Source organism: Adiantum capillus-veneris, chromosome 9, assembly GCF_014529385.1.
Source record: "Adiantum capillus-veneris isolate H3 chromosome 9, ASM1452938v2, whole genome shotgun sequence".
Lineage (NCBI taxonomy): Eukaryota > Viridiplantae > Streptophyta > Polypodiopsida > Polypodiales > Pteridaceae > Adiantum > Adiantum capillus-veneris.
The window spans coordinates 46,632,167-46,704,255 of NC_140939.1; the positions used below are offsets into that span (position 1 = coordinate 46,632,167).

The window sequence follows — 72,089 nt, forward strand, 5'->3', positions numbered from 1 at the left end:
AACTGCCCCGTGTCGGGCGCGACACGTCATCACTGTCGGCTCTCTACAGTCTCACCTGCGGGCACGCCGCCGCCCCGCTTGCCAAAACAGGCCCTTTTCCGCCCCGCGCAACGCCTACGATACCGACACTCCGCTGCCAACAGCACGCCATAGCCACGGAGCTCCTACTCCTCTTTGATACGCTCTATGGGCGTCCAATTGTGGAGTTTATACCCCAACTCTGTTAGCAGTGTGTCCGCATGTGGGGCAATGGGGATGCCACATGGCACCCCGTTGGTTCTGGCCTTCAAGCTTTAAAATTTCAATAAAAATCCCATGGGAGACCCGCTTTGAATGCCAACTTTGATCTGCTTCAGTCCTTTGCCCGGTCACCAGATCTTGGGGTTGTAAAGCCCAATCGATGGAGCCAGTTCCCGACTTCAAAATCCCCCATGCTCGTCGCACTCTTTCCTAGGCCCACAATCTAGGGCGACCAAGATTGAAAAATCATCTGCACCCCTTTTATTGTCTACGGCTCCCAACTCCATCTTTCTGTATCCTGCTGACCAAGTATCCGATTGACACACCATTGATTTGTGTTGGCTCCAAATGATGCACATTATCATCAAGAACCTTGGCCAGGCTAACACAACGCCAGATGGCACATCTTCCAATGGAACCAAGTGGGCTCAGACCCGGCCCCCCAAAAATCTTCAACTGACCATATATTGCTAACCAGAGCTCCGATTTGCAATCCAAGAAGACAGGCATGCTCCAAAACTCAAGCACTACACATGTATATACTGACACAAGCCCGGGCCAACTGTCCCCACCTGCATTGTCCGTCGGAGATTTGCTACATACTCTTCCTTTAAACAACAATATCTTGAGCATCGGGGCACCGTTTGATGAGCCGTCTGGACCGGCTTCTAGAGCACGGTGAACACTACATTCTAGGATGTTGACTTGGCATTTTGGACACCTTGACCCTCCAGCCCATCTGGACCATTGCATAGCACTTTTGGCCTAAAAATTCACTTTAAGCATACATTCCCGTTACCCTTTGGCTGCCAAGGGCCTTGGCGGCTACCATAGCCTTTTGCACTACACTCAACTGCTGCCTCTGCCTGGCATATACCATCTCTTAGCTTTGACCAACTTTGGATGCACCAACGGTCAGGTCTCTCAACTGGAGTCTGGGCCTCGAAGCGAGGAGTGTCTACTGGAGTGACCCCTGGAGGAGTAGCTAGTGGTGTGTGGCTACGAGGAACGGCCGTCAACCATGCAAAACCTAATGTAGATGGTGATTCCGTGGCTGGTGTGGGGGCGGGTAAAGAAGGGGAGGGTAAAGAGCCTTGTCGAACACGAGTCGGTATCGAGGCATCGATGGCAGCATCCCCATAACAATCGCCACCGCCACCACTAGAGCACCGGTGCCTAGACGAGTGTGAAGAATGTCTCGTCGATATCAAAGATTCAGAGCGTGCTAAATGCTCCGAAACAGAGGGAAATGCTAAAGGAGTAGGAATGCGTGATGGTGCTCCAGAGCGATGGTGCGCTACAGCGATGATGCTCCACGTACCATTGTCTGCTCGGGTGACAAAGAAGAAAGAAACTCATCATCATCCATACCTGCATTAAACACACGAACATTTAATCTTAATATTGAATGAATGGAGAAGAAAACATGGATAAGTAGAGAGAGAGAGAGAGAGGACTCATAAACAGAAAGGGATTCCTATGCAGAGAGACCTCGTTGAGTTTCTGTGAATTTGTAAAAGCACTGTGCTCTGGGTGCGATGGAGACTAAAGCTGCATGGCGAAGATCTGCTCATAGAAGTTGCTTGCCCCACCACTAAATCTAATTGATCGGGTGAAAGAGATGCTGAGAAGCAATAGTAGTGCTTCTTAGTGTCTCTTTCACCTGATCAACTAGATCTAGCCGTGGGACGAGCAACATCTATATTGAGTATACCTTCGTGATTGCAGCTTCAATCTCCATCGCACTTGGAGCACAGTGCTCGTCGTCCCTGCTTGTGAGAACATACCTTGAGCATAGGTACCTGGAGTGAACGCAAAGACCATTAAATACAATGACGCATATAGACAAAAATGGACAAAAAGCCACGTGAATACAATATATATTATAAAATTGAGAAAAATTATTCAAATACAATATTTATGGCTTTAAGAGATCTCTCTCTCATCCTCGCAAAGCTCATCATAAATTCCTATATCTATATAGAGCTCTTTGTTTAAACAGATGTCCTCCGTTTCATTTTGTAGATCCTCTACATGCACCCCATATAGAGTAGCAGCTTGATGCTTGTCTGGAAGCACCTCAGCGGCTTCTGACTGAGCATCTCCTTTGATCTCCTCCATTGATGCCGCTGTGATTGACACATGGTAGCCTTCATACGTCTGTGCACTACGAGTGGCTACATCTATGACATACCACCAGTTTGATGCAGACTTTGTAGGATGAAATATCACCTTCCAGAGCCACATAACTTACATGAGAGCTTCCAAGCACATAACTTCTAAAATTGGATGTTAACTATTTACAAACTTACTAGTTCACAATGCTCGGGTAGTACGAAAGTGTCTCTTAGGTCAGTCCATTTCTTAGTTGAATCCACCTCAAGAAAACAAGACTCTCCTCTACGCACATTAGCGTTGCAACCCTCCATGATTATCTTGAGACATTGCACATCGAACAAGTCGACAAAAAATCCTCTATAATCGATCCTCAAAATCTCTTGTAGCATACTGAAGTAAGTGACTTTCACCACCACAGGATCTGCATTAGAGGACCGTCGTTGACTAGGCTGTTCAAATTTTGCCATGATTCCACAATCTTGAGTAAAACTCTTTTTGTCGATCCGTTCCACCCTAAAATTTGTCTATTGGGTTGCAAGATTGTTGTCTGTTGGCCAGCAGAGTCCGACGAGTTATAGTTGGAAACAACTCGATCTATAATAGATGGATCCAACTCGCCAAATTTGCGAACATGCTGCAAAGAAACGCGTCTTGTTAGTCACACAGCATGCTTGCATTGATTACAAGGACAAAAGATCCTCATTAAGAGATAGGTGTTTCGGTTGGACAACCCCACATCCTCGTCACTACGCATAATGAGGGTAAAAGCCTTATAACCTGGATAAAAAATTTAATCTTATATTGGCATTCTCCATCTTTCATCTCTCTCTCTCTCTCTCTCTCTCTCTCTCTCTCTCTCTCTCTCTCTCTCTCTCTCTCTCTCTCTCTCTCTCTCTCTCTCTCTCTCTCTCTCTCTCTCTCTCTCTCTGTTCACAATGTAAACTACCTCACATTCTCTAGTCATCTCCAATCCCCGCACACTTCGGTCTAGAGGTTCACAGAGATCAGAACCAACGAGCTATAATCTTGTCTTTATTGGTCAATGCCTATATTTTTGGGTATAAGAAATCTACACACCCACGTCTACATTGTAGTGCAGGTAGTGGACAAAACCCCTTTGCCTCTTCTCTAGCTGTAGCATTTTACGGAATCTTTACATCTTTTTATAGTAGATCTTTGTTTGAGGGATTACTTAACACATTACATGTTGGCCTCCAATCTGAGTATCATGCCATTGAAATCTTTCCAGCTTAAGATCACATCCGTAGAGAGGAAGAGAGGGATCACTGTTCGTCTAACTCTAATCTCTTTACCGTAATCTCGAAGGTAGACTCTAATATAAAAACTCAATCCAAAATCTAATCTTAAATCTAACCTAGTTGAACATGTGGTGATTTGCTCCATTGAAGGGTAAAAGACATACCAATGGGGCTACTAGCTGCGTAGATGTGAATGGGCCTCACTTCATAATACGATTTTAAATTTCAAATTTGTCGTTTGCTCTCTCTCTCTCTCTCTCTCTCTCTCTCTCTCTCTCTCTCTCTCTCTCTCTCTCTCTCTGTTTGTTCACAACGTAAACTACCTCACATTCTCTAGTCACGTCCAATCCCCGCACACCTTGATCTAGAGGTGCACGAAGATCAGAACCACGGGGTTATAATCTCCTCTTTATTGGTCAATGCCTATATTTGTGGGTACAAAAAATCTACACACCCACGTCTACATGATAATGCATGTAGTGGACAAAACCCCTTTGCCGCTTCTCTAGCTGTAGCATTTCACAGCATCTTAACATCTTTTCACAATAGATATTTGTCTGTAGCATGCAGGTACGCCATTCTTGCAATGTAGTTGATGCCTGCTCAAAGCACTTAATTCTTACTCTAGATCTGGCGGGCTATGGTGTGTGTGTGTGTGTGTGTGTGTGTGTGTGTGTGTGTGTGTGTGTGTGTGTGTGTGTGTGTGTGTGTGTGTGTGTGTGTGTGTGTGTGTGACCCTTGGAATCATTATCTTGCATCACTAATTTCTGTGTAGGCTCAATTTTCTCTTCCATTGGCTGATCATGATGGCTTATTGTATGGCAGCAGCAGTCAAACATGCAGGTGGAATTGCTGGTCTGCATGGACTATCGATGTTGTGAGGGCATGAAATTTTCTCATGTAGGAAAATGAAGTCTTTTTCAGTGTTTTTCATATGAGCAAGTGTTTTTCATACAATGCTTAACATCATGAGCGTACCTTCATTGACATGCACTAAAATCTAACCTAAATCTAAAAAAAGCTACTCCATCAAACAGAAATCTAGACCTAATTTAATCTTAAACTCAAAATAAACCTAAATCTAATCTAATCTAACGTAAATCTAAATCTAACGTGAATAAACCTAAATCTAATCTAGCGTAAATCTAAATCTAACCTAATCTTAAACTCAACATAAACATAAATCTAAATGTAATCTAACCTAATCTAATTTAAATTTTAACATAATCTCTTTCTCTCTTTGTTTTCTCCCCTTACCTCTCTCTTTCCTCTTCTCACCCTCTCTCTCTCTCTCTCTTTGGTTTCTTATTCTCTCTCTCTTTCTCTTTGTTCAACAGGTCTTGAGTTCAGCTCCTCGTCGGCTAGATCTTTAAGGTCTCTTGGGATAGTTTCCTACGATATTAAAACTCTCTTCTTCTTGCGTGTGTGTATGTGTGTGTGCGCCAATAAAAAGAGAAAAATGGTATAACCTTTCTCACCCAAGTGTGGTAGATTGATTATGCCATTTCCCTCTTGAATAACAGGTCTTGAGTTCAACTCCTCGTCGGCTAGATCTTTAAGGTCTCTTGGGATAGTTTCCTACGACGTTAAAACTCTCTTCTTCCTGGGTGTATGTATGTGTGGATGTGTGTGTGTGCCAATAAAAAGAGAAAAATGGTATAACCTTTCTATCACCCCAGTGTGGTAGATTGGTTATGCCATTTCCCTCTGGAATAATAGGTCTTGAGTTCAACTTCTCGTCGGCTAGATCTTTAAAGACTCTTGGGATAGTTTCCTACGACGTTAAAACTCTCTTCTTCTTCTTCTTATTCTTCTTCTTCTTCTTCTCTCTTTTCTCTCTCTCTCTCTCTCTCTCTCTCTCTCTCTCTCTCTCTCTCTCTCTCTCTCTCTCTCTCTCTCTCTCTTTCTTTTCCTCTCTCAATGTGTGTGTGTATGCATTCTATGTTTATGCATGTGTTTGTGTGTGTGTTTCTCACTCTCTCTCTCTCTCTCTCTCTCTCTCTCTCTCTCTCTCTCTCTCTCTCTCTCTCTCAAAAACACAATGTGTGTGTGTGTGTGTGTGTGTGTGTGTGTGTGAGAGAGAGAGAGAGAGGGGAAGGGAACATGAGACAGAGGAGAGCGAAGGAGCATACCTGGCTCTCCTTCCTCTCCTCGTGTATGTGTGTCTGTTTCTGTGTGTGTGTGTGTGTGGAGAAGAAAGAGAGAGAGAAGGAGAGCGAGGGTTACCTCTTTGCTTGCTTGAGCGCCAAAAACGCAAATCTGACATGTGAGTTTTTGGGTGCTCTTGGTTTATTTTTTACCTGTGTCGGCGTCCCTATGGACGTCGCTATGTTACAAATGAACTAGCGACACTCATAGCGACGCCGTAAATTTTCACTTTTAAGCGTCGCACCGCGAGCGTCACTAATGTGAAGTACCTCTTGTAGTGACTCATGTATATCCTCATGCAAATCCTCTGCTGACTCCATGATTTCTTGCACTTCATTTGTTATAGTACAAATAATTTTATCTATGCATTAGTCTTCAAGAAACCTCTTGTTTTGCTTGACTTCACATGCTTCTATTGTGCTGAGAGGACCATCAACACCTTGTAAAGGATCATCTTGAACATCTTGAGAACAATCCATGCTGCAAAGACTACTAGTATGTGGAACACTGACAATAAAACTTTCACCTTTATCTAATTCTTCACAGGAACCAATGATAGAGGCAGCTACCATGTGAGCAAGCTCTGAAAAATTTTCATCAATGGATTTCGTCTGAAATTTGTTATTTACCTGTGCTAGATTGCTTGAAGCACGATCCTTTGGGACAAAATCTGGTACTTGCAAAGCTGCATCTGCTTTAGCCTTACTTCTTGCATGAATCTGCTCCCAAACTTCATCATAGCTGATTTTTTGCAATTGATCTCCATCACCTTCACTTAAGGTAACCTGCTTTTGTTGATTCATGTGCTCTATTTTCAAGGCTATATTCCGGTCACCCACTTGTATAATTGCTTCTTAAAATTTAGCCCAATTATCTGCATACTTATCGATAAGCTTATGTATCTGATCACCCAATTTTGAAGCTACTAACCGGTCAAGCTCCTTGATCATATGCTTAGTTGGAATACCCATAAGCTCCATCTCTGACCTGTATCATGGAAGATATACATCACTATCGTAGCCATCAAAAATACCTCTTTCAAAAGAGACTTTATCCAATGCTTCTTTCACTGCTTCATCTCATTGGGCTAATCCTCATAAAAACTATTCTCGGTCCAAACCAAATTGCTCATAAGTAACCTGCTACTACTGCTCCTGCAAGAAAGCATCAAATACCTTCATCATTTGCTGCATCATTTCTATTTGTGACATTGTCGTCATCCTCTCTGCCAAAATTTCCCACCCCGGCTCGCTTCGCGTCGGGTTCAACAAAGACGTCGGGGGATTTCTATGTTCACGAGTTGAGCCGAGTCAGCATGCGCTACTCGCTGTGGGAAACGGTGAGAGAAAGATGCACATCTCAAAGAATATAGCACAAAAGAACACCTTGTATACCTTGAGTTGAATTACTTAAATGAACTAAAATATGAATTTTAAAAAAAAATAACTTGATCGCAATAGGCAACAAGTGCTCTTTGAACTCGCCGAGGCTATGAGCGAAAGTGCAAATGCCACATTTGTATGGCCTCAATGCCCTTCCCTTCCTCTTCTCGACCACCTTCACATGCACTCACTTTGTCGTCGCTTGCTACGGTCTTCTTTTCACTCAAACAAACCTCTGAAATCTGCTAAAAACTACTTCTCCTTTGACATAGCTTTGTGAACTTCAACACCCCATCTTTGCTTTATGTTTGTAAAGTGCCCTGCAACTCAACCGACTTCACATCCTTTGCAGACTGCCTTGCCAACTCCTCTCTAGCCTCGTTCTCGTTCTCCTTGCTCGTCGGCTTTTTCTCATGCCCGTCAAACAGAGCCCTAGCAACCACACGTCCTTATACAAACTTTAAGTAGGAATAGAAGTCTGGATCTACAGCCTCAATATCATGTCAAGTCATTTTCACTCCTACTATGTGCTTATAGAAAGATCAAGTAAAATACCCATCAAGAAGTTGCCCAGCAAACAGAGCAGCTCCGGTACCCTTCTTCCTTATTCATTGCACCGCGGCCATGCTTATCTCTATCAAAAGCTCTATATTCTGTTGCTCAACTCCTCGTATCGCTCTTCTGCAATTGATGATCCTTCTCTTGCTCGTAGCACTCCTTGATGAGACGACCTCCGTAGTGCAGCTCTCCCCTCGCTCTTTGCTCGTTAACCTTCAACGATGTAATCGATGGTGGCTCTCCTCCCCTCAGGCCCGCCTTTGCTCGTCCAAATTGATCACCTCCCACTACAACTCACAAGGAGCTTTGGACGTGTTTCTAGATAGCAAGTTAGAGTACATGCTTAATAATTCCTAGTTACAAGTAGGAGTTTTCCTATTTAATCTAGCAAGTAAGCTAGCAATTTTCTAATTCATCTAGCAAATCACAAACTCCTATATAGTAACTTGCTCTTGGACGTGTTGATCTAGTAAGTTCATATAGTAAGTCATAAACTCCTATATAGAAACCTGTCCTTGGACATCTTTATCTAGTAAGTTCATCTAGTAAGTTATGAACTCCTATATAGTTGCTAGCTCTTTCTCATCCTCATCTGGTAGTTTATAAACTCCTATATAGCGAAGGGTGTTTCATCTAGTAATTTATCACTTACTATGGATCAAGTAATTGTAGTAAGTTTGTCTGCCCCTAATTTTATTTTAGTAAAAATTCATTAAGCATAGTTAAACAACTAATTATTGACAAATATCATGGTTACTCGCTCGATCATCAACTAAGTTTCTTAATTGATATATTTGTTGCTAATATAAATAAGAAAACAAAATAAAGTCTCATAGTTGTAGAGGAAGCTATAAAAGGGAAGGGATCAAAACATTTTATATCTCACACACTCTATCATTGATTTGCAAGTACCACAACTGCATACATTGTCCTTAGAGAGGAAAAGATATTACAGGATGATGGAGATTATTGTAAACTTTTTGAACAATTTATGTTATATTCATCCAAATAATATTAATGATGCAATTCTAAACACAAACTAGATCACAATCTATACGAAAAAAACATATTCCAATTCAAATGTAAATTGGATACCCTGCAAGTACAGCCCACATTGTCTTGATTATTCAAAAGTTTCATTAACTTCTCAAAATATGTCCATAAGCTTGGGCCACTAGCGTCAAGTTATAGCTTTATTAAATCAAAATACTTACATCTTCCAGATTGTGCTAGAATACAAGGTCAAAATATCAATGTGGAGGTGTATTTAAAACCTAGATTTCTTCAAAGTTTTCTACAAGGTTAGTTGATAACACCAATTTAGGAATTTTGGGACTTAACTAAGTCCTATTTTAAAAATGAGACTTTAGCTTTTATTGGTTACTTTGAACTATAAACCATACAATCATACCCTTTGGATAACACTAAATTGTTATTAGAACACCAATTTAGGTTTCATTTTCAAAAGGGTCCCTGCAAGGTTACTCTTATTTGACACTTTAAACTATCTAAACACACAAAAAAACACCATTAATCATAAAGAAAACGTCAAGATAATTTGCACCTTTTCAAGTACATATCTTAAAGAATTCATGCAAAAGAAAACAGTGGATTATTTTAATGCCATGACTCTAGAAGATCTTATCAAGTGCTTATTTTTTCTATTACAAAAACATGAACTGTCGTGTTTTCTATTCAAATGTCATTGCTAGTTATTTGAACCCTTTGTTAGGGATTCACAAAAGCATTTTATTCATTTACTAAATGCAAGATACCAGACATCCTTACTGATATTTGGAGTTACACTTTGCAAAATTTATCCCTTCTTTTATCACAAGTGTTGGAAATAGGGTTGCAGAGAAACAAACACAGCTTGGAGAAGACGAAGGAAGCTCAAGACACACAATAGAGAGTGTGTTACTTAGTGTGCAATGGAAAGATAGATAGCCCTAGAGTGATGGGCGTATATACAATGCTCGGGGGAAAAAACCTCCTAAAGAGGGAAAAAATGCCCCAGTGGTCCTAGTGTGTTCACACACATCACTACCACATGTAAATGGTAACAAATTCCCCTGGAGTGATGCGGTGAACAAGAGCTGGCACATGATTAAAGGGAAGTTCCATGCCCTGAGGACATGATCAGTCCACAAAGGGAAGTAAGCCCAAAGCTTTGTGAAAAGATTCAAGCATCTCACGAGACAATGCATTTGTGAAAATATCTGCAAGTTTTTCCTGTGTTGGCACATAAGCCAAGCTGATCTCTCATGCTGAGAGCCTCTCCCTGACAAATTGGTAATGCACCTCAATGTGCTTTGTGCGAGCATGAAAAATTGGGTTCCTCACAACTGCCAATGCGCTCTGACTGTCAGTGCAGATAGTGTTGGTAGTGTCATGTCCAACACCCAAATTAGCCATAAGGCGTCTGAGCCATACACACTCAACCGTAGCTGTGAAGAATGCCCTGTACTCAGCCTCACAACTCAAAGTGGCCACAGTAGGTTGCTTCTTGCTCAACCATGATATACATGAATTTCCAAGCATGAAACAAAAACCACTTGTGGTGAAGCAATACCACCATCACACTGCTTAAACTGTATACCCAAGTAATGATGCAACAGCCCCAAATCTTTCATCTTGAAAGTAGCATTCAAATCAGCCTTAAATTCAGCATCTGGTCCAATGATCAAAAATCATCAACATAAAGGACCACAATGAGAAGTGCATCACCCTCACGCTTTACATAAGATGTGCTTTCTGTTGGACTGTTAATGAGTGTCAACTTTCTCATACCAAGCAGGAGGAGATTGCTTCAACCCATACAAAGCCTTCTTACATCTGCACAATTTGTCCTCTTGTCCTTTTATGACAAAACCGCGAGGTTGCGTTACATAAACTTCCTCAAATATGTCACCATTTAAGAAAGCAGTAACAATGTCTGATTGATGTACATCCCAACCAAAATGAGCTGCCAATGCACAGAGAAAACGCACAGTAGTCATACGACAAGTGGGAGCAAAAGTCTCTTCATAATCTATGCCTTTTTGTTGTGCATAACCCTTTGCAACAAGTCGATCCTTATGGCGATCGATCTCACCATTTGGCTTGCATTTCAACTTCTAACCCACTTTGTATTAATGGCCTTTTTGCCAGGAGGAAAATCACATAAATTCCATGTGTCATTTTCTATAAGTGCATCATATTCTGATTGCATGGCAGCCATCCAATCTTCTGAATTCTGTGCTTCATCAAAAGACAGAGGCTCCTCAACATCATGTAAGCTAGACACAACCAAAGCATAACAATCTGATGCATAAGATGCATGGCAAGAGCCTGAATGAGTACGACTAGACAAAGGTGCGTCCAATTTACTGCCACGCAAAGTGTGCACCAGCCATTTTGGCATACCTCTAGCCTGCTCATTTTCAGCCCTTTCCTCATCAAGTACATCATGTACATCTGCATGAGTAATAGGCTGATCTGTAACATTTTTAGAAACCCTCATAGGCTGTACATTTGCCTCATTGGAACTTACATTCGTATTTCCACCACCCAAAAAGAGGCAACAAAGTGTCATAAATGTCCCGTGACCTTACATTACTGTCTCTAGTAGATGACAGCAAGGGCTGAACAAAATCTTCCACAAACACTACATCCCGTGAAACCAGAATACGTTCTGTTTGTGGATGATGCAACCTGTAACCTTTGCTTTCAGCACTATAACCAACAAAAATACATTTGACAGCCTTACCATCCAATTTTCGTATGCTCTTTTTTTATTAAGATCACCCAACAAAAATTTGTAGATATTCTGTGCGACAAGGTTTGCAACCACATATGATGTTCTTGCCACCTTGCAAGAAGTGAAGCCTGCATTGATTAAAACAGTAGCTAATAGATGTTGAGATACATGGCTCAGCAAGTATCCTAGCTACCAAGAGGCAGTTGCAAGGTGTGTACAACCAAATATCGTATGTATCTACATCCAAGACAACACCAAGCCATTTAGTGGTCAATGCAAAACCAAACCACAATATGAATACATCAAAATCTTTGTTGTGCATAACCCTTTGCAACAAGTCGAGCCTTGTGGCGATCGATCTCACCATCCGGCTTCCGTTTCAACTTGTAAACCCACTTCGTACTAATGGCCTTTTTGCCAGGAGACAAATCACATAAAGTCCATGTGTCATTTTCTATAAGTGCATCGTATTCTGATTGCATGGCAACCATCCAATTTTCTGAATTCTGTGCTTCATCAAAAGACAGAGGCTCCTCAACATCATGTAAGCTAGACACAGCCAAAGCATAACAATCTAATGCATGAGATGCATGGCAAGAGCCTGAATGAGTACGACTAGACAAAGGTGCTTGTATCCCATTGCCTTGCTACAAATCATTTTATTTACATAAATGACAGACACTATGCACCTTCCTTCTAGCCCCTTCAGAGGCTATCCTACAATGCATTTTGTCCAAAAGACGACATTCTAGATAGAAAACTTGTGAGCAAATCTTATGATTTCAATAGAGTCCTCATCTCCTCATATGTGAACATGGAAGGGAGGCTATAGTGCAATTGGTGGGCGGTGATGGGTTGATAGCAAAAAGCTTATATATATATATATACAAATGATTTCAATATCCAAGGAGGTTGGGTCCAATGGCACTCAATATGATAAGTTTGGGCCAATTGAACGTGATAAGTTTGGACATAGTGTGAGAAGCTACAATGTGAGGCAATTGATATACATCACTCCATCCATTTAGAGCCAATTGTGAGCAAGAAAATAAATCCATGATTTGAGATTCGAAGGGAAGGTTTGTTTCTTGAGCATTTCCATAGTAGATATGTATGCTGAATTTTGTGCTCTTTGATTGGGAGCAAGGTTCTAGGGAGGCTTCCTAGATGTATACATAGTTACATCACCTTTGTCATTGTCCGATATACTATGAGATACAAGGCCGCTTTCACTGCCTACTCAGAGAGGAATTGGAGCGCTGGCTAGAGTTATGAGATATCAGGATCAGAGATGCCTCGGGTTGTTTTTGCTAGACTTGTGTAGACTTTGGGAGAGTTGCTTGAGGAGACCAGACAGAGGGAGACATTCACAGAAGGAGATCACTCACTTATTTAGAGCAAGGATTCAACAGCCAGATGAGCATGCCTCATGGAGGCTCCATTAGAGGATCAATACTATTATAGCACGATATGGAAGACTTCTAGTACGACTATTTACAGAGGCTGAGATTCATGAAGCTCTTCAATGACCGATGCAATACTTCCTCCTCGGACAACGCCCGATGTGGGGCATCCTCGGACATTGACAAGGATGATGATGATTTTAGTGTGATAATTTTAGTCTTTCATTTTCCTTCATTTTATCTTTGTACCCAGACATTGGATTAATTCCACAAGGATTGAATCTCATAGGTCGTTTAATATAACATTTCATTTCATTTTGTTTCTCTCTCTATCCTATCTCCAGCTGTAATCAAGGCACAAAACGTGTTGCCAATTAACTCAGCCATGGCGCCCTCGCCTGCTCCTCGAAGTTGCTAGCCCTTGCTGAATATCGCACAGCTCTCTAGTGCATTCCTCCGCCTTGCGTCATTTCTTGCAGACAAAACCCTTTGAATCAGCTCTTTCTTGAGGGCGTGGCGCCATTGAAACTGTAGGCGAGGAGCAGAGGCCCCGCAGTTGCAAAGGTGGACACGATAACAAGGATAGTGGAGGCGGTAGAGAGAGGGGCGTCATTTATAAGCAGCATGAGAAGGCATCCGCGAGCCTGTGCCGGTGCTCCAGCTTATATAGGCGATGATCAGGCCAAGATCTAGGCTCACTTGGCGACTTGGACGCTAAATGCGATGGGTTTGAAACTGCTGTTAAATGTATTAGTTGCCGCGAGCTGTACTATGGGAACAACGTTGGCGGCACCTCCCCTCACCATCACCACCACCACCACCAATTCCTCCAGCTCTTAAGCATCAGCTTGCTCCATGCAAGTTCAAAGTCCAAAAGCCTAATGGAAAGTTTGTTAGAGAGCTAGAGATCGGTCTGAAGTTCTCCCCTAAGGTTTGGCAAAGCTTTCGTTACTATTACTGACTATCCTTTAAATACAAGTAGTAGAAGTAGGGGCTTTGCCACAAGCATGTGGGTACTTTGCAGGTTCATCATGGAGTCTTGGAGATCCATTTGATAGAAGCCCATGGTCTCATAGATTCAAATAGTTTTGGTAAGTGGTGTGTTCTGTCAATGTGGAAGATGCCATGTCTGGGGCTTAGAATTACTCCTAATCGAGCATTTTTCATTGTCACGGACCAAGCATGCTAGCTTCGACCCGCCGAGTGTGAGCGCATGAAGCTTTTTTCTCTTCCTTTCTCCTTCGCCAAGAACCTCCTCTGTCCCTTCTCTTGGCTTCCTTTTTCCAAAAGAAAAAAACTCCTGCAAAGCAGCCCCTTCCTCTCGTGCGGCTTCAATTCACCGAGCACGTGAAGTTCTTCCCTCTTCCTTAAGCCAAAATGGAACACCCACACCCCCCCCCCCAAAATGCTGCCTCCACTTCTCTTTTTCCTTTCTCTTAAACCCAAGAAAAAACAAAAGGAAGAAAAAACCCTCCCAGCAGAGGCGCCCAGCGATTGCCTTTGCCTTTACAACGGCGATTGTCTTTGCCTTTTGTAACTCCTCCTATTTTTTTTCTTCTTTTGTAACTTGGCACTTAGTTTTTGGCCTGCCCAAAGGGCTAAGGCCATAGTGGTGGCTTGCATTTTTTCTTAGGGAAAAATATGAGATGGGTTTTATACACAAGTGTGGAAAATAAAAATTAAAGTGTGTTGTTTTGAGTGGTTCTTGAGAAGATGGGTGCATTGGATTCCGAATGGTGGACGTTGGGTGCAAGCTGGAACTGCCAGTCTTAAAGTGGGGTTGGTGGGAGGGCCTTATAATGAGTGGCTTGCTTATCATTCCTCCCTCTTTTGGAGCGGAGCCTCGTGGAGGTCTCCTTAGGGTTAGGGCTCATGAGCCCCTTAGTAGGGTAGACGTGCCCTAAGGCGGGTCAATGGCGGCTCTTGGTTGTGGTTTTGCATTGCGCATGGGGTGTCTCTGTTGCTTGTCTTGGTGCTCTCTATTGACCTGTTCGCCGGCCTATGGCGCTTCTGGCCCTGCTCCTGCTCTGTCGCCCTGCTCCGCTCCCGTGGTGCTATGGTTCGCGCATGACAGCATGAGGGCCTGTCGCCCTGCTCGCCGACCTGTGGCGGTTCTGGGCCGTGCTCCTGCGCTGCTGTCCTACTCTGCTCCTATAGTGCTACCCTGCTTGCATGGGGTTGTTGAGAACATGCTGGCTTGTGTGGCGTGGTTCTTTTTGCTGGTCTATGGCGCTGTTGGGTGTGTTTCAGTGCCTTGCCTCTCCGCAGTCATGCGTTGCTGTGGTTTGTCATCCTGCTCGCCGATCTGTGGTGGATTTTGGCCGCGCTTGTGCTCTGTTGTGCTTCTCTGCGGGTGCCTCGTGTTCTTGGTTCACTGGTCTATGGTGGATTGGGTTCGTGCCTTGGTGTTGTGTTGCTCTGTGTCTCGGGGTTGTGCTACTCTTTTTTCTCGTCTCCTTCGCCGATCTGAAGTGGCACTTGAACATGTGGTGTCGTGTTGCTCTGTGGATTCGGGCCGTGCTGCTCTGTTTGGACGTCGCCTTTGCCGATCTATGGCGAATCTTGGATGCCGATCTGTGGTGCTTCTGTTGTTTTTTGTTATGTCGTGCTGCATTGCTGTCCTCTTCGTCGGTCTGTGGTGGGGTCGTTCTGTATTGTGCCGTGCTGCTCTATGCATCGGGGTTTTGCTGCTCTGTTAAGACGTCTCCTCCGTCGGCCTGTGATGGACTGGACGCCGATCTGTTCTGCTGCTGCTGTTTCCGGTGTTGTCGTGCTGCATTGTCGTCTTCTTCGTCGGTCTGTGGTGGATCGAGGCGTTCTGTTGTGTTAATTTTTGGTATTTTTTAAATAGATTTTTTGGGTTACTTTTGGATATGTTTTAAAGAGTTTTTTTTTGTTTGATCTTGCTCTATACCAGTTGATTGGTTGTTTGACAGTTTGCGTTTCTGCAGGGTCGTGCGGAATCGTTGACGGGATTGGATAGATTGGGTTGCTTAAGGTATGTCGAGGTTAAGCACACCATGTTATGTGCTAAATAACTTGAATACTATAATAGTAGCCAACTTTTTGGTGTCAATGAAGTTTGATGTTGTCTAATGTTCTGAAGTTAATTATATCCCGAACTTTGTTCGATTCTTGTTGATGGACTCCATGCTTTTTTTTGCTATAATTTTTAATGGGGTGTGGCGAGATGCTTTTAATTAAATAAGATTGGCTCCACACTCTATGATGCAATTTTGGTCTATGATTTAATCCTATTGATGGATTATTTGGACTGGCTGAGTATATGGTTAGGGTTTTGGGATTTGCCGTTGAAAATTTATGGTTGTGAGGTTATTATTTCAATGTAAAAAAATGATTTAACTCTCATCATCTCTCATTATTAAATATGATTGTCTCAAGGTTCATTGTTAATATTGTAAAGTGAGAAAATAAATCTGTTTTGATGTGATGATTTAAGATCATATTTGTGTTTATTTTTTAGATTTTTAAATTTAGTTAGTTGTAGTTTTCATTTCATTTGCAGCCTTGCACTTTTCTTCTCTCCTCTCTCTAATATTTAGGATACACCTATCTTTCCTTCTCTCTTCTCTCTAGTAATAGTTGAGTTATTTCTAGCTTTTAATCCTATTGCAAAAAACGGAGTGGAGTTAATTAAAAGAGCCCACTCTTCTCTCTCTCTCTCTCTCTCTCTCTCTCTCTCTCTCTCTCTCTCTCTCTCTCTCTTGATGGAGTGTATAGGTCGTGACCCACTATAATATAATGATAGATGGCAACAATTGTAAAAATCTGTATTTATTGCCAACCTTTGAGTGGAACTTCTAAACTATCTTTCTTGAAGTGCTCAAGATTATCCATCAAGTTTCACTCTTTGAGTTGTTAGTATATAAAAGCCAAAGGTATTTTGAAGAACTATCATGTTTTACAAGCCTCTTATTGTGAGATTGCTCTTGTTGAGAGTTTAACCTCCTCTATAGTACATATAGTACAGTCTTTTAATCCTTATAGCCACATCTATTATCAAAGCATAGCATCACTCTCTATACCAAGGCGCCATGGATTCGAATATGGATGGTAATACACCTATGCATTTCGATTCCTCTTTTGGTGCTTAAGAGTCTTGTTGTCTTGCTTATCTTGAAAACTGTCTTGAATTTGCTCTTGATTATAGATGCTTTCACTACAAACTCAAGCAATGATTACTTTGAGACTTTGAGCGCATCTCCTAGAACTGAAAACTTGCATGAAGTTGTGTCTGAAAGTGGGGGCCTTGGATCGTCAAGTAGCTTAGTAGGTTCTCCAAACTCAGCGTTTAAAAAGCTTAGTCCCAAGGCCAAGTTAAAGAAATCTCCAAAATCTGTTCAAAAAGCCCTTAGTATTGCAAGGGGAATGGCCACTGTGAGAGGTTATCTTTGTTTAAGTTTCTATGGCTTACCAATCTGTAATCGGTAATAATAGTATTGTGTGTCATGTGATGTAGGGCGAACATCGCTTAACATTTCCGGGATTGCTACTCCCTCTGTTGGTGTGAGTCGTTCGTTGGGCTTAGCATCTATTAAAGAAGAGCCAAAGCCTATTGTTGACTCTTTTGAATCTCAATTGGCATTGAGCCAATCTACGCCCGAGCTTCTTATTTCTGAGCTTGCTGATGTTATTAACTTCCGTTTTGTCTTCATTGGCAAGGTGCTTGCAAAATATGGCACATATAAAATCCAAAAAGCAAACTACAGCAGATTTTTGAAGGCTGATCTTGCGGACAAGGTTGCACATCATACTATCACTTTTGTTGTGGCAGAAAATTATATCGAACAGTTTGTCAACTCATTCGCAGTGGGTGATTTTATACGTATTGAGGGCACTGTTGTGAGGAAAAAGAATCTTAGCGATGGAGGCACTTGCCAACTTGCTCTCTATGCTGATGCAACTACATCTATTGTGAAGACTCCTTCATTCGACTTTGTGCTAACTCTCTTTCCTGAGCACAAGATTAAAGATCTTGTCTCATCATGGACTTCCTCAATTGAAGATGGTATGCCTACTGTAGCATTTACTGTTATCAAGGTGGAAAACATGGCGAAAAGTGATGGGAGTAGTGGCACTAGGCTTATTGTTGCTGATGGCCTTGTTGATGTTGATAGAGCAACGGTAAGCTTCTATACACAGCTCTAAGTGTTCTTGATTGTGTTTTGATTGTTTGTTATTGCTGCAGCTTTTGTTTGTACCTTCTCGAAAGGCTGATTTTTATATATCCAATGAAGTCAAAGAGAATGGATTTTATGATTGTGTGGCCCACAACATAACTATCTTCAAACAATTCTCTAACACATTGTCTGTCGTGGACTACACTATCTTGCTGCCATTGCCCTCTCAATTGAAGTTGGTTTTCAAAGATATCCATGATAAGCAGATTGCAAGTATGGGATTCGGAAAAACGGTGAGTTCCTCTTGGTAGGTTCATTGTATTCATTGTGCATTGTGTGATCCCTTTATGGTAATTTCAGGTGCTCGGTTCCCTTGAGGTTGTTAATGTCAACAGCGTTGGATTGGAGTATTTATGTGGAGTTTGCAAATCTGCCCAGGTCAACCGCCAAAGCTCTAATCCTCATTGTTTTGCTTGCAACAAAGTTGTTGAAATATGGAAAGTTCCTTCTCTTCAAGCAAAGCTGCTTCCTCGTGATGGCAAAGGCATTTCTGTCACCTTGCACGGAAAGATCGTTGACCAAGTCCTTCGCTTACCCTCTTCTTTTTTGCATTTGTATGAAACTGATCTAGTGAGTTTGAAAGCTTCCTTGGTGGGAATGAAAAGAGCTGGGCATTTCTCAATTGATGCACATGGGTATGTAACAAGCTTTAAGTATGAATAGGGAGATGCTATCTATCTAATGTGCCTTGCACTCGTGTAGTAAGCCTATTTCTGCTGAATATCCTTTTGTATCTAGGCATTATGGCGGGATTATCTCTTGATGATAAAACTATTTTTTGTATAGATGGTTTTCAATGTTCAATCGACTCAACATTTTGGACATCGTCTCCTTGTAATCAAGATGTTTTGAGGGCATTATTGTTTATATGTGGGGTAGATATCTCTGTCAATTCATTAGAGAATATTTTGTCCAAGCATATTGTTGCAAGATTTCGTTCTCACGACTTGGAGATCACAAGTGTGTGGCTGAAACTGTGGAATGATGAGCGTGTTGCTTGTAATGTCGACGACAAAACTCTTGAAACTCTACTTTGCCAACGTATGGGCACAAGAGAAAATTCTCCTTTGCTTTCAATCAATTTGATCAATCTAGCTTGCCATGTGTTGGAGTGGGAAATCAAAGTACTTAGCAGATGTACTTCATGTCCCAAACATTACAAAGAATCTTGTTTCTGTTGGACAAATGGTTGAGCAGGGTTTGCAGGTTCGCTTCAATCCAAATGGCTGTTATGTAGAAGATTTCCAGAATGGCTGTAAGTTGATCACAGAGGGAAAATGTGTGGGCAGAATGTTTACGCTGAATGTAGACATGCCTGAGGTAAAAGCTGCATTATTTGCACAGGGCACAGGTGTTGTGGCTGATGTTGACATTTGGCACAAACGCATTGGCCATGTCAATGACCAGAGATTGCACAGCATGCAATCAAAACAGATTGTAAAAGGTTTGCCCAAATTCAAGGTGGATGGTATGCATAAAGTGTGTGCAGCATGCCAGTTTGGAAAACAGTCAAAGGGCTCATTTCCACATGAGCGCAATGTATGTAAAAGGCCACTTGAGGTGGTGCACACAGATGTTTGGGGTCCAACCGATACTGCAAGTATACATGGTTGCAGGTATTATGTCTCTTTCATTGATGACCATACAAGGAAAGTATGGGTCTACTTCATGCGTAACAAAAGTGAAGTGTTTGGTCACTTTCAAGACTTCAAAGTCATGATTGAGAAGGAGACAGATATGCAAATCAAGACATTGAGGTCAGATGGAGGGGGAGAGTACTTCTCCAATGATTTTTCAGATTTTCTGTGAATGCATGGTATACACAGGCAGTTTACATGCAGATATACTCCACAGCAGAATGGGGTCGCAGAAAGGAAAAACAGGCACATTGCAGAGGTTGCACGTGCATTGATGAATGAGAAGAACATGCCTCATCATTTCTGTGCTGAAGCTATAAATACAGCTGTGTACATTATGAACAGGACACCTACAGCTGCGGTGCATGATGTAACACCTGAGGAAAAGTTTACAGGTACAAAGCCTGATTTGGCACACTTGAAAGTGTTTGGCTACATACCAGATGAGTTGCGTAGGAAATTGGATCCTAAAGCAGAGAAATGTATTCTTGTGGGATATTCCCTTGAACAAAAGGGGTACAGGTGCTACAATCCTACTACACGAGAATTACGAGTGAGCAGAGATGTAGTCTTTGATGAGATGAGCAGCTGGTACAGTAATGCACATGGCACTATTGGGGCTGATGTAAAAGATGATGTGGTTGTACAAAATGTGAGGCCACAGTCACAGGTTTTGAGTGGACCACAAGATTCCTCTTCTCGTGGCTCTGTTGAGAAACCATGGAATGGTAGACTACGTACGCAGGTTACTCCACCAACAGGTACAGGGAATGTATCACGAAAAGGAAAGGAAAAGGTTGATGAACCTCCCTTTATGGTTGATGCATCATCAGGTTTTTCACATGTAGACATGGATTCAAATGGTTCTGAACAAAGTCTTGATGAGGAATTTGGAATTCCGGCTGTCAGGACACCTGGTGTAAGGAAAGTACAAGAAGATGCTAGAGGGCAAAGGAGTGACCAAGGACCGCGCAGATCTAATAGAGTCAAAAATCCAGTTCAAAAATCGACTTATGATGGGTATCTAGCGCATCACCAAGCCTACATGGCTAAGGTGATACAGGATGTGGAGCCCACATGTTTTGAGGATGCAGTTGGAAATGTGCATTGGGATGATGCAATGAATGAAGAGATGGCTGCATTGGAAGCAAATGACACATGGGAGTTGGTGCCATTGCCAAGTGGCAAGAAAGCTATTGGATGTACATGGGTGTATAAAACCAAGCATAAGGCTGATGGTAACATTGAGCGTCACAAGGCAAGGCTGGTCGCAAAGGGTTATGCACAGACGTATGGCATAGACTATGAGGAGACCTTTGCTCCAGTGGCAAAGATGACGACTGTGAGAGCTGTCATAGCAGTGGCTGCATCTAGAGGATGGATTATGCATCAAATGGATGTAAAGAATGCCTTCTTGAATGGTGAGTTGCAAGAGGAAGTGTATATGGATCAGCCACCTGGTTATGTCGATCCAGGTTACCCAGATTATGTATGCAGACTTCTCAAAGCTTTGTATGGTTTGAAGCAGGGCTCTAGAGCATGGTATGACAGGATTGCCAAGTATCTTGTCAGTATTGGTTTTAGGAGAGCTCATGCTGATCATTCACTCTATGTACGTGAGAGTGATGTGGGGATTGTGGTCATTACCATATATGTAGATGACCTTATTATTGTTGGTGACAATGCTATGGAGATTGACCATGTGAAGGGTCTTCTCAACCAGGAGTTTGAAATGAAATATTTGGGCGAGTTGCGCTACTTTCTTGGCATTGAGGTGATCAGGACTCCAGAGCGTGTATGGCTGTCACAGAGACAATATGCTTTGGACATGTTGTCAAAGTATGGTATGGCTGATTGTAAGCCGATTTCCATTCCCTTGGATGTGAATGCAAAGTTGAGTGCAGAGAAGGGTGATGTTGTTGAGGATGTCAATATGTACAGGAAGATGGTGGGTAGTCTAATCTACTTGACTATCACAAGGCCAGACTTGAGCTACACAGTAGGCTTGGAGAGTCAATTCATGCAGCTTCCGAGGAAGCCACATTTGGATGGAGTACGACGCACACTTAGGTATGTGCAAGGGACTCTTGACTACGCATTGTTCTATGCAGCAGATGCACCATTAGCATTGTATGGGTATACAAATGCAGATTGGGCAGGTAGCATTGTTGATAGGAGATCTACGAGTGGCTTCATGTTCTCTTTTGGGAGTGCTGCTATTACTTGGAGCAGCAAAAATCAGCCTACGGTTGCTTTATCGAGCACAGAGGCCGAGTACAGAGGTGCAGCAGTTGCGGCGTGCGAGGTAGCTTGGCTACGCACATTACTTGAGGACTTGGGAGTGCAGGTGGACCAGCAGATTGTCATTCATTGTGACAACCTCAGCAGCATGCAGTTGGCTAGGAACCCAGTGTTCCATGCTAGGACCAAACACATAGAGGTCCATTACCACTACGTTCGAGAGCGAGTGTTGGCGGGCGACATCGACTTGGTCTACGTCAGCACAGCAGATAGCGGATATCTTTACCAAGGCCCTCGGAGCTGAGAAGCTTCGACGTTTTCGGACTATGCTTGGACTCTGCGACATGCAGAGCTCGAGGGGGAGTGTTGACATGTCGAGCTCTACACCTTGAGCTGGCATCCACTACGGGTCTTGGCCGCTTACGGCATTTACTCACTGGCGCGCTAGGTGACCGACACGGAGGATCTCTGCCAGTGATTCTACAGCTGGACTACACTTATAGTGCCAGCCTAGTACGCTTCTAGCGAGTTCACACTTAGTGACCGCATGTACATATGTGCTACTTTTCAGCTTTAGCACTAAGTCATTTTGTACTCTCTTTTCTGAGAAGAAGAAGAAGCTTTCCATCTCTGTGTGCTTTGTGCTTGTCTTGTGTAGCTCTCTTGCATCCTCATTCTTTACAGGAGTTTCAATGCGTTGTTCATGTCTTTCAAGAACAAATTCATCAACATTCTTTTAACGCTAATTCTTGTGTTGCATCTTTCTTCCTCTTCTCATGGCTTTGACGGGAGCAAAGCGAGCCCCGAACCCCGACGACCTCTAAAACACTGGGGACCGAATGGCGCGCCTCGAGCCTGTCATGGTAAAGCAAACAGGGGGCACCACCTAGCTTCAGCGGCTAGGACGCAAACAACACACCACCATAACAAATTTTTCATCCAAGAGAGATGGATGCTTGGGAGTAATGATGAAGAGGAAAGGGAATGAGATCAAGTGAGAGAGACAGAGAGAGAGAGAGAGAGAGAGAGAGAGTGAGGGAGGGGGTATAGCGGCTTCGTACTTAGGCACCACAAAAGGATGGCGAATCTGCACACCCTTCACACATACACAAGTTCACTCCAAAACACAAGACTAGGTGGCGATTCCGCACACCTCACATGGGCAAAACATTGCAAGAAAACATACTCACAAAACCTCAAGCTTTATTTAGAAAATTAGGCGATGAAATGGGGAGCATAGGGTAGGGGAATGAGAAGGGAGAGAGTGGTAGAGCACATGGCGGATAGGTGGGAGTTGATGGCGAAGAATCGCACGAGGGTTATGGCCATCATCCTTCATTTAGTTGCCCTTCATCTTCCATAGCCAAGGGTGTAGAGGTCATGCTCAAGACAAGCATGGTGATTGCGGTGATGGTGATGGTGTGGATGTGTGTGTGTGCACTAGGCACACACAGTGCATAGTGTGTTCTTTTGGTGATGTTGTGTGTGTGTTTAGTGTGATGGTGACCCCTCTTTATATAGGGGAAGAGGGGGGAGAAATTCTAGAATTTAGAAAAGAAGAAATCATTATCTACATAGGCCATGTGACTGTGGGCCCCACTTGTCTGGCTGTGTGTATATGTGCCAGAACAGCACTCTCATGAGAGAGAGACTAAGAGAGAGAGATGGGTTGACGAAAAAAAGTGAGAGGTGACATGGAGAATAAAGTAATTACAAGAGGGGAGAGAGGGGAGTGTGTTCAGAGGTGAATCTGTGTGCAGATGTGTGTGAACACAAGAAAAATGAGGTAACCACCGGATGGGGATGGGTCTGTGGGTACCTTTTTCAGTGAAACTGAGTGTGTGTGAGTGTGGGGGAGGCTATTTAGCTACAAGACAAGAGACATGGCGCCCTTTAGAGAGAGAGGGGGATATTTGGGTCATGGGATATGATAGGAGAGAGAAAAGGGGGGTGGGGTATACTATTTTTGGAAGATAGGAGAGGTGGCATGTGAGTTAGAATGTATTATTGGTGAGTTAGAATGCATTATTGGTGAGAGGTGGGGTAGCTTGAGGGGAGAGAGAAAGGAGAAAGGACAAGGGGAGGAGAGAGGGGGTTGACCTTTTGAGTGGAGGAGAGGAAAAGGGACACACGGCGGGGCAACAGTGAAGAAAAAGGAGGCAAGGTGGGGTTGGGCTGCCCCGCAGGCATGAGGTGGCCTATTTTACCTTTCTCATATATTTACATAATCATACTTTCTTTTTTTCTTACTTTTTCCAATTCCTTTTATCACTCCCTCCCTAAGAGGGGGTTTCCATGGGGTGGGGACGAGAGAAGAGGGGTATGGGAGCTTGGCTTGTGAAAAGCCCCCATAATTAGCCCTCCCCTTTTGGCTAGAGGCATTCATGTCTCGAGCTCATCTGTTTCTTCTTTCGCTTAGCTGTAGGATCCGATATCGAGTTGCCTTCTGAACTAGCCATTGCATTTGGCCATTGGTGAGATTTCTGGGATATTCATGAATCTGTAACAGGTCCGGGTGATAGCTTGTTCCTTGGAATAGTGTCGGTTGATTAAAGGGGAAGCCCATGGCTTCCAGAACTTTGTGCCAATGTCCTCCTGGATCCCAAGTGAAAAATAGGATCATTGTCTGCAGTGTCCGAACAATAAAATTTGCATGCCAAATTGGACCAAATTTGTAACCACCGGTAGCGAGAGGGGAAATGAGCATCTTGGCTTCTACAAAGACAGAACTGAAAATTATGATTCCCAAGAGTGTACCAAGAATCCACCATATATGGCCACCTTGTTGGTGTGGTGAGCTCAAGTTTTCTTCAGAATCCTGCTTACTGCCATGACTAGAAAAAACTGCAAGCATATCATGCTTCTTTTGGGTGTGCTGAAACATGTCAGCTTCCTTTACTGATGCTAATAGCAAGCCACCTACCTTGCGGCTTAAATTCAAGCGTAATCCACTTACCTTTCTCCAAAGAGAGGATGCACTATTTGTAAAAAATTGTACCAAATTGCGAATGAGGTCTTCATTCTTGCATTCTATTAGGCTTTTGTCTATCCATGGCTCCTTTGCTCTTATCTCCATGCTGATCTTCTCTCTATATATTAGAGCGTCTAGCCATAGCCATAGGTATGATGCATCCCATGCAAACACAATGCTGTGTTGTGGAGGATTTTGGAACATCCTTAAAAGGTTGGCAACATATTGATCATCAAACTTACTCTGAACACCCTCACATAAACTGGAGGCATTACCCATCTCCAAGTTTATAACACCCTTCAGTAGACTAGAGGCATTACCCATCTCTAAGTCTATAACACTACACAATAAAGTCTTGCTCGGCTGCCAAGCCTCTGGAGCAATATCCAACTCCAAACCTTCAGTCATACTTACCTCTTCGTTATGGTCCTCATGTGAAACTACCTTGATGTAAGATTCCTTTAGCTTGCTACACTGTCCTGGGTCCATGCTGGTGCACAGGCTTCCGTTTTCAAAGCCCTCCCCTTTGCTTGATATGTTGTCCACCTTCTGCAAAGACTTGCTAACAGGCTGGTTTTCCTCTTCTCTTGTATCTTTCATGACCTTTGCATTCCTCTTACTCTGACGAGGCCTAATCAACACTTTACACCTTCTTATCCTTACTGCCCAATGCTGTCGATTGATCGCTTTGGTGCCTATTTCATCCAAGTTTAAAGATGTAGTCACATTTGTAACACAATTTTCTTGACTTACCTCCCCCACCTGGGTAGCATCTTTTGATTCTTTAACCTCTTGTTCCACTGCTTGAGTTCTTTGAATAGTCTTCTTACTTGATCCTTCTTCTGTTACACTCATTTTGACCTCTTCTGTAAGACCAATGATACTTGGTGTGCGGGTACCAATTGATGGTGGGCGTAGGATGATTGTAAGTGGTGATTGTGGTGGTGGGTGCATTGGTGACTGGCGTCGAATTGGTGTGGCCAGTTGTGGTTGCACCACTGGTGGTGTGATTTGAACAGGTGGGATTGGTTGCCTGAGTGGCGGAGGTCTTGCTCTTGGTGGAGAGATCTGATTATTTCTCCCCCCTCTATTGAAATTATGCCTCCTCGGGTGTGGGCAGTAGTACATTTCATGGCCATCTTCCCCGTAGTTGTAACAGTGGTACTCTGGGTTCTGCCTTCGTTGTCCTCTTCCTTGTTCTGGGTTCCTGCCAGATGTATGCCCTTGCTGCACCAGATGCCCAGATAAACTCTCTAGTTGGGTGGTGATACGACTCAGCAGGTCTTTCTCTTCTGATGCCTCCTGCGGTTGGACTCTATGATTGGCTGTTGCAGTCACTGGGGTTGGTTGTATCAAGCTTGTTTCCTCTGACTCATTTACTCTTGCTTGCATGCGTAGCTTCTTGTCTTTAAGGCGGGCTACTTTGACTGCCAACTCATATGTTGCAGGAAACCTTCCCTTCACCTTCTCTCTAAGAGGAGACCATAGACCAGCAATGAAACGGTCCTTCTTTAGGAAATTAGGCGCTCCTTCACCTTCCTCCAGCGAGGCAACCCATCTCTCCCATAAGTCCACAAATTTGGACTCGTAGGTGGCATACTCCAGCAGGCCTCCCTGCTTTAATTCTGTCAGTAACTGCCATAGCCTCTCCGAGGTTGTGCCTCCACCAAACCTCTTTACAAAAGTAGCCATTAACACATCCCATGCATTCTTGGTGGCCTGGAGCAATGCATTATACCAGGACTTGGCCTCTACTCTCATCAGTAGAGGAAAAATTCTAAGTCGTGAAGCATCATCATCTTTGTTGGAGACGATACAAGCAATGTCGAAATCATCCAAAAAGTCGGTGGTGAGATCCTCTCCCTTCTTTCCACTGAACGTGGGGAAAGAAACACTTGCCATGGTAGTGACTCAGAAAATTACAAACCTTTTTTTTTTTTTTACATTACATTAACAATGCGGCTCATAGCAGCTTTTTACAAGGGTGGGTGGATAGGTTAAAACAAGATAAAGATAGAAACATTAAAGGAATGATGGTAATCTAATATGGGGAGAATGATAGGGTTCAGGGAATTGAGGATTTCTCCTAGTACCGCCGCACCGAATAGGTGTACGATCTTCTGTTGGTAGAAGACTTTCCTATCTACATAGATATTCACATGCATATGCTGCAAGAATCTGAACGAGAATGTCGTTGGCCCGTTTTCCATCATGCACAGAGGATGAAATACTTACTTATACTCTTATCGTGCCAGTGTTGATGAGTCGGCACATCGACAAGAGGTCGTCGCCTTTCATGGGCTCTACCTTTCCTTCGTTGCTCAGCACGTACGGGGTGATGGCGACGCATCTGACCACTCCCAGCCTCTTGGCTAACAACAATTGCAGGTAATTTCCGTAGTCGGCGTGTTGCATGAATTCTACTCCATTCACTTGCAACTCGTCCCCAGCCCACTGGGTTTCTCCCGTGGTAGAGAGCTTCTTCAAGATAAGTTGTACCGGGAGAGGAGGAAGATCCTCCACTCTCTTTCCAAAACAGCGAGAGCAGTAGCCGAACCACTCTTCTCTAGGACATGGGAATCTTCTTACCACTTCTTCTTCCGGATTGTCGAAGAGGATTGGTAGCACTCGCATGCGTCGTGCAAACCGGTAGGCGACCTTTCGCCGCTTAGCTTCGGATGACTTCCTCTTTGGCAAACTGGGTACAACCCGGCTTTCTGAGCTTGAATCACTTTCTTGGCCAGATGCTTCTCCCTTCGGGGTCATGTGTTTCCAGAATGGCTTATCTTCTCGTTGCCTTTGGCTCGAGCAACCCCTTTAGGCCACTTTGGAGTTATAACTTTGACTATAGTTTCTTTAGGGAAAAGAGGTCTCACCGTTTGCTTCCCTTCCTTGATGTGAATGACTTCTTTGCGATGAATGTCGATGTAGATGACTTCAGCCCTTTCGCTGCCTTCGTTGCTGGCACTCATTGACAGTGTGCCTTGGTTGACAACAGTGATGGCACTTCACCGACCTCCCACCTGATGCTCTCAATTTATAGTTAGAACGAGCGACACAAGATGGAGAATTTACCTCTTGAATGCTGACGACACTACAGCCTGGCAGTAGCACCTCAATGAAGGCGGCTAGTGCCTCCTTCGTCTCTTCTTCTTCCGTCCTCCAGTTAAAAAATTCCTTCAGCCATTCGTCCATGATTGATAGTGGGCATCACTTTCAGCATTGTAAACTGAAGGGTCTTAGAAAGCCCTCCTCAGTGGGGGCACCAAATGACGGGAGCAAAGCGAACCCCGAGCCCCGACGACCTCTAAAACACCGGGGACCGAATGGCGCGCCTCGAGCCTGTCATGGTAAAGCAAACAGGGGGCACCACCTAGCTTCAGCGGCTAGGACGCAAACTGTTGGGATTAAAGCCCAACTGGCCTCTTATGCGGATATGGCCGACCGCCCGCCTAACTCACTTACCTCTAACTCTTTGTATATACTAACTTATACTTTGTGAATACTAAGGAATTGGGAGATAACCCTTCTAACAGTTCTCTGCGTACTGTACTGTGTAAGCTCACTGTGTGTGTATGAGAGAGTCGACCCACGCTCCGCTCCGCGACTTCAATTGGTATCAGAGCCTTGGTTCAGTGCGGATTTGCGCAATTGCGCGCGCGCACTTTTCCGGCAGATTCTGGATCCGGAGTTCGAAAATTCACACTCGGCGTTCCGGGAGCGTTTCCAGCAGGTGACCTGATGTTTTACCCCCCTTTTGAAGCCGTTTATGCCCTCAGAATTTCATTCTGAGCACTACAGCAGAAGATAGATTTCAGCCGCAAAGAAATCCGTCTTGTGTAGATTGGCAAGCAGGAGGTGGTCGACATCAATATCGGCATCGACATACATCACCTATTAGTCTTCAGAGCATCATCTATAGACCAGGTACACATATATATCATCAGATATATATATTGCAGTCTGCATTGCTACTTCTTGTGCTTGCCAGGTTCCAGGGGAGGTGTGGCCATACGACGGCTTGACACCACTGGCATGTATTGCAGATTGATGTACTGTGATTGTGGGTCTGCTAGTTGTGAGTCACGCTAGCAGACAGACTGCCGCAGCGGTCATAGGACAGTGATTGGTCTGATATAGGATGTATGCTAGTTCTGGGCAGTTTGCTGAGCCATCTGAGAGGGTCGTGTGTGAGGTTTTTTGAAGCCAAGCACTGGGGGCTGGGTTACCCAGTGTGAGGTGGATTAGGTTGCTGGAGTTCCCCTCTACACGCATCCTCTTCGGCGACTTTTATCCCTTAGGATGTATGACTTTGTGTAGACACTGGATTGCATCTTATGCGTCAGGCCGTTGAGGCATTGTTCAGGGTTCAGTCTTGAGACAGATACAGGTTCTGACATCGCCCAGAGAGGAGACAGTGTATGCTTACATGACAGCATATTACAGAGATTTTTTAGATTTGTCACTGGTCAGCTATTTATGATTGTTTTTTGAGCTATCTTTTGGTTCCCAGAGCTCAGTTTACAGGGGAGACTCTGTCAAAAATTTTCAAAATACTGACAGTTCCTGAGGAGAGGTGTTCAGCTTGTTGATTACAGCTTGTTTACTGTGTACAGAGGCCAGTTTACAGGGGAAACTCTGCCGGATTTTTCTCAGGAGTAAGCAGTTTGGCAGATATGGCATCTTCTCAAAGTGAGACTCTTTACAACATAAAGAAGCTGGATGGCACAAACTTTCCATTCTGGAAGAAGCAGATTTGGCAGGTTTTGGTGCAGAAAAAACAAGTGAAGCCACTGAAGCTCAAAGGGGAGAGACCAGAAGGTATGGCTGAAGATGAGTGGGAAGAGCTTGACGAGTTAGCTTGTTCCACAATCATGCTGACACTGGCAGAAAATGTTTACTTCAACGTAGCAGAAGAGACTACAGCGTATGGCGTATGGCAAAAGCTATGTGGTATGTACGAGAAACAAAGTGCTGCTTCTCAGATTTACTGGCTCAAGAAATTGGTGGATTTGAAGATGAAGGAAGGGACAACCATGTCAAATCATATGAATGAATTTCACACAATTTTCAGCCAGTTAGCAGCACAGGAGATAGTCTTTCCAGATTCAGTGAAGGCTATGTTTCTCTTAATCACTTTGCCAGACAGTTGGGATACTTTTCGTACAGCGTTAAGTAATTCTGTCGCGCCAGAAGGTCTTACAAGTGCCAATGTAGAAGGCAGCTTGCTCACAGAGGAAGTGAACAGGAAGAACATTGACAAAGGCAAAGGCAATAGTGCTTTGGTCGTTCGAGGGAGACAACAGTTTAAAGAGAAGAAGGGTAAGAAGGCACAAAACCGAAGTAAGTCTCGTGATTCGAAGTCAAAGGATGACATAGAATGCTACCATTGTGGCAAGAAGGGTCACATGAAGCGAGACTGTACGAAGTGGAAACAAGAAAAAGGAAAAACAAAGAGTTCTGAGCAAGATGAAAAGAAGAGTTCAGTGAAGATTGAAGAGGTGAATGTCACAGGATCTGGTTCAGACAGTGATTCTGGTATAGCAGCTGGTGACATCTTCCTTACAAGCAATCTTGATTCTGTTTTCTTGACTGCAGAGGATGGACATGCTATGAGTGATTGGATTATCGACTCAGGGGCATCTTTACATGTTTCTCCGCACAAAGAGTGGTTTACATCATATGTGGCTACTAAAGATTATGTCAGACTTGGCAATGAGCAGGTTTGTGACATACTTGGAGTGGGAGATGTGCAGTTGAAGTTTCAGAATGGCTCTTCTTTATGGCTCAAGAATGTCAGACATGTTCCAGCAATCCGAAAGAGCTTGATTAGTACAGGGAAGTTGGATGATGCGGGTTATGTGACAGTTTTTGGGAACAGCGCTTGGAAGATCTCCAAAGGTTCGATGACTGTAGCACATGGCAGCAAGTCAGGAACTCTGTACACTTTACATGTTTCAGAGGTTAAAAACCATGTAATTAATGTGATTGAGCAGCCAAGTGTGTCACTGTGGCATCGTAGGTTGGGACATATGTCAAAAAGAGGAATGGAAATACTTTCTCATTATGGTTATTTGCCTGGCTTTTCATTTCAAGATTTTTAGTTTTGTGAGCATTGTGTTTATGGTAAGCAAACACAGGAACCGCACAGATCAAAGAGGAATCGTAGGGACGAACGGTTAGCTCTTGTACTCAGTGATCTATGCGGACCAATGCCTAGTTTGTCACTAGGGGGAGCAGCGTACTTTTGTACATTCATAGATGACTATTCTCGCAAAGTATGGGTTTACTTCTTGAAGCACAAGGATGAGGTGCTCAAGGTCTTTAAGACATTCTTACAGCTGGTGGAGAATCAGAGTGGTCAGAAGCTGAAGTGCTTGAGAACTGACAATGGTGGAGAGTACGTTTCCAAAGTTTTTCAAGACTTTTGTGAAGCAAAAGGGATTAAGCGGAAACTTACTGCACCATATAATCCTTCACAGAATGGGGTTGCAGAACGTATGAATAGGACCATACAAGAGAAGGTCAGAAGCATGTTGTCAAATGCTGAGTTGCCTGATGGATTTTGGGCGGAAGCAGTGGCTACAGCAGTCCATTTGATCAACAGGTCTCCTAGTAGGGTTCTGGATAAGAGTGCAGTGGCCGAGATGCTATGGACAGGCAAGGCACCTTCGTATAAGCATCTCAGAGTCTTTGGTTGTGAAGCTTATAGCCATATTCCTAAGGAGTTCAAAAATAAGTTAGAACCAAAGAGCAAGAAGTGTATATTTCTTGGCTACGGAGAATCGGGCGAGATGGGTTACCGGCTTTGGGATCCTGAGTCCAGAAAGCTTATTCCTAGCAATGATGTGCATTTCAATGAAGCCAAGTTTCACGCTAAGCCAGAGAAGACAGAGGAGATCAGAAGAGTTGTTTTCAGGGAAGATGGACCTAGTGCTAGCACATCAAGACAGCATGGTCAGGCTCAAGAACAGCCTATAGTGGCTAGAGAGGCAGAATCAGTTGTGGTGAGACGTTCTGAGCGTGTCTCCAAACCACCTGATCGTTATGTGCCATCTCTAAATTATGTCATGCTCACAGATTGTGGAGAACCATCTTGTTACAAGGAAGCATTACAAGTGGTTGACTCAAAAAAATGGCAGTTGGCCATGCAGTCAGAGATGACAGCTCTGCATAAAAACCAGACATGGAAGTTGGTTAAATTACCACAGGGCAAAAAGGCTCTACCTTGTAAATGGGTTTACAGGTATAAGATCACCGCTCATGATAGTCAGCCAAAGTACAAAGCAAGGCTTGTTGCCAAGGGCTTTAAGCAAGAACAAGGCATTGACTTTGATGAAGTCTTCTCTCCAGTGGTCAAGATGACTACATTGAGATGCTTTCTTGCATTGGTTGCTATATTGGATTTGGTGTTGCACCAAATGGATGTTAAGACAGCGTTCTTGCATGGTGATTTAGATGTGGAAATTTACATGCAGCAGCCAGAAGGGTTTGTTGAGAAAGGCATGGAACATTTGGTATGCCAGTTGTTAAAGAGTCTTTATGGCTTAAAACAATCACCGAGGGCATGGTACCATAAGTTCCACCAGTTTATGCTTTCTCAAGGCTACAAACGTAGTGAGTTCGATCACTGTCTATATACAAAGAAGGCTACGGATGGCAGTTGGCTGATCCTTATTTTGTATGTGGATGACATGTTGATTGCTGGCAAACACTTGGAAGAAATTTCAGCTTTGAAGTCAAAGATGGCAAAATCGTTTGACATGAAAGACATGGGTGAGGCAAGTCATATACTTGGTATGCGCATTGAGAGAGACAGATCAAAGAAGTTGATTTGGTTATCTCCAACAGAGTATATTGACAAGGTTTTGCAACGTTTCAATATGGAGAAGGGAAAGGCATTGAGTGTTCCATTGCCACCATATGTGAAACTTAGCAAACAAGATTGTCCTGTGTCTGAGGAAGAAAAGGCTGAAATGGATAAGATTCCATATGCATCTGCAGTGGGTAGTTTGATGTATGCAATGATTGCTACACGTCCGGATATTGCATTTGCAGTGGGAGTGGTTAGCAGATATATGTCAAATCCCGGCAAGAAACATTGGGAGGCAGTGAAAGGTATCATGAGATACTTAAAACATACAAAGAGTATGCGCATATGCTATGGTAGTCAGGATTTGAGTGTCAGAGGATACACTGACTCAGATTATGCAGGAGACTTGGATAAGAGGAGATCTACATCAGGCTATGTCTTTACATTGGCTGGAGGTGCCATATCATGGCGATCTCGATTACAAGATTGTGTTACGCAGTCTACTACAGAAGCTGAGTATGTTGCAGCAAATGAGGCATGCAAAGAAGCTATTTGGCTTGGTAGATTGGTTGCAGACTTGGGAATCAAAGTAGATATGCCAGAGTTATATTGTGATAGTCAAAGTGCTATACAATTGGCAAAGAATCCAGTGTTCCATTCGAAGACTAAGCATATTGATGTCAAATATCACTTCATTAGGGAAGTACTTGAAGACAAGCAGATACAACTCTTGAAGATCCACACCAAGGACAATCCTGCTGATCTACTCACAAAGGGACTTCCAGGAGAGGGCTTTGTGCATTGTCGTGAGTTATTGGGCATTGGATAGATGGCAGCCATGTAAATCTTTGTACATTTATGTTCATAGATTTACAGTTACTTAAAGTGCCACATTGGACTTTAAGTGGGAGGTTGTTGGGATTAAAGCCCAAGTGGCCTCTTATGCGGATATGGCCGACCGCCCGCCTAACTCACTTACCTCTAACTCTTTGTATATACTAACTTATACTTTGTGAATACTAAGGAATTGGGAGATAACCCTTCTAACAGTTCTCTGCGTACTGTACTGTGTAAGCTCACTGTGTGTGTGTGAGAGAGTCGACCCACACTCCGCTCCGCGACTTCACAAACAACACACCACCATAACAAAGTTTTCATCCAAGAGAGATGGATGCTTGGGACTAATGATGAAGAGGAAAGGGAATGAGATCAAGTGAGAGAGAGAGAGAGAGTGAGGGAGGGGGTATAGCGGCTTAGTACTTAGGCACCACAAAAGGATGGCGAATCTGCACACCCTTCACACATACACAAGCTCACTCCAAAACACAAGACTAGGTGGCGATTCCGCACACCTCACATGGGCAAAACATTGCAAGAAAACATACTCACAAAACCTCAAGCTTTATTTAGAGAATTAGGCGATGAAATGGGGAGCATAGGGTAGGGGAATGAGAAGGGAGAGAGTGGTAGAGCACATGGCGGATAGGTGGGAGTTGATGGCGAAGAATCGCACGAGGGTTATGGCCATCATCCTTCATTTAGTTTCCCTTCATCTTCCATAGCCAAGGGTGTAGAGGTCATGCTCAAGACAAGCATGGTGATTGCGGTGATGGTGATGGTGTGGATGTGTGTGTGTACACTAGGCACACACAATGCATAGTGTGTTCTTTTGGTGATGTTGTGTGTGTGTTTAGTGTGATGGTGACCCCTCTTTATATAGGGGAGGAGGGGGGAGAAATTCTAGAATTTAGAAATGAAGAAATCATTATCTACATAGGCCATGTGACTGTGGGCCCCACTTGTCTAGCTGTGTGTATATGTGCCAGAACAGCACTCTCATGAGAGAGAGATGGGTTGACGAAAAAAAGTGAGAGGTGACATGGAGAATAAAGTAATTACAAGAGGGGAGAGAGGGGAGTGTGTTCAGAGGTGAATCTGTGTGCAGATGTGTGTGAACACAAGAAAAATCAGGTAACCACCTGATGGGGATGGGTCTGTGGGCACCTTTTTCAGTGAAACTGAGTGTGTGTGAGTGTGGGGGAGGTTATTTAGCTACAAGACAAGAGACATGGCGCCCTTTAGAGAGAGGGGGGGATATTTGGGTCATGGGATATGATAGGAGAGAGAAAAGGGGGGTGGGGTATACTATTTTTGGAAGATAGGAGAGGTGGCATGTGAGTTAGAATGTATTATTGGTGAGTTAGAATGCATTATTGGTGAGAGGTGGGGTAGCTTGAGGGGAGAGAGAAAGGAGAAAGGACAAGGGGAGGAGAGAGGGGGTTGACCTTTTGAGTGGAGGAGAGGAAAAGGGACACACGGCGGGGCAACAGTGAAGAAAAAGGAGGCAAGGTGGGGTTGGGTTGCCCCGCAGGCATGAGGTGGCCTATTTTACCTTTCTCATATATTTACATAATCATACTTTCTTTTTTTCTTACTTTTTACAATGCCTTTTATCACTCCCTCCCTAAGAGGGGGTTTCCATGGGGTGGGGACGAGAGGCCTAAAGATCTTGTCGCTAGATTGGTGGATGTTGTGAAGAGTTTTCCAAATGAGACAGCACTGCAGATAGCTTCTCGATTTCGAACACAAGTTTGTTCTTCTTACACTTTGAAACAAATTCAAAAGAAAGTTTACTCAATATCGAAAATGTTGCATAAAGACAATGTTGTGCCCCAATCTAATAAAAGATCTAGGAAACAAAAATATATAGTGGAAATTCAAGACGCTCTTGCATATGGATGTTTGAGTTGTGGTAGTCTTTTGTTCAAAAAGAGTTTGCATTGTTTGAGTGTGCTCGAAGCATCTTTTCTCCAGACCTTGATGGGATTGCAAATATTTAACTCTGCTCTAGACAAAAGAGTTTGTTTCTCTTGTAAGCAAAACTTGAAATCTCAAAGGAAGCCACTCTTTTGCATACATCCACATTCTCTTCTCAATGAAAGTATTGGAAGCATTGCATTGTTAAATGCAATCGAGAAGCGCCTTGTATCACTTCGCATTCCTTTCACCCAAATACGAGAGCTCAATTATGAGGGTCAGTTCGGCTTGCGAGGCAGTGTTGTTAATGTCATGGCAATGAACACGCTACAATCCTTGTGGAGATTAAGCGTAAACTTGAGTATGCCCATGCATACCTTAGTGGCGGTGTACGTCCCTTTTATGTGCTCCAAGCACTAAAAGATTTTATTAGCACCCCTTTATACATAGAGCACAAAGCCTCTATTAATGAAGCTTGGGTTTCTACTTTTCACATGAGTCCAGACGTAGTGTTGTATGAAGAAGATGAGGTTGATGAGCTAGTGAATGAACATTCCAACACCCTTGTCCATGGTATCTATTCTTCACAACAAGTCATCAATCACAGTGCACATGTCCATAGCGTCGCTCCATGTGAAGGATTTTCCCCACTAAGCCTATTTGACGATACCGATTGTGAGGAATTGTCATTTCCAGCTTTGTTCTTTGGAAAAAGAAGAACCTGTGCAAATCTTGCGAAAAAAAATTACTTAAAGATCGCACAATGGGAGCTCAAAAACAAGGATAGACGCTTTGCATTAGACATTGAAAATTTGTTCTTCAAAGTGATGAAGATTATCATTGGCAAGGTGCTTGGTTCTATATGGGTACGTCTGCGCAAGGGAAAATTGTAAGGCATGCAACTATGAGCAAAAGATGTTCAGAACAACACTAACATTGATCGAATACTATCATCCCAGGTAGGCTATCATGACTTTGAATCTCTGCGAACATCATCAGATTACAAGGTCAAACTCAAGCGCAATGTCTTTGCCATGATACGACAAATAGGACAACCTACCTTTTTTGTCACTCTATCATGTGTAGAGCAGAGATGGAAGCCATTGCACGAATGTCTTGCTGCGCTTAATCCACAAATCAATGAATCTAATTTCCAATCCAATGCACATTATATCCGTGCGTTGGTTCGTGCAGATCCTATCACCACAGCTCGGTACTATGTTCATAGATTCAACGCACTTAAGAAAGAGTTGAAACGAAATTCAAAAATACTTGGCCAACTCATGGATTTTTTCTTTGTCACAAAATTTCAGCATAGGGGAAGCCAACATGATCATGGATTAATTTGGATTGACAATTCTCTGAAGCTTGGGATTTTTGATGACAAAGAAGTGATTGCTTTTATTGATAAATACATCTCAAGTGACAAAGATGAATTACCTATTGACTTACAAAAAGTACAAATCCATTCCCATCGTAGAACTTGCAAAAAAAGAAAGAAACATTGCCATTTTGGATTTCCAAGACCGCCTGCACGGCAAACAACTATCTTGCGTCCAATACGACCAAGTGAAGAACGGGAATCCATTCTTCTTGCGAACAAGACACAACTCGAAAGTCAACTTGCAGCTTTGCCACATTGCCCTGAAATGAGTTTTGATGATTGGTTATCCTCTTTAAGCATGGATGAAGACATGTACCTTGAGACACTCTCAATTTCGCTCTCAGAACCAACACTTTTGCTCAAAAGACAACCAAAAGATATATACACAAACAATTTCAACAAAACAATGTGCACATTGTGGGATGGCAATCTTGATATTCAGTTTATTTTCAATCCTCATGGAGCTTCTATATACTGCACATCATATATGACAAAAACAGATTCGACCACAAGCAAAGCAATCAACAAAATCCTTGAGAAATGCAAGAAGGAGAGTCTTCCCACATTGGAGCGTCTTAAGAAAATTGGAGGTGCCTTGATCAATGCTCAAGAAATCACAGCTCAACAAGAAACATACATTTCACTATCTCTTCCATTGCACAGCACAACCAGGCAATTTATCTTCATCAATGCAGACTATCAAACCCAAAGAACACTAGTGTTAAAGAGGAAGACTTCCTTGAAAGCACTTCATCCTGATGACACAGACATATTCTTTGATGATCTCGTAACAAAGTATACAAAAAGACCAACTAGCATACAAAATCTTTGTTTGGCAGAGTATGCAAGCAAATACACTATCTCACAAGGGACACACCACAAGTGCAAAAAGCCTCAGATCATCAGATATACAAGCTTCAGCAGGGAGATGGACAGTGAGAGACATTACCACCAACTATGTTTGTTGTTTCTACCGTTCACAAGCAATGAATCCACGTTTGATGCTTTGACATCAACTTGGAGAGAGAGATATGAGTCTAATATTTCTATAATTGCACAAAACATGGAGCCTTTCACAAAAATAGAAATCAACAACCAAGAATCATCAACATCTTGCTCAATCTCCTCACACGAAACTCAACAAGAACAATTCACTTATGAGCTTGATCTCGACCTACCAACCACAAGGCATCATACCACTCAACTACCAACATCATCCAGATTCCTTGGAATGCCAAATGAAGAATATCACTCAATTGTCATGAGTTTGAATATAGAGCAAAGACATCTTTACGATGATATTATGACACGAAAGAGAGTATGCCCAAATGACAAAATCCACCTTTTTTTAACAGGAGGCGCCGGCATAGGGAAAACGTTTACTTTGCGTGCAATCATCCAAGGCTTGGTTCGACACTATGCACCTTCGATAGAAGGAAATATTGAGCTTCCAACAGCATTGTTGATGGCATATACAGGCAAAGCAGCATTCAACCTTGGTGGCACAACAATACACTCTGCGTTGCGCCTTCCATTGATGCTAACTGAGATGGTCCCTCTTTCCAACGACACCCTCAATGACCTATCCCAGGCAAATGAAAACCTCAAACTAGTTGTTTTTGACGAGGCTTCCTTGATAGGCAACAGGCTGCTGCGTATTATTGACACAAGACTCCGATCTATAAAGCACAAACACAATGAACCCTTCGGTGGCCTGGACGTTATCTTTTGTGGCGATCTTTGCCAAGCAAGCCCTATCCGTGATCGCTGGATTTTCAGTGACACAAGCAATACACTTGACATCCTCACACCATCGAGCTGGAACACACATATCACATGCGTTGAGCTAACAACACCAATGCGTCAATCAAATGAATTGTTTATAGAGGTCTTAAATAGGATACGTGTTGCAGATCAAACACAAAGAGACTTGGCATTTATCAATGACACATTTGCAACCAACTTTGATATTTTTACAACACCTCATCTTTTCTTCACAAATAAACTAAAGGCCAAGCACAACCAAACGGTCTTTGAGAACTTGCGAGAGACACCATACATCATCAAGACTCATGAAAAATTCCACAAAACATGCTCAAAGAACCTAGTCATTCCAAACAACCCTCAAGTAACTGCTGGATTATCCTCCATCCTTGAGCTAAAGCCAGGAATGATAGTCGAACTTTGTGCTAGCAATATCAATGTGCTTGATGGTTTGGTCAATGGTGCAGATGGAATCTTCCAAACAACAAACAACAGAGCACAATCATTAATAGCTTGGGTGGAGTTCTTCGATACCTCAATTGGAAGGAGACATCGATCCCAAAATGCACATCTCTACCATGCAAACATAAACAAACAATGGACACCAATACTTCAAGTCACAAAAGACTTTCAGGTAGGAAAGAACCCACTCAAACTAGTCTCAAGAACACAACTCCCAATTCAAGCAGCGAACGCACGCACAATCCATAGATCCTAAGGCTTGATAATGACAACAATTGCATTCGACCCTACTGGGATCCAATCCCATGGCTTGGTCTACATAGCTCTATCACGTATCAAAGACCCTGCAAATCTACATATTCTTAGTCCCGTTCTCAAGAGCCACATCAAAACTGACCCCATAGTCCTTAAAGAAATCAAACGTCTCGAGACAGATGCTAGATGGTCCTACTTGAACGAGCCCCTAGTTGCACTTGCACAAACACACCATATTGTTGCATCATTAAACATTGTCTCAATCAACAAACACATTGACCACATCAAGGGCGACCCAAACTTCATGTCATCCAGTATCTTGTGCTTCCAAGAAACGAAACAAAAAAAAAGTATGAACCCCCTGACACCAAACTTTGAGCATATTCAACATTATAATGGTTATGGTGTATCTATATTCCACCATCCAAGCATTCAATTCATATGTCAAAAAACTGTCTCAAGAGTAGGACTTGAAATAATTGATGCAACTTTCTCTTTCGAGAATCAAACTACAACTCATATCCATGTCATAAATGTATAAAAATCACCAAACACACCAATAAAAACACTTCTTTTAGAACTCCAACACTTGATACAAGAAAACAATAAAAAAAACCTGAGCATCATACTAGGGGACTTCAACATCGACATCAGCACCACAAAAACCCAATACCAACAGTTGGAATCTCTACTTCATTCAGAGAACTATCGGCAACAAATCAAAGATACAACAACCATCTATAATTCAATGCTAGACCATATTTGGGTGAGAAGCCAACAACCTCACTACATTTGTGGCACAAGATTTTGCTTTTGGTCAGATCATTCAATCACATATATGCTGGTCCCAAAATAAATAACGCAAAGATCATTGGAGGGGAGACCTCCCCTCCCTTCCCACTTCCCACTTCCCCCACCCTTCCTACCCACCAAACCATCGAAGCACAGGGAATCTACATTCATACCATCCAAACACCTGCTTTGATGTATATCAACTCATCTCACCGTATGTATCAAACACAGTTTTTGTAACCTACAACCATTTGGTCAACATAGTTTTTCCCCCTGCTCGATCTTCCGGCTCAACATGCGTGTACGACAATTACTTGATCTCTAAAATGTGTGTCTCCCAAAGCAACTATGCTAGATTCAATGGATTTCCACCTGCCTCTCTCTCTCGATTAATTTTTCGCTTCCCATTTTTCTATTACCAAGGCAAATTTCTATGGCAGGCCTCGTGATTTTATCACATTTTTTCTTCTTGTTCAACTCAAACCTTCCTTTCCTTTTCCTTTTTCAACTCTAGCCACCCTTCCCTTTTTCATTTGCAAAAGGGAATCCGCTCTGCCCTTCTCACCTACCATGCACTCAACTCCAACATCATCAAGATCTCCCTCATCAATCGGCCCTTCAAGTTCGATAAGCACCACTTGCTTGTTGGCTTCCATTACCTGCTCTACAAGCATATCTTCTACTGCTACATCATGCGCCGTCAAGGAAGAAAGAAACTCGTTCTCTATCGCAATATCCTCATCTTCTCCCATAGGCAAGGTTGCTCCATCCCTTTTGGCAAAGTTTTGCACCTGTTGTACCACTATGGCACACTCCACTGCCACTTTCATCAACATGGCCATTAACATGGCACCGCACATCACCTTCACCTGCATATCACCACCTGTAGGCTCGAGATCCTCCACTTGGTCTCCACCAAACATAACGGTATGCACTTATCCTTGCTCCTCGTACACATTCATCGTATCTCCACCCACTTGCAAGAGATAAAACTCATCATACCTTGACTGAGACGACTCGGTCTCCCAACTTGTGTCAACATCCAAAGAGCTACTTTCACTTGGCTCAACCTCGTCCTCTGTCTCAAGCTCAGGAATCTCCCCTAGCTTCATCGCTTCAATGTCATCTAAAAACCGCACTCTTTGACCTCTACCACACTTTAATGGAGCTTCACGAGCCACACCCTGACTTGGCAGCACATCCTTTGCCCGATTTGGAATCACATGTGCATCCTCCACAATTGGAGTCGCCCTAACTGGCATTCTCGGCATTGGAACCATCCTGTCTTTCTGTAGCCACATAACCCTCGGTTCCTCTCGCACATGCACTTCTCTTTGCACCATCCTTGGCTCGGCTACCACAGCATCAACCTGCTTTGGGATCACAACACCTAGCAAACCCTATCTAGCTTCATGCTTCTTGAGAATCTTCTTGTTTTGCCCTTTCGCTAGAGCCACCGCTTCTTCGTATGACACCGAGCCGTCTATGTCAACCTTATCGCACACTTCTTCATGCAGGCAATCCATGAATTTTCTCAACTTTAAAAACCCAACATTCTCAGCAGCAGTTACCTTTATCAGCTTTTTCCAAAGGACCTCAAACTCCCATAGGAACGCTTGAAAATCCGCTTCCACGCCTTGCTGCAGATTGTCCAGCCTTCTCTTTACTTCATCCAACTGCGCATCTGCTACATATTTGCTTCGAAAAGCCACTTCCAGTGCTTCATGATCCACCTTTTCCTCATTAAGTAGCACCTGCTCTTCAAAGGCGACACCTTTGCCATCACCAAAATCATCGCTTTGTCTTCAAACAGGAGCATTAGTGTGCTCCTCAGTGGGGGCACCAGAAGATGGAGAGGGGGAATGGGGAACACACCCAACACACACACACAATGGCCCCTATATAGCTCAGGGTATTCACAGCATCCCTGTCCTCTCAAAAAACACCTTCACAAAAGACAACTCACACTAGTAGGGCCTCGCCTATATGTCGCCCAACGCACACACGCTTTGCACAATCACCAAACAGCGATCACACCGATCTTGCCCGCTTCCAGCTCTTCCACATCTCGACACCTCTCTCTCTTTCTCTTTCACACAGACAGGGGGCCCGGGGGGGCGCACACGCTCACACACACCGGCACCACACAACCTGGAGACGAGCAAAGAAGAAAAGGGGTAAGGGGGAAAGACGACGCCAAAATCCGGCAATGAGAGCTTCTCCTTCAAAGAGAAAACACATGTACAGGACCCATGTAGTCTTCTGTTGGTTGCACCATGGCCATCACCACAAAATACAGAGGGGCACACGCCTCCCGGGTGCCTTTGAACGAGTTGATCTATTGATGAGGTGGGAAAAGGGTGATACTCGAGGGGGTGGTTGTTCCTTGGGCGGGAGGTCCCAACAGCTTCGCCCAAGGGTTTGTGTAGACGTGTGGCCTTTCTCTTATTTTTCATTAGCAGAATAGATTTATCTCCTACCCCTCTTTTTGGGAAAATGTGGAGATCGGTTTCTTTGCTCCTAGTGGAGCATGGCACGTTGCAAAAGTGGCAGCTTTGCATTCCATTTGTGGTGATATCATCTCGAGATTGCTAGAATGAGGCTTCCCTCTTTTCAACCCATTGGTGCAGCCAAAGTTGGTCCGTGTTGGGAAGTGTACAGTGCAGTGCTATGTATGCTGGCAGGTGCATGGTAGAGGGCTAAAGCTAGTGTGGGAGACCTCAGCAGGAGAGTGGCAGCGGAAATGTATACTTAAAGTGGTTTTTTAGGCCAGTGGGGGCTTCAAAGTGAGATAACGATGACGGCAAGTCAAGGTGTTCAAAATGCGGGAAATGTGTCTCAAAATGTGGTATTCAAGATGCTCTAGAAGCTCGTCCAGATGGCTCGTCAAACGGGGCTTCGGTGTGAAAGACATGCCAGTCCGAACTTAGAAGGCTTCGCAGGTCCCGACGGACAGGGCAGGTATAGACATGTGGCCAAAATTGGGATCATTGGATATGCATGTAAAGCTCAAGCTGTGGAGCGTGCTGGTCTTTTCGATTTGCCATTCTAAGCTCACACGAGCAAGTTATGGCCTGAGGAATATTTGCAGGGGATCGGATATGTGCTCATCGGTAGGCGCGCCGACATGATTTTTTTTGAGTTTGCTAGAGTTTTGGAAAGTTTCATACAATGTGAGGAGTCAGCTAAAATTTTCTGCTCGCCGATCGGAGTCAAGGGCATCGGGGTGCGCCCACTTCAAGTTGACGAACAATCACCGCAGAAGGGGGCGGACTTGATTTGTTTCCAAAGGGACGACTTGTGGTAAAAGGATGGAAAATATTCCGAATGCGAAAAAGTTCTCGAGGTGTGAAGCTGGCAGAAGGTAACTTGACGAGAGGAGTGTTGGCCGAACCCGAACATGTGTAGCACCGACGGCACGTGAATGAAAGGCTGGAGCTCTCTTTGTTTTGCAAATGAAAAAGAGAAGGGTGGCTAGAGTTGAAAAAAGAAAAGGAAAGGAAGGTTTGAGTGGAAAAACTAAGTGCCAAGTTACAAAAGAAGAAAAACAATCGGAGGAGTTACAAAAGGCAAAGGCAATCGGCCGACGCCAATGCTGGGGAGGGTTTTTTATTCCTTTTGTTTTTTCTTGGGTTTAAGAGAAAGAAATAAGATTGAGGAGGCAGCGTTTTCGAGGGGGGTTTCTTTTTGGCTTAAGGAAGAGGTAAGAACTTCACGCGCTCGGTGAATTGAAGCCGCACGAGAGGAAGGGGCTGCTTGGCGAGAGTTTTTTTCTTTTGGAAAAAGGAAGCCAAGAGAAGGGACAGAGGAGGTTCTTGGTGAAGGAAAAAGGAAGGAAAAAAAGCTTCATGGGCTCGCATTAAGTGGTCGAAGCTAGCATGCTTGGTCTGTGATGCGGCTCAAAAGAGCGAAGGCCTTGCAAGAGAGGCGGCCAGCAATGGCTACCAAGAGGAAAAGATGTTGTCAAAGCGAAGCCAGAGTGATTTTTTCTCGTCGAGGTGGGTACCGACGAGAGTCGAATTTGGAGGGAGGCGTGTGCCCCTCTGTATTTTGTGGTGATGGCCATGGTGCAGCCAAGAGTAGACTACATGGGTCCTGTATAGGTGTTTTGTGTTTGAAGGAAAAGCTGTCATTGCCGGATTTTGGCGTCGTCTTTCCCCCCTTCCCCCTTTTCTTCTTTGCTCGTCTCCAGGTTGTGTGGTGCCGGTGTGTGTGAGCGTGTGCCTCCCCCTGGGTCCCCTGTGTGTGTGAAAGAGAAAGAGAGAGAGGTGTCAAGATGTGGAAGAGCTGGAAGCGCGGGCAAGATCGGTGTGATCGATGTTTGGTGATTGTGCAAAACGTGTGTGCGTTGGGCGAAGTACATGCGAGGCCTTGCTAGTGTGAGTTGTCTTTTGTGAAGGTGTTTTTCGAGAGTACATGGGTGCTGTGAATACCCTGAGCTAGATAGGGGCCATTGTGTGTGTGTGTTGGCTGTGTTCCCCATTCCCCCTCTCCATCTTCCGGTGCCCCCACTGAGGAGCACACTGATGCTCTTGTTTGAAGACAAAGCGATGATTTTGGTGATGCCAAAGGTGCGGCCTTTGAAGAGCAGGTGCTACTAGAGAAGTAATAATGTCTTGGACAGGATTTCCCATTTTCACTAGGGTCGACGATGCAGGAATTTGGCTCCAAGACTATGGGTTGTTCATGCTGGAAAGCAGTTTGGCGAGAGAAGACAGTGCGGTACAGGTGTTTCCGCTATTGGTTCGTGGTAAAGCAAGGCTATGGTTCGATGGCCTGCATAATGAGGAAAAGGTGGATCATGAAGAACTGGAAGCGGCTTTTCGAAGCAAATATGTAGCAGATGCGCATTTGGATGAAGTAAAGAGAAGGCTGGACAATTTGAAGCAAGGCTTGGAAACGGATTTTCAAGTGTTCCTATGGGAGTTTGAGGTCCTTTGGGGAAAGCTGATAAAGGTAACTGCTGCTGAGCATGTTGGGTTTTTAAAGTTGAGAAAATTCATGAATTGCCTGCATGAGGAAGTGTGCGACAAGGTTGAGATAGACAGCCAGGTGTTATACGAAGCAGCGATGGCTCTAGCGAAAGGGCGAATCAAGAAGATTCGCAAGAAGCGTGAAGCTAGACAGGGTTTGCTAGGTGTTGTGATCCCAGAGCAGGTTGATGTTGTGGTAGCCGAGCCCGAACCAAGGATGCTGCAAAGAGAAGTGCATGTGCGAGAGGAACCGAGGGTTATGTGGCTACAGAAAGACAGGATGGTTCCAATGCCGAGAATGCCAGTTAGGGCGGCTCCAATTGTGGAGGATGCACATGTGATTCCAAATCGGGAAAAGGATGTGCTGTCAAGTCAGGGTGTGGCTGGTGAAGCTCCATTAAAGTGTGGTAGAGGTCAAAGAGTGCGGTTTTCAGATGACATTGAAGCGATGAAGCTAGGGGAGATTCCTGAGCTTCAGACAGAGGACGAGGTTGAGCCAAATGAAAGTAGCTCTTTGGATGTTGACACAAGTTGGGAGACCGAGTCGTTTCAATCAAGGTATGATGAGTTTGATCTCTTGCAAGTGGGTGGAGATACAATGAATGTGTACGAGGATCAAGGAGCAGTGCATACCTTTATGCTTCGTGGAGACCAAGTGGAGGATCTCGAGCCTACAGGTGGTGATATGCAGGTGAAGGTGATGTGCAGTGCCATGTTGATGAAAGTGGTAGTGGAGTTTGCCATAGTGGTACAGCAGGTGAAAAACTTTGCCAAAAGGGATGGAGCAACCTTGCCTATGGGAGAAGATGAGGATATTGCGATAGAGAACGAGTTTCTTTATTCCTTGATGGAGCATGATGTAGCAGTAGAAGATATGCTTGAAGAGCAGGTAATGGAAGCCAACAAGCAAGTGGTGCTTATCGACCTTGAAGGGCCGATTGATGAGAGAGATCTTGATGATGTTGGAGTTGAGTGCATGGCAAGTGAGAAGGGCAAAGCGGATTCAAAGTTAGAGGTGCTTCCTATGCATTTGGTGCACTCTATGACAGGTGATGCGGATTCCAAGGAGGTGTCCAAGCTTTCAAAGAAGGTCTGTGAGTGGTGGTTGAAGGAAATGCTAATAAAGACGGCTGTGCAGTGTGCTGTTGAACAGGTGCAGAATCTTCTAGATGAGGATGTAGCTTTACATGGATGGGAGGGTGGGTTAGGTATGTCAGAAGTGTTGATTGAACAAGATGGCAACCACAATGGTGCTCTATTTGGTGTTCTTGGGGGAGCCTTGTTGCAAATGGGCAGTTTTCCAATGAGTGCTTGGAGTGGTAGAAGCATGTTGATGGTAGTCTGGCTATGTGGTTGGTTATGTGCCTTGGTATGGCACTATAGAAGGGTGTTACAGGTGGACGGAAGAGACCAATATATGGTGTTTGACCCAGGTGGATGATAGCAAGTAAAGTAGGGGGTTGGGCAACCCGCAAGCGCAAATGCGGCGGGTGATAGATGCCAGGTTTTGTACATACGTTAGGTGCTTTTGTAATGTGTATAGAATTGTGGCAGTTTTTAGTGCAATAAGTCTGTTTGTGGTTGAACATGAATGTTCAACAAGGGGCTAGGCAATGATGGTGCAGCCAAAGTTGTTCCGTGTTGGGAAGTGTACAGTGCAGTGCTACATATGCTGACAGGTGCATGGTAGAGGGCTAAAGCTAGTGTGGGAGACCTCAGCAAGAGAGTGGCAGCAGAAATGTATACTTAAAGTGGTTTTTTAGGCCAGGGGGGGCCTCCAAAGTGAGATAATGATGACGGCAAGTCAAGGTGTTCAAAATGCGTGGAATGTGTCCCAAAATGTGGTTTTCAAAATGCTCTAGAAGCTCGTCCAGACGGCTCGTCAAGCAAAGATTCGGTGTGAAAGATATTCTAGTCCGAAGATAGAAGGCTTCGTAGGTCCCGACGAACGAGGCAGGTACAGACATATGGCCAAAATTGGGATCATTGAATACGCGTGTAAAGCTCAAGCTGTGGAGCATGCCGGTCTTTTCGGTTTGCCATTCGAAGCTCAGACGAGCAAGTTATGGCCTGAGGAATATTTACAGGGGATCGGGTATGTGCTCATTGGTTGGCGCTCCACAAGAGTTTTTTTGAGTTCGCTAGAGTTTTGGAAAGTTTCATGCAATGTGAGGAGTCAGCCAAAATTGTCAGCTCGCCGATCGAAGTCAGGGGCATCGGGGTGCGCCCACTTCAAGTTGACGAACAATCACAGCAGAAGGGGGCGGACTTGATTTGTTTCCAAGGGGGCGACTTGTGGTAAAAGAATGGGAAATATTCCGAATGCGGAAAAGTTCTCCAGGTGTGAAGCTGGTAGAAGGTAACTTGACGAGAGGAGTGTTGGGCGAACCCGAACACGTGTAGCACCGACGGCACGTGAATCAAAGGCTGGAGCTCTCTTTGTTTTGCAAATGAAAAAGGCAAGGGTGGCTAGAGTTGCAAAAAGAAAAGGAAAGGAAGGTTGAGTTGAAAAACTAAGTGCCAAGTATGTCGTCCCAATCTTCCCAGCAGGTCGACTTAGAGGGTATCTCCGGAAAGTAAAGCAAAAGGAAGAGAGAGAGAGAGAGAGAGAGAGAGAGAGAGAGAGATGCCGCGTGTTCGCAGGCCCTTGATCAGAGGCAGCGATTTTTTTTTTGCAAGGTATCGCACAGGCGGGGTGTGTAGTTGAGCCAGAGCGCAGCTGGACGGGGCTCTGTCGCAATGCAAGGGAGTTGAGCGCTCTAGGCTCTGCCTCTCTCTCTCTCTCTCTCTCTCTCTCTCTCTCTCTCCGCCTCTCCGCGCCCATCTCTTCTGCTGCAGCATGTTTCGACAGAGCTTCGGATGGTGGGCTGCGCAGCCTGTGGACTTTGCAAAGGAACGGACTGCGGTTGTTTCGTGTGCGAAAGGAGGAGGGAAGGCGAAAGCTGCGACCAGGGTTGTGGAGCTTCGAAGGTGCAACACGAGAGGTCACGGCAGAGGGAGCATGGCTGAGGGTGGTGCGCAAAGAGGGAGCGTGGCTCAGCGCCTTCACGGCAGGGGGAGCATGGCTCAAGGCCGAGGTCGACATGGCGGTGGGTGGGGGGGCATGGTCTGTGAAGCGCGAGCACGTCGTTGCGCGTGAACAAGGGAGCACCCAAAATCTTAGGGCGAAAGCGAATCTGATCGATTAATTAATTAATGAAAGGGTACATTGACCCAGTTACAAAAGAAGAAAAATATAGGAGGAGTTACAAAAGGCAAAGGCAATCGCTGTTGTAAAGGCAAAGGCAATTGCCGGGCGCCACTGTTGGGAGGCTTTTTCTTCCTTTTGTTTTTTCTTGGGTTTAAGAGAAAGAAAAAAGAGAAGCGGAGGCAGCGTTTTGGGGGGGGGGGGGGGATGGAGCAACCCTGCCTATGGGAGAAGATGAGGATATTGCGATAGAGAACGAGTTTCTTTTTTCCTTGACGGCGCATGATGTAGAAGTAGAAGATATGCTTGTAGAGCAGGTAATGGAAGCCAACAAGCAAGTGGTGCTTATCGAACTTGAAGGGCCGATTGATGAGGGAGATCTTGATGATGTTGGAGTTGAGTGCATGGCAGGTGAGAAGGGCAGAGCGGATTCAAAGTTAGAGGTGCTTCTTATGCATTTGGTGCACTCTATGACAGGTGATGCGGATTCCAAGGAGGTGTCCAAGCTTTCTAAGGAGGTCTGTGAGTGGTGGTTGAAGGGAATGCTAATAAAGACGGCTGTGCAGTGTACTGTTGAACAGGTGCAAAATCTGCTAGATGAGGATCTAGCTTTACATGGATGGGAGGGTGGGTTAGGTATGTCAGAAGTGTTGATTGAACAGGATGGCGAGCATGATGGTGCTCTATTTGGTGTTCTTGGAGGAGCCTTGTTACGAAGGGGGAGTTTTCCAATGAGTGCTTGGAGTGGTAGAAGCATGTTGATGGCAGTCTGGCTATGTGGTTGGTTATGTGCCTTGGTATGGCACTATAGAAGGCTGTTACAGGTGGATGGAAGAGACCAGTATATGGTGTTTGACCCAGGTGGATGATGGCAAGTAAAGTAGGGGGTTGGGCAACCCGCAAGGGCAAATGCGGCGGGTGATAGATGCCAAGTTTTGTACATACGTTCGGTGCTTTTGTAATGTGCAGAGAATTTGTTTTGGTGTGGCAGTTTTTAGTGCAATAAATCTGTTTGTGGTTGAACATGAATGTTCAACAAGGGGGTGGGCTATGATGGTGCAGCCAAAGTTGTTCCGTGTTGGGAAGTGTACAGTGCAGTGCTACGTATGCTGACAGGTGCATGGTAGAGGGCTAAAGCTAGCGTGGGAGACCTGAGCAGGAGAGTGGCAGCGGAAATGTATGCTTAAAGTAGTTTTTTAGGCCAAGGGGGGCCTCCAAAGTGAGATAATGATGACGGCAAGTCAAGGTGTTCAAAATGCACGGAATGTGTCCCAAAATGTGGTATTCAAAATGCTCTAGAAACTCGTCCAGACGGCTTGTCAAGCAAAGCTTCGGTGTGAAAGACATTCTAGTCCGAAGATAGAAGGTTTCGTAGGTCCCGACGGACGAGGCAGGTACAGAGATATGGCCAAAATTGGGATCATTGGATACACGTGTAAAGCTCAAGCTGTGGAGCATGCCGATCTTTTCGGTTTGCCATTCGAAGCTCAGACGAGCAAGTTATGGCTTGAGGAATATTTGCAGGGGATCGAGTATGTGCTCATCGGTAGGCGTGCCACAAGAGTTTTTTTGAGTTCGCTAGAGTTTTGGAAAGTTTCATGCAATGTGAGGAGTCAGCCAAAATTTTCGGCTCGCCGATTGGAGTCAGGGGCATCGGGGTGCGCCCACTTCAAGTTGACGAACAATCACAGCAGAAGGGGGCGGACTTGATTTGTTTCCAAGGGGGCGACTTGCGGTAAAAGAATGGAAAATATTCCGAATGCAGAATAGTTCTCTAGGTGTGAAGCTGGTAGAAGGTAACTTGACGAGAGGAGTGTTGGGCGAACCCGAACACGTGTAGCACCGACGGCACGTGAATCAAAGGCTGGAGCTCTCTTTGTTTTGCAAATGAAAAAGGCAAGGGTGGCTAGAGTTGAAAAAAGAAAAGGAAAGGAAGGTTGAGTTGAAAAACTAAGTGCCAAGTATGTCGTCCCAATCTTCGCAGCAGGTCAACTTAGAGGGTATCTCCGGAAAGTAAAGCAAAAGGAAGAGAGAGAGAGAGAGAGAGAGAGAGAGAGAGAGAGATGCCGCGTGTTCGCAGCCCCTTGATCAGAGGCAACGATTTTTTTTTTTGCGAGGTATCGCACAGGCGGGGCGTGCAGTTGAGCCAGAGCGCAATTGGACGGGGCTCTATCGCAATGCAAGGGAGTTGAGCCCTCTGGGCTCTGCCCCTCTCTCTCTCTCTCTCTCTCTCTCTCTCTCTCTCTCTCTCTCTCTCCGCGCCCATCTCTTCTGCTGCAGCATGTTTCGACAGAGCTTCGGATGGTGGGTTGCGTAGCCTGTGGACTCTGCAAAGGAATGGACTGCGGTTGTTTCGTGTGCGAAAGGAGGAGAGAAGGCAAAAGCTGCGACCAGGGTTGTGGAGCTTCGAAGGCGCAACACAAGAGGTCACGACAGAGGGAGCATGGCTGAGGACGGTGCGCAAAGAGGGAGCGTGGCTCAGCACCTTCACAACAGGGGGAGCATGGCTCAAGGCCGAGGTCGCCATGGCGGTGGATGGGGGGCGTGGTCTGGGAAGCATGAGCATGTCGTTGCGCGTGAACCAGGGAGCACCCAAAATCTTAGGGCGAAAGCGAATCTGATCGATTAATTAATTAATGAAAGGGTACATTGACCGAGTCACAAAAGAAGAAAAAAATAGGAGGAGTTACAAAAGGCAAAGGCAATCGCTGTTGTAAAGGCAAAGGCAATTGCCGGGCGCCACTGCTGGGAGGCTTTTTCTTCCTTTTGTTTTTTCTTGGGTTTAAGAGAAAGAAAAAAGAGAAGCGGAGGCAGCGTTTTGGGGGGGGGTTTGGGGGGGGGGGGGGGGGGGTTGGGTTATTTTTGGCTTAAGGAAGAGGGAAGAACTTCACGCGCTCGGTGAATCGAAGCCACACGAGAGGAAGGGGCTGCTTGGCGGGAGTTTTTTTCTATTGGAAAAAGGAAGCCAAGAGAAGGGACAGAGGAGGTTCTGGGCGAAGGAAAAAGGAAGGGAAAAAAGCTTCACGCGCTCGCACTCGGCGGTCGAAGCTAGCATGCTTGGTCCGTGACGCGGCTGGAAAGAGCGAAGGCCTTACAAGAGAGGCGGCCAGCGAAGGCTACCAAGAGAAAAGATGTTGTCAAAGCGAAGCCAGAGTGAGTTTTTCTCGTCGAGGTGGGTACTGATGAGAGTCGAATTTGGAGGGAGGCGTGTGCCCCTCTGTATGTGGTGATGGCCATGGTGCAACCAAGAGCAGACTACATGGGTCCTGTACAAGTGTTTTCTCTTTGAAGGAGAAGCTGTCATTGTCGGATTTTGGCGTCGTCTTTCCCCCCTTCCCCCTTTTCTTCTTTGCTCATCTCCAGGTTGTGTGGTGCCGGTGTGTGTGAGCGTGTGGCCCCCCTCGGGCCTCTTGTCTGTGTGAAAGAGAAAGAGAGAGAGGTGTCGAGATGTGGAAGAGCTGGAAGCGGGCAAGATCGGTGTGATCGATGTTTGGTGATTCTGCAAAGCGTGTGTACGTTGGACGAAGTACAGGCGAGGCCCTGCTAGTGTGAGTTGTCTTTTGTGAAGGTGTTTTTCGAGAGGACAGGGGTGCTGTGAATACCCTGAGCTATATAGGGGCCATTGTGTGTGTGTTGGGTGTGTTCCCCATTCGCCCTCTCCACCATGTTGAGTGGTTGTCATCGATTCCATCAAGCAACTCTTCTGGATGGTGCAGGGCTTGCCAAAATAGCTTGTATTGTGGTTTGTATGCTTGGTTCTCGAGTGTCAAGATTGTTTCAATCGATGGATCGCATGGGATGGTGTGATGGATCTCATGGATCCCCCCTTAATGTAGTTTGCTTATACATCTAGCTTTTGTTTGGTGATTCTTAAACTACATACTGGGAATGGGCTCCCTCTCTGGTGACGGTGTGAGATTGTGTGAATATTTGCGATCTTTCGTAATTTTTTTTGGCTCCATGGCTCCTTGTGACAATGAAGATTTGTTGATAGTTGTTGATAGTGTGTTTTGATAACTCCCTCGTGTATTATTGCTGCGGAAAAAAAAGGTTGCAATGCTTCCAAGAGCACAACACTATCCCTATGGATAGACAACGCACCTTTCCCCAAAGAGAAAAAACAATGTTTTCTTGGTAGCATGTCATAAATTCTCTTCAAAGAAAGTTGATCAAAGAGGGCCAAAAGAACATTGAAGGTGCTTATGGTGTTTCCCCTTTCAAGAAGTGTTTCTAACATTGTGCAAGGAAAAGAGACCTTTCTAGGGGTTGCAACGTAGTCAACTCGTGCATTCATTGAGGGAAGCACGACCATTCTTTAGGCCATTACTACTTCAAAGACAACAATGAGATCACTTCAATGGTGGCACACCTCTCTCTCTCTCTCTCTCTCACACACACACACACACATTTTCTCCCTATGTCCTCAAGCTATAGAGCACATTGCCCAAATGCATCATGGAGCAGGGGGGATGACGGAATCCCTCCCCCCTTTATTTTTAGTATAGATTAGTCTGAAAGTGATCGTACTTTTAGATCTTTGCCAATCTGTTTGTATATCAATCTCTCTATGTTTTGCTTGAGACTTTACCTTTGTACATACATCCTTATTTGGGAGCATGGAAATCTTATGTACTTGAATGTCTTGGTATGACTTCTTTTGGTAGCTCCAGGGCTAGAAAAATACATTTTTCCTAACTGATCAAAATAAGGGGAAACTTGAAATTCTCCCGGTTTCTAGGTCAAAATTTGAAGCTTATGCCGGTGATTACACTAAAAGTTGTGTAAATTTGCCGGTTTTCTTAAAGGCAAGCTCAAAATCTAACCAAGATTTTATAATTTCAGCCAGTTAAAATACAGTAGACCCCGGCTTTTCTCTAACACTGGCTAGCTCATTTGTATAAGCTAAGTGAAGGGGAAGATTGTCCAGTAAGACTACGTTTTCCTCTCTCATTTTGTCACCATCTCCATTTGTATAAAGACATTATCTATCTTGTATGCCTTTGATCCACATGCTATGTAGGATTTGATCCACTTGATAAAACTTTGTATGGTCTACTATTCAATCTCTTGATTTTAGGACGTAATAATTATGGGGCAATGATCATCCTATCGAGCATATGGTTGCCTTATTACCTAGCAAATTCCAACTTCTACCTATCTATGATATCAGACGCAGATCTTCTCTCCTGACTAAAAGAGGGGATTCACATGAGCCCATCGAGAGCGCGAGAAATTAAATCTACCTCCACCTAGTTTGTTCACACAGCATGGTGAAAGTATAGTACAAAGCAAAGTGGAAGCCAACGTGTGTATTCTAGTGGCTGCATGTTTGACTGTGAGTGCAACTAGGGGACTTCAACCTTGCTTGCTGCGTTTTGTGCTGCAAAAGTTCATGGCAATGCAACTCTTCTTAGGAGGAGGGGGGGCATCCACAACCAAACACACACAAAGATAGCAACACTTTGGTGTTTTCTGAGGGTCACATATATGACCAAGAAATTTGTTTGTCAACGGATTGAGTGACAAATAGGAGAGTAAACCACCAACTTTGGGAGGGTGAACTAAGGCCACTCAAAGCTTGAGCCTATATCCTTCGTTTCACATAGCCCCTCCAAGCACCCCCTTTACTGGCTCCTCCAACCTAGCCTTGAAAATTTTCAAGAGAAAGAGGAATTCCTTCTAGATTCCAACCGCATCGCTTGATACTAGTTGACCGCCAACTTCCAGTCAATGATTCCCCTTGCGGGCTGATTTGCCAATCAGCTGTGCCCACTGAAGCCCTTGTCACATTGGGTCGACGCCAATGGTTCCACGGCTGAGCTGGATCTCCACCTCAGCGGCCAACTTTTCCATGAAGTGTTTCGGCCTCGTTTCCGCGTCCCAACCTCAGACCCAACACTAAAGCTGCAATCTGATTGGTTGTGCATCATCTTTTCCAGGTTTTGCCAATTGTCCTAATGTGACACCAGTCCCACCAGTCGCTAGAAGCCAGCAAGCTCTCCGCACGACCATGGTGGTCAGGGGCCATCCACCTCAGGAGGGACCCGTGACGCAGTCTATAAGCTAGGTAGGCATGTTGTTTGTAATGAGTGAGATACTTTATCGAAGAGTTTGTGCATGTTAGTGTAGATAGTAGGGGACCACTTTTGAATGATTCGATTTTGAAGGGAATGTTGAGAGAACTTTCTTTACAAAATTAATAGTCCAAGTGTGACGCGTGTTTTTTTTTTTTGGGTTTTTTTTGTAGAGCCAATTAGTGATGATGTTAGTTGCATGGACAAAAAATGCCCAACTTCAAGACTTCAACACGATTGGATCACAAAATTACCCATAAAAAAGAATTGAACGTCCACTCCAAATGATATTGTTCTAGCGGTCCATACTCTGTCCATGTGATACAGAGGCTTACTTCTTCTTCTTCCTCTCTCTTTCTCTCTCTCTCTCTCTCTATGGGGTCTCTTGGAAATGTTTCTACTTAGGCCGGGTTCAGACGAGGCGGTGGCAGGTAAAACCAAAGCGGTGTGAGTCCTATGTGAAAAAGTATTATTGGGCAAAAACATTATGCCTCATTTCCAAACCCACATGAAGACTGGGAACCCCCTCCCCTCTTCTCCTTTTTGAAAATCTTGCACTCAGATTTTTCTTCATCTTCAAAGAGTTCCGACACTCACGTCAACGCGTTCATAGGCTTCAACCCCACCACTAGGTTATTGTACATTGTGAGTTCTTTCCTGCCGTGTGAGTCAAGGAGAGAAGAGTGGAATTACACCACATGGAGTTCTGCAAAGTTGTAGAGCTACATAAACCTCATTTCATGAATGAATAAACAAAAGTCTATTTTGTATTACATCTCTCTTGTTTATGGTGAGCTTGTGATGGCTTAGCAACAACTCAAGATCATGTTTATGAGTCCAAGTTAATCGATATTAGAACCTAATTTGCTTGAGTGATAATCTACGCAACACACACTCACTTGTGTGCATAATGTTTCTCTTTCATCCACCATAGCTAGCACGATCCCATTCCCATCAGTTATAGCTCAGTGGTTGAGAATGACGCTCAACAAAAATACACAAAATATGATGTTTCCACCTCTTGTGAACGAGGGGGAGGAGGAAGGTGTAAAGTGATCTTATAGTTGTCGGGCTCATTTCTGAACCCACGTAAAATCTCTTATTTCAGTGGAGAGAGAGAGAGAGAGAGAGAGAGAGAGAGAGAGAGAGAGAAGAAGAAGAGAACTGTAATGTCGTAGAAAACTATCCCAAAAGACCTGAAAGATCTATTCGAGGAAAAGAGTTGAACCCAAGAATTATCACGATTCACATCTTGAGTTTAAAACTTGTCCATTGCATCATGATGTCTCTTTCAAACTTCCCATGACTGTCAAATCTGTGATCAAATAGCTGGCGTACTTTGTTGGAAAGGCAAGCAAGCGATCCTCTGCACTAAGTGGCACGGGCATGGGAGGGTGGGATCTACGGTCAAGGGATTGTGGGCAATAGATCCTAGTGGCGATGCCGAAAATAATCTAGGGTACACTAGATTACTTTTTATTTTAAAAAGTAATCTAAGATACCCTAAATTACTTTTGGCTGCGGCCTTTGTGTATACATGTTTTAAGTGAATTAAGACCCTCACAATTCAGAAAGCGCGCATGACGTAGTGGTTAGGGTATCCGTCTTTCGTGGGTGAGGTCATGGGTTCAAAACCCACGCTCGCAAAAGTGGATACCCTAGATTATTTTCCAAACTCGGGTACCCTAGATTACTTTTTACAAAAGTAGTCTAAGGTACATGCATTCCCCACAATCCCTCGCCGGGATTGTGGCTCAAAATCTAAGTTGTGTAAATTTGCTGGTTTTCATAAAGGCAAGCTCAAAAACTAACCGGGATTTTATAATTTCAGCCGGGTTAAAATACACTAGACCCAGGTTTTTTTCTAACACTGGTGTGGTCTCAGAAAACATTTGACTCATTTGAGTGGTCGATCTTAAAAGCGTCACGAGTCTATAATGACGACTCATTGACGAGCACTCTAATGAGTCAAAACTCTCTCTCTCTCTCTCTCTCTCTCTCACACACACACACACACAGAGCTATGGATCGCCTCAGTGCAGCCATCCCGAATGTGGCCAAATGCATCTGGAGGAAGAGGCAGGAGATGCGGGCCTTGAAAATGAATGCACAGCACCGTCCGTCTTCATCTCCTTTGGCTCGGGAAGATCAGCAGCATGCAGGACAATGCGGGGCTCAGCCATGGGTAGGGGCGGCAAGCAGAATGCCCTCTTGGACGAGAAGCAGCATCCCTATTAATGAGGTTGCGTAAGATCCCGTCCTGGACGCATCAAGCAAGTGTAAAAGAGCGCCTCTTGGACCAGAAGCAGCAGCCTCGATGATGAGGTGGCACATGATCCTCTCCTGCAAGTGCTAATGCGTCAGGTGCTCGTTCAGTTGGATTAGCCTCAAGCCCCTTAATCTAGAATCATGAATGAGCTTGAAGCATGTGAACCTTTTGAACCATTACACTAAACTACTATGGCGCAAATGCTTGCCAACTAGCTTCAAATGGTCATCCAATTGGGAGTTTCCATGCCAAAGTGAAGATTGAGTCAATTTCTCCCAGTCTGTTATAACTTTCCATGAGAATGAGTAAAGCAAGGAAATTGTTTTGCACACATACAAAGTCAGTACCTCAAAGAGCTTTCAAAGTCTTCTTGTTAACCGAGAACAGATTTTATCAGCGGTATCTTGTTTAGATGGGGTGTGTAGATCTTGGCTACCTTCAAAAAGGCTTAGAGGGGTCCGCTGTATAATCATGTTATGTATAGTCATGTTAATGTACCATGTGAGTTCAACTTTAGGAGTTTTTGAATTTGGAGCATTTGAGTAGCTTAACAGAGATACATTAACAAGAGGGAGATTTTAGATCCATCATCATCTTGGCAAAAAAAACTCATTAATTTATCATAATAAGGGATTAATATTTTCATGTCAACATTGTAATAGAGGGGTTTTTTAAGTATCCTGCGAACGTACGTCATATAGGGGTTCTTAATAGTGGACGCCTAAGAGAGAGGAGTAATGTGTCTTTGTAAAGCTTGGTTTGTGTTTATATGTGAGATATGTGTGCGCACACACACACACAAATACAAACACACGAGAGCATACAAAAAACTTGATCCATTGGGATGGATGTAATGGTGTTGAACCCTTAACCCTTGAGGACACTATTCAAGCACCTCACTAATTGCGACGATAGGGCTTTACGTTTTGCAAAGGAAATTGTGTAATTTTCAATCTCATTTAACTCTAAAACTTTCTCTAACTCTAAAACTTTCTCTAGGACTATATGCAATGAATTTGCACGCTTTCAATAAAAACATTTGAATCTTTAGAGCAAAGGGAAAGTAGACTATACGACTAGGCTAGTGCACTATGTTTGTGATTTTTAAGACAAGCTCTCCACTATAAATTCTCAAGCAACACTACTTTTGCATTGCGTTAGTAGGCTCTAACAATATGAGTTTTGCACTGTATGCAAATTTTCTCCCGGCACTACCATACATAAACACTTCTTCAGTAAGATATTACAAACAGACATTACAATGAAACGCATCTCTACATTACAATGAAACGCATAGAGATGTGCCTTCTGTCTTTACACGCTCATAAAACCTCTTGCTTTGCCCAGAGTTTTCATAGTAGAAAAACTCCAATGTAGGAAAACAAAAGACTCCAATGTTCACTACACAAAAAGAAACCAAAACCAGTAGGTCCCCAAAACGACTTTTTTCATTTGTTAGACCCATTAAGGTATTAAGGTTGTGTGATAAAATATCATAAATCTAACATTGTTTTTGCTTAACAAGATGAAACTTGTGATTCATTGTACACAAAAGAAACCAAAACCATTAAGGTTGTGTGATAAAATATCCTAAATCTAACATTGTTTTTGCTTAACAAGATGAAACTTGTGATTCATAGTACATAGTGACCAAAGGCGCTTGAGATCCCAATTTACTTTGCTAAACCAATTTAGCAGCGTAAAGAACGAAACGTTGTTGTTGTGAAGCATAGTTAAGATAAGTGGATCCACTATGTATATTTTGTCTTCGACTTTTGTGGACAGAACCGAGATCGCATGCTTAACATGAGTAAATGCTAGTGATTATATTAATAAGTGGATATGCATCAATACTAAGCGAATAGGGGCCTTGGAATTTTTTTTAGGGTCCCTATTCGCTTGGTTCTAACCCCCATTTTTGCAAAGCCAAGTCCATACGGGCCTCACAAAGTTTCACAAGGCTCTATTCATTTGGTTTTGACCTCCATTGCATGACCTACCATGCACCTCAAAAATACCACATAGCAAGGTTGATGATTGCACCTTTGCGTTGACGTTGATAAAATCATGCATGCACATGAAGTATTGTCAATCAAGATTGAAAACACACTCTACCTCTAATATGCCCGACAAGTGAATCTTTGCACAAAATGGTACTCAATTTTCCAACAGTTCCAGTTCTTGTTTGTTATCATTGTTGATTTTCTCTAAATAAGGCAACTCCTCCGGCATAAACTTTTGGCTCTAGCTCTACCTTGGTTGGCTCAGGCTCCTCGAGGGGAGTTGTACCTACCTTTGGGGACTCCCTCATGTTCAAAAATTGCCTCACAAATTGTCTGCTCATCTGTTTGAACTTACATGTGATTCTACCTCTTGACCCGTGTGAGCGGGTGGCCTTGTTTTGATCCACCTATGAAGGCTCTGCTTGTCGAGCACAAGGATGGAGAGGAAAAAGGATAAGAATATCTATGGTTCAACTATCTCAAATAGGCACACTGGTTGAAGCATTCTATCATAGCGGAAATGTGGCCTCTCAAGGGTATCATCCCAAGGCATAATTATAACCTCATTGTAACGCGATGGACATGGGCAGCCAGGATGTAGCCATTGTTGAATAACTCAATGAGGTAGTCTTATGAAATCTCTTGCAAGCATAGAAGAGCAATGCTAGACCATCACATGCCCACTCTCCAATGCTCATATATCTCCCTCACTACTCATTGAAATGGAAGCCATGTGATGGTCGGCTACATGTGTCGTTCAATCCTTTGGACCTCTTGTAGGACACATCTACGTCCCTCATATAGGTGTCTTCTTACTGGAGCATACAAGGATTTACATGTTACTCTCCTAGGACTAGTCTTTTCACCAGCTATCTCTACAAATAGTATAAAACCATGGTCTACACTACAAAGCGATCATGGACTTCACCAGGTTTTCCACTTTGGATAAGAGAGAAAAAGTCGAACATCCTTATAGGGCCCCTTTGAGAGTCCAAATTTTTCCTAAAGGATTGTCACTTCATTGGGAGCGAGCCAAAAAACCTCCAACCTACATGAGCCAGACATAGATTGAGGCCGCTTTGCCTCCCTCCATGAACGCGAGCTCTAAAAGGATCCCAAATACCAACACGTAGTAGGTATCAATACCAACCATATCAATTTAGGTGCCATATCTTTTTGATGCACTACATTGGGTGTTTAGGCAAAGCCAAGGAAAGATTGGAGACACTTTAGCCATGTAGGTTATTCAATACCCAAGGCAATAACCATGTAGATGATCTTAACACGGTGTGTGTTTCCCTCCAACCCTATTTTCAACAATTGGTATAAGAGTAGGTTGCGTCCTCCCATGCATAGTTTCCATCACATGCCTGCTCACTTTCTCCAATCTGGATGAGCTTTGGTGAGCCTCAATATGTCAAAAAATACTTCAGGTAAACTCAACAAGCTTGGTTTGCCTTTAATTTTCATTCGGGATCATTTTGGCCTCCGTTTTTACTACATGTAGTATCGTGTAGGTAAATTCATCCTTTTCTGCAAACTTCTGTCAGTGTTATTTTTTTCATAACAGGTACCTTATAGTATTCTTTGGATTGTGATATATAGTATGTGTTGTTCATGCTTCGTTCTCCTCCTTTCATGCAATTTTCACATTAGGTGCAGGCACTCGCCATGGCTGGCAACCAACACAGTTGTGCTCAAGATGTTGGATGGGGACAATTACCCAATGTGGGTTGCATGATGCAACATATCCTTGTGTGAAAGGGCGTTTGGAATGTTGTGTAGGGCATTGATGTACATCTTGATTCTATGGATGTAGGCACTGTTGGGGATGTTGCAGGTTTTTGTGGCAGGATTGTTGCTACTAGAGTTGTTTTGCCTACAACTGGGAAGGCTCCTTGGGATGTTAGAGATGCACATGATCATGCATTTATTGCATTATCTATGAAGCACATTGTTACTCCTCACATTCTCTCAGCTAAATCAACTAAATGGAAAGCTTAGGATATTCTAACTGGTCTTTACAGTGCAAGCTACAATGAGGCTAAAATTGCATTGAGCTGCGTAAAGAGCTGGAATCCAAGATTATGCATGAGGAAGATGACATGGATACTTTCCTTGTTGATATCAAGGATATAAATGAGCAATTGATTTGTGCAGGTGAAGTCATTTCTCATAGTTCCCTTGTGCAAACTATTCTCGATGCATTGTCAGATTATTATCAGACTTTTGCTAATACTTGGAGACTTATGACCCAAGGAAATCCTGATATTGTCAAGTTTGATGCATTATGCACATTGCTATTGCAACAATCACTTTCAAGAAACAACAAGGCTAAATAGCGTGCAATTGAAAAGAATTTTGTTGATGCTCAAAGAAATGGTGGTAACAACACTATAGCCCCTTCTCATGGTTCTTTGGCAAGTAGTAAATCACATGTTCCTAATGCTTCTGCTGGAAGAAATTTATTTGAAAATTCTAGTTAAAAAAAAGATGTGTTGCCATTATTGTAATGCCAATGATCACTTGATTAAGCAGTGTCCTTAATTGAAGGCAAAAGAGGCCAAGAAGAAAGAGGTTGGTTTCACTACAAGTGCAGCTATTGTAGAATTTTCTATGAAAGGAGATTGTGATGCTAATGTAGATACAGAGTGGACATATAGTGCAGAATGCACTTATGATCCTTCTATCCATGATGCATGTATGTCGATTGTTACAAAATCTCATTTGTGGTACATTGATAGTGGTGCCACAAAGCACATTACATCACATTGTGACTTGTTTACCTATCTCGAGCTTGTCCCTCATGGGAATTCAGTCACTTGTGCCAATGATGCCTCTCATTTGGTAAAGGGAGTTGGAAATATTGTGCTGACTGCTGAGAATGGAAGTTCTTTCATACTTGTTGATGCACTTTATGTACCTAGAATAAAAAAGAACCTTTTGTCTATATTCGCACTTGCTAGATTTGGCCTTGTTGTAAAATTTGTGGATGACCGATGCACAGTTCATGATCTCAGTTTTGGTGATGAAATTATTTCATCTATCCTATGACACAATGATTGGTTTACAGTAAAGTTACCTGAATCATCACTACAACAAATGGAGCATGTGCAGGCATGATCCTTTCCATGATGCCCAAACTTGTTTTGTCGCATCTGATTAAATGCCTCTTTAAAATATATCATTTGGAATTGATATACATAGCAACACGTGTATCGCTCCTTCAATTTTCAGACAAAGTAAGGCTTTAAAGCCTCAAAACCTCTAAGAGAAATTTCCACTTCTGTATGGGCCCTCTTGAATCTTTGGTACAACTCAACCTGTGACATTAAAAAAAAATAGCTTATGAGAAATATTAATATTTTTGTACATTACATAAGCAAAAGTGGGGCTGTAAAATATTAGACATTTTGTACAGTACCATTTGGTCCATAACTGTACCATTTGGTCCTATATAGTACCAATTTTTGGTACTGTATAGTACCAATTGGATTTGGTACAATACCAGATGTGGTAAAGTAATTGGATTTGGTTTATGGTACTTTACCATTTGATGCAGTAGAGTACCAATTTGGTACTATCCAGTACCAAGTTTGAAACTAGTTTGGAAACTTCCCTTAAATGGTGGTACAAGGTGGATGCCATAAAGTACCAATTTGGTTGTGTATAGTACCACTTTTGGTACATTAAGACTTTATCAATGAAAGATATTTTTGTTTTGTACTAGGAAATGTACTATAAAGTACCTTGAGTAATGCTATACAGTGGATGGGAATATTATGTAGTACATAACATGGAATTATAGGGTACTCTTTAGTACCTTTTAGGGTCCTCTATATAGCATGCTACTATATGGTAGATAAATGTACTTTGGCCTACATCACAAGGTTCTATAGAGTACTCCAATCAAAAGGAATGTACTATGGTGTACCTTATATGGTTGTATAGGGTGGATGAAGGACCTATGAACATTATTATAGGGTACTCCAATCACATGAAAAGTGTTGTTGAGTACCTAGCATGGAAGCATAGGGCATTATAAGGTATAACAACGAAATACTTTCATATTAATATAGCTACTATTATACCTTAGGTTGCTACATGTACCAAATGATATACCTTTGGCAAGTTACTAGAGGTACTGTATGAGGTATGTAGACGGCTAAATAGTTCACTGTGTGGGAACATCTTCTTAGAGGAGGAGCAACGAATTACTTAGTAGTTACTATGGTAATTACTACAGTAAACCCGAAGTGTATAAATAGGGCCCATTACATTGTAATCGGGTTGGCAGTTATTATCATTTGGGTTAGCGCCTTGGCTATACTTGTACTTGAGAATCATTGGCACTATTGTCGGCTGTACTTTCTCTCTGTAAATCATATTCGCTGTAATCTTGATCTGTAATCCCAATCATGGCATGTATTTCAGTTATACTTACTTCTCGTTCACTCTTCTGAATCTGAATCTGAACCTTAATTCCAGTACATAAGTCTGATTCTTATTTCAGTATCCAAATTCCAGTTTAGTCTCTGATTGCTGTCCAGTCTGCGGTCTGAAATCTTCCTACACTACTAGGTGAAATCTTCCAACACTGGAATTAGCTATCTCAAGAGATCAGCTCCAATTCCATTTTGGCGATCACGGTGGCTCGAGCTGATGCTTGTTGGCTGAAAGACTCTTCTCCCAGTTCGAAGTTTTCAGCAATGGCACCAAAATCCAATCGTGGCCGGAAATCCACCATTCCTGAGGAGTCAGGAAGAAAGTCTGACCCGAAGCAAGAGAAGATGACTGACACAGAGGCTCAGGAGGAGCATACTCAGGCTGATGAGGTGCAGGACTCACAGCACTCCAGTCATTCTCGACGCCGACGGGCAAAACGAGAAGCACGGAAGGCAAAGAGCTGCAAGAGTTCTCGGTCCCGGCAGAGAGATGAGGATACCAAGGGAATTAAAGGAAGTCACCGTACTTCTAGCAGACAAACGAGAGAAGACACTGACACTAAGACAGAGAGAGAGATTGATTGGGATGCTGACACTTACAATTGCAAGAAGGCTCCCAAGCGTCATTCTGAATCCAAGAAGAGAAGTGGCAGGATAAGTAGTAATCGGAATGATTACACAGCTTCCCTGAAGATTTCTTTTCCAATATTCAAGGGAGGGAAGAAGGATGATCCCGATGTTCACATACAAGCTTTCGAGCAGTATGCTGAACTAAAAAACATTGATGAAGATGATTGGGGGGAATATTTTCCACAAACCTTGAAGGAGGCAGCGAGGAAATGGTATTACCATTACCCTGCCAGCTCAGATCATATAACAAATTGCTCAAGGCCTTCAGGTTGGAATATTCCGACAATAGAGGGGACGAAGATATTCTCTGTGAATTAGATAAGATCAAACAGAGAAATTTGTCAGTCCGCAGTTATGTGGAAAAGATAAAGGAGCTAACCAAGCAGTTGCAAGAACCGCCATCTAAGAAGAGATTGAGGGCATGGTTCCTGAATGGGTTCAGAAGCAAGAAGCTTAGGGAAAAATAGGTACCAGCCCCTACCAAGAAGTTCAATGATCTGGTCCAAAGGGCATTAAAGTTGGAACAACAGGCTAAGAAGGAAAAGAGCCACAAGAAGCGAAGGACAAGTAGCAGTAGCTCTGCTACTGAAACTTCTGATTCCAGTGAGATGTCCAGTAGCTCTGAGAGTAGTTCTAATGAACGAGCAAAGGAGAAATTAAAGAAGGGATCCTAGACCAAGAAAATTGAAGAGATGGCTAGGCAGATTGCCGAAATTAGCCACACAAGACAGCCAGTTTGAAAGATGGATACTTGGTGTTCAAGATGCAAATCCAAAGACCATATCTCCACTGAATGTCCACAATGTACCTACTTCAAGGCCTTTGGTCACCAATGGAATAATTGTGGCATCAGAATTCACCACTTTAAGAAAGGAAAAGATCTGTCAGTTGTTGCCTACAAGGAACCAGTGAAGGTAGAACCAGTCAAAGTAGCTCAAGAGGAGAGACCAGGTACCAGTGGTACTGGTCAGGGACGTGGCAGATACCAACCAGGAATGGGAAGAGGCAGAGGAAGAGGCAACTTCCAGCACAGGAGCATGAATTGCTATTCTTGTGGGAAGTATGGTCATTTTGCAGCCCAATGTCCAGATGCACCTGTAACGACTACTACTGAGGCTAAGGCACTAGAGCCAGTCCCGGTCACAGTAGTTACCAGGAGCAAGGGAGTAGTCATTGAAGAAATCCCAGACACTTCGGAAGCACCAGTCAGTCCTAACAGCAGCAAGTGGGCTCAACAAAGGGAAGTTTGGAAGGCCAAAGGCAAAGAAAAGGTGGTAGATGAGTGGCAAGAGCAGAGGGAACTAGCAGCTAAAATCACGGAGGATTTAGCTAAGAAGCTGCCAGAGCAGCCAAAAATTTCCGAAGCTAGAGTCATTCAGAGGATACCAGCCGAATCGACTGATAAAGATCAGTCAGTACCGGCCATAACTGAGACCATGCTAGCTGTGGTAAATGGACTAGATGATGAAATGGGAGTAGAAGGAAAGAGTGGAAGCACTGCAAAAGAAGAATGGCAGTGTGAAGATACCAGTTCTTCAAGCTCTGACAATCAATTTGACCAAGAGAGAGAAGAAATTCATGTGAAAATTTGTGATAGAATTCAGAAGCCGACTGTAGAGCTGGAGGATATAAGAAAAACCTTGCCTGAGGTGGCCAACTTTATCAAGCAGTGCAAGAAAGCTGAGGCAGAGGCCAGAACAGTGGACCTGACGGTTGTCCGAGATGATGAAGTTCCACTTATTTAGGTAGACTACAAGGTCAGGAAGCAGTGGGAACCTCTCTCAAGTGTTATCCTGGATGGAGGGGCAGGAGTCAACATAATGGGAGCCCATCTTCAGCAAAGAATGGGTATCAATAATATGAAGCCAACACCATTCAAAGTAAGAATGGCAGATCATAGAGTCGTACAGGCGACGGGTATGATTGAAAACATGCAGATAAGAGTTGGGAGGGAGAAATTCAAATCCAGTTTCCGAGTCCTAGATGTGTAGGGAGCATATGGGATGCTACTAGGGCGCCCATGATTGAGAACAGCACATGCTCTTCATGACTATGAAAACCAAACTTTGACCATAGAAGGGGCCAGTGGAAGAATCCAAATCCAGACCAACAATACCAGGAGCTGGAAAAAGGAACTGAGGCCGAAGGAGTTGTGTCAGAAGTACAGAGCCAAGAAGATCGAGCGAATGCTAGCGGCTATGAACATTTTCCCTTTGGCAGAAGTCGACTTGAATGCAGTCTTGCTGAACAAAGAGCAGACTGACAAGCAGAAGAGATAATTCCCTGATCAATTTACTGAAGTCAATACACGGGAAAGAACAGTTCAGCTAACTGGAAGGATGGTGGAACCAGCTGATACTGGTATAGTACAAAAACCAGTATGTTCTGAAGAGTACCCACTGGATCAGAATATTGATTCAGAAATGAATGGACCATCCTGGGATTACACTGAAGAATCGACCAAACGAAAAGGATGCGGACAAAACTGGTTGCTTCCAGACGACCAAGAAGTAGAAGAGTGGAACCTAGGATCAGAGGAAAATCCTAGAATGATCAAGGTAATGAAGGAAAAGGCACGGAAAATATTCCAGAACTATAAAGATGTGTTTACCTGGGAACATACAGATCTGAAGGGAGTGGATCCTGAAGTCTGTCAGCACCGAATACCACTGAAAGTGGATGCTAGGCTAGTACGATTGCAAAGATACCGAATGAACCCCAACTATGCAAAGAAGGTCAAGGAGGAGATTGATAATCTTCTCAAGGCTGGGTTCATTACGAAAGTGGCAAGCAGTGATTGGCTATTTCCCATAGTCTTCGTCCCCAAGAAGAATGGAAAATTGAGAGTTTTTGTCGACTATAGGAAACTAAATGCCCAAACTATTAAGGATCCATTTCCCTTGCCTTTTACTGATATGTTGCTTGATGAGATCACAGGATATGAAATGTATAGCTTCATGGATGGTTATAGCGGCTATAACCAGTTACAGATCGCTCCTGAAGATAGGGCCAAGACCACTTTCATCACTGAGTGGGGAGCTTTCATGTATCTGGTGATGCCTTTTGGCCTGTGCAATGCACCAGCTACCTTTCAGCGGTGTATGATGGAGATGTTTAATGAATTCCTTCATCGGTTCCTCGTCATTTTCATGGATGACTTCACTGTCTATTCAGATGAGGAACAACACCTTCTATTCCTAGAAATGGTTTTCAAACGCTACCAGGAGAAGATGATTTGTTTGCATCCATTCAAATCTATTTTTCTAGTCTGGAAGGGACAGCTACTGGGACATGTGGTTTCCCGAAATGGAATAGAGATGGCCAATGACAAAATTCAGTGTGTTCAGCAAGTTAAAGCACCCAAAACTGCTTCAGAGTTGAGTGCTTTCTTGGGTTATGTGAATTTCTATAGAAGATTTGTACATAAGTTTGCTTCTCAAGCAGTACCACTATATGAGCTTACAAAGAAGACCAGTAAGTTCAACTGGACTATTGAATGTGAGGAGAGTTTCCAGAATCTGAAAAAATCCATTACCAGTACACCAGTCCTTAGGCAGCCAAATTGGGATATTATTTTCCACGTACATGTAGATGCTTCGGGATTGGCAATGGGTGCAATATTAGCTCAGCCAGATGGAAGAACAGACTATCCGGTTTATTTTGCTAGTCGCACACTCAGTCAGGCTGAACAAGGCTATACGACTACTGAGAGAGAAGCCCTTGGAATGGTCTTCAGCGCTACAAAGTTCAGACATTACCTGTTGGGAAGGTTATTCCATTTTTATGTGGACCATCAAGCTCTTCTGTTTCTGATTAATAACGTCATTATTCAAGGCAGGCTGATAAGATGGATGATGTTCCTTATGGAATTTGAATTCAGAATTTTCCATAAGCCTGGCCAAAACCATTGTGGAGTTGATTTTCTTTCAAGAAGTACGGAAGGATATTCAGAATCACCCTTGAGAGATGAACCAGTGGATGCTGATTTATTTTAGTTAGAGGCAAACGAATCAGTGGATCCTGAATGGTATGATATTTATCAATTCCTTTCCCAAGGTGCCTTTCCAGAGGATTGGAAGCAGAATCATAAGAAAGCTCTGATCATAAAAAGCCTGAAATTTACTATCATAGGAGGATTACTTTATCGACTGGGTGTTGATGGATTACTTTATCGACTGGGTGTTGATGGTATACTTCCACGATGTGTCCCTATGGAAGGAAGAATGCAAGTAATTTCAGAAGCGCACAATGGTGAATTTGGTGGACACTTTTCCAACGAAGTAACCTATAAGAAGATTCTGCAAGCTGGTCTGTGGTGGCAAACACTGATTTCTGATGTCAGAAGTTTTTGTAAAACTTGTGACATATGCCAAAGAATGGGTCGACCAACAGCTGCAGATATGACTCCCTTGATGCCAGTACAACCACTGGGAGTCTTCATGAAATGGGGACTAGATTTTATGGGACCTTTTAAGAAGGTTACTCCCAGGAAGAACAAGGACATAGTAATGGCTACTTGTTATGTTACCAAGTGGGTTGAAGCTAAGTCTCTTCCTGACAACACAGGCAAGTCAACTGCAAGGTTTCTATTTGAGAATATTGTCTGCCGATATGGATGTCCAGTAGAGATTGTGACCGATCAAGGAACACATTTTATCAATGACACTATGGAAATCCTATTGGATATGCTTTCAGTAAAGCATCGGAAATCTACTCCTTACTATCCTAGATGTAATGGACAGGTTGAAAGTAGCAATAAGACAATAAAGACTATTCTCATTAAGGTGGTGCAAAAGAAACCAGACCAGTGGGATTTGAAACTTTAGACTTCTCTATGGGCTTATAGGACAGCTTATAAGGTAACTACTGGAATGACACCATTCAAAATGGTGTATGGTACTGAAGCTGTGGTTCCTATGGAGTTTGTGATCCCCAGTCTGAGAATGGTTGTGAAGTATGGGTTAGACTTCAACCCTAATCTTAAAAAGATGTTAGATGAACTGATGCAATTAGATGAACTCAGGCAAAGGGCTATGTTGGAACAAGAAATTGTTCAACAACGAAGGAAGCACTGGCATGATCGCCGAATTAAAGTTCGAGAATTCCAGAAAGGAGACTTAGTGCTTCTATATTAGTCTAGACTGGGTCCAAAGAAGCCAAACCTAAAGATTGCAAAGCTGATTATGCAACTTTACCCTACATAGCTCCAGTGGAAATATATGAGCCTACTGATTCTGATCCAACCACAGTCAAAGACAAAGGTTCAGTCCTCATACAGTCTTCTTGGAATACCATTGTCAGTTGTATGGGACAACTGATGGAGGCTGCTGGATCAGAAGATGAAGTGAAAAAGCTCAAAACTGACTTGAGGGAGGCACAAGATCAGATTGAAAAGCTCCAGAAAGCCCGGGAAGAGCAGAACATACAACACAGGGTACTGGAAGATCATTTAGAAAGGACTAATGAGTTGTTAAACAAAAAGTTAGCTAAGGCTGAATATGAAATAATGATAATCAAGAATCAACGAAATGAGGCACTGATAGCTGCAGAGTGGGCTGAAACAATGCTCAAAAAGAAGCGGGCGGAATTCAAAAACCTGTTAATGTGCCACACAGCTCTGAAGGCTTCTCTGACTAAAAGATACATCTATAACAGCTTGGCTGAAATTTTAAATCCATCTGGAAATGTTGTTTTCAATCTAGAGAATTTATAGTCCTTGATGGAAAGTATGCAGAGTGATTTGAAGGACAAGGTGACTGAGTATAATAATGCTCTGATGAATCAAGCTATATTAGATTATATTGAGCAGCAGACTTCTCCGGATGAGGAAGAAGAAGACCAAGAAGATGAAGCTGGGCATACAAAGGATGATGATGATGCCCCACCACCATCTCCACCTCCAAGATGATCAAGAAGCTGGGCATACAAAGGAGGATGATCAAGAAGCTGGGCATACAAAGGATGATGATGATGCCCCACCACCATCTCCACCTCCTGGACCTTGTACTGGTGGGACAGGGCCAACTCAAGAGGATGATCTGATCAAGAAGCTGGGCATACAAAGGATGATGATGATGCCCCACCACCATCTCCACCTCCAGTACCTTGTACTGGTGGGACAGGGCCAACTGAAGGAGGACCAGCCAGGCCAGAATGAGGGCCAGCAGGAAGGACATGAAGAAGGGCACCAGTCGGGTAACCAGCAGACTGAAGAGCAGCAGCCCAGTCACACTGGGAATCAACCAACTGATCAGTCCCAACTCAGTAGAGATGCTAAAGGGATAATGAAAGTGCACGATGATGGACCAGTTGTTGATCATCAACATTCACTATAGCTCATTACCCTGAATAGGCAATTGAGACATCAACAAGCCTCCATAACCAGAGAGTATCTGGAGGATGATGATCTCTTGTCTAACTTGGAAAGATTTCAAAGGCTATATGTGGGAGCCAGGGAAATGGTAGAACATTTGAAATCAGTAGCTTGCCGTCTACCTCCACATCCCAGTATAGTCCAGCTGCTGGAACAAGTTCCTGAATGGATACTCAATGCCGATGAAAGAGTTGCAAACCCGCACTGGCAAAGGCAGTCTACTGCAGATTGTTGCTCCCTAGCCCTGGAACTGGAACTTCTGCTGGGTAACAAACCAACTTACCGATGTATGAAGGATGTTAGGGTACAACTCAAGGAAGTTTTGGTGCAAATGCAAACTACAAGAGGTGTTCTGGATCAGAGAGTCAAAGACATTCTTGAGGACCAGACAACCACTAGCAAAGGACCTCAGACTAGAATGTCAGTCCGAGCACAGGCAACTGCTCTCCGAACACTGTTCCAGCTAGTGAGAATCACCAGAAAGATGATGCAGCAGGAGAACCAGGTTGTTCTCAATTTCTTAGAATTTGTGCATGATTCTCCAGTTCTCTTGTATGCTATTCCAGCAAGAGAAACAGAGCTGCCAAGATTCTTTCCAGCACTGTATCCTCAACATCCAGAACCAGTTGATCGCGTGACATACTTGAAAATCACTGATGAGCTTCAGGATTGGTATGAGCGATCAACTGTGGAATGGAAGACTTGGCCGACGTTGTTCAATGATGCTCTCCAAATCAATGACATTCAGGCACTGAAAGAGGAGATGCATAGGATCTACCTGTGTATGGGCCAGTGGAAGATTCAAGTTAGAGGACTCACCAGGATTACTAATCAGTTGCTACAACTTACAGTCGAATCTTCTAAATTGCCTGAAACAGACATTGCAGCAAAGCCGGGTCTGACACCACAGTACAGGGAGATGGCTGAGATTCTTTTCGAAGCTCGAGTCAAAACGAATCAGCCTCTTCCAGAAGGATGGATCCATGCTGCTTCGCATTGCCATAAGCTGGCTAGAACCAGACATAGCAAAGGCAGGCGTATACTCTATGATCCTAACACCAAAACCTATCATTCCCTCACGCCTTATGAAGTAGAGATAACCACCGACCGGTGGGATCAGCTTGAGTAGGAGGCCATTTACCCGACTGATTCAGAAGGAGAATGCTTGTACTGGGACTTCTCAGGCACCGTCCAGGTCAAAGGGCAAACGGAAGACGGTCCAATGGAAGGATACTAGGTAGTTCCAGCTCAGAATTCAGTGGCGACTTTTCTCCTCAGCAGGCACCTTGGAGATGACAGCTCTACCTTGGCCTGATGACAGCTCCACCTTGGCCTAGGGAGAGCTCCACCTTGGCCTTTTCAACTGCCTCTCGCAATCCTTGGCCTTTTCAGCTGCCTACTCGCAATCTTTGTATGGCCATTCTATCAGTGGTCAAGCCGGATTCCGAACATAAGAACCAGAAGATGGATTTTTCAGTCTCACATCAGAATTAGACAGGGGAATTTTTCAAAATTTTTGGAATCTTGCCAAAATTCAAGAAAGAAGGGAAGGATGTAGAAGGCTAGATAGCTCACTGTGTAGGAACATCTTCTTAGAGGAGGAGCAGCGAATTACTTAGTAGTTACTATGGTAATTACTACAGTAAACCCGAAGTGTATAAATAGGGCCCATTACATTGTAATCGGGTTGGCAGTTATTATCATTTGGGTTAGCACCTTGGCTGTACTTGTACTTGAGAATCATTGGCAGTATTGTCGACTGTACTTTCTCTCTGTAAATCATATTCGCTATAATCTTGATTTGTAATCCCAATCATGGCATATATTTCAGTTATACTTACTTCTCGTCCAGTCTTCTGAATCTGAATCTGAACCTTAATTCCAGTGCATAAGTCTGATTCTTATTTCAGTATCCAAATTCCAGTTTAGTCTCTGATTGCTGTCCAGTCTGCTGTCTGAAATCTTCCTACACTAGTAGCTGAAATCTTCCAACACTGGAATTAGCTGTCTC

General features: G+C 43.7%; 2 protein-coding genes and 1 pseudogene across 2 annotated transcripts; all 3 read left to right on the plus strand.

The window, feature by feature from the left end:
- Window positions 1-15,058: 15,058 nt before the first annotated feature.
- Window positions 15,059-15,830, plus strand: LOC147450444 (uncharacterized). Its single transcript, XM_086520719.1, has 3 exons — window positions 15,059-15,426; window positions 15,547-15,683; window positions 15,799-15,830. The coding sequence occupies exons 1-3, from the start codon at window positions 15,074-15,076 to the stop codon at window positions 15,828-15,830; spliced, it is 522 nt and encodes a 173-aa protein (XP_086376845.1). The 5' UTR covers window positions 15,059-15,073.
- Window positions 15,831-16,918: 1,088 nt separating this feature from the next.
- LOC147450445 (uncharacterized) lies at window positions 16,919-17,931 on the plus strand (annotated as a pseudogene).
- An 18,030-nt stretch (window positions 17,932-35,961) lies between these two features.
- On the plus strand, window positions 35,962-39,333 carry LOC147450446 (uncharacterized). Its single transcript, XM_086520464.1, has 2 exons — window positions 35,962-36,333; window positions 36,427-39,333. Exons 1-2 carry the CDS (start codon window positions 35,962-35,964, stop codon window positions 39,331-39,333), a joined length of 3,279 nt encoding a protein of 1,092 aa, XP_086376590.1.
- The last annotated feature ends 32,756 nt before the right edge of the window (window positions 39,334-72,089 follow it).

What these genes read in the sequence shown, in the direction of transcription:
- LOC147450444 (XM_086520719.1), top strand. Translation starts at nt 15,074, where the DNA reads ATGGCGCTGTTGGGTGTGTTTCAGTGCCTTGCCTCTCCGCAGTCATGC. An exon ending in ATCTTGGATGCCGATCTGTG is followed by an intron (nt 15,427 to 15,546) that starts GTGCTTCTGTTG and finishes CTGCTCTGTTAA; the next exon opens with GACGTCTCCTCCGTCGGCCT. An exon ending in TTCTGTTGTGTTAATTTTTG is followed by an intron (nt 15,684 to 15,798) that starts GTATTTTTTAAA and finishes GCGTTTCTGCAG; the next exon opens with GGTCGTGCGGAATCGTTGAC.
- LOC147450446 (XM_086520464.1), top strand. Translation starts at nt 35,962, where the DNA reads ATGAGTCCAGACGTAGTGTTGTATGAAGAAGATGAGGTTGATGAGCTA. An exon ending in AGGTGCTTGGTTCTATATGG is followed by an intron (nt 36,334 to 36,426) that starts GTACGTCTGCGC and finishes CTATCATCCCAG; the next exon opens with GTAGGCTATCATGACTTTGA.